At 42.6% G+C, this 51,198-nt stretch overlaps 2 protein-coding genes across 2 annotated transcripts in view; both read left to right on the forward strand.

The window, feature by feature from the left end:
* The first annotated feature begins 5,328 nt into the window (after positions 1 to 5,328).
* IGBP1 (immunoglobulin binding protein 1) lies at positions 5,329 to 39,297 on the forward strand. The gene is made up of 6 exons (XM_024756345.1): positions 5,329 to 5,971; positions 6,365 to 6,658; positions 15,043 to 15,238; positions 16,811 to 16,890; positions 17,603 to 17,715; positions 38,830 to 39,297. Exons 1-6 carry the CDS (start codon positions 5,688 to 5,690, stop codon positions 38,967 to 38,969), a joined length of 1,107 nt encoding a protein of 368 aa, XP_024612113.1. The 5' UTR covers positions 5,329 to 5,687; the 3' UTR covers positions 38,970 to 39,297.
* Positions 39,298 to 48,851: 9,554 nt separating this feature from the next.
* The window catches only part of LOC112407181 (diacylglycerol O-acyltransferase 2-like protein 6), a 16,731-nt gene continuing 14,384 nt past the window's right edge, over positions 48,852 to 51,198 (forward strand). Inside the window, 1 exon segment of the mRNA XM_024756357.1 lies at positions 48,852 to 48,936. Coding sequence (XP_024612125.1) covers positions 48,852 to 48,936 — 85 coding nt within the window.

Raw genomic sequence — 51,198 nt, forward strand, 5'->3', positions numbered from 1 at the left:
AGCAGGGAGTCACCCTCACCTTCCTTCCAGCGCCCCCTGATTTCTAGACCTCTAGTAGGGATTGATCCTGGTTATGTCCTGGGGGTAAGGTTGAGGGTCACCATGGAGATGCCTGGGGGGATGGGGACGACATTTCTGTTTCTATGGTGACAGCCTGAGAAGCAGGATGTGATTTGGAAGAAAGGTTGGGGAGCATGGAGTTCTTTCCATGGAGATGGGGAGGGGGCTCTCTGAGTCTCACCTAGGGGTGGGGGTAGGGGAATTAGAGAAGTGAAGCCACTCATCTCCATGGCAACAGATAGGGAAGGGGTGGAGTCACCTAGGGAACAGCGGGAGGTGAAGCTTTCTATCTGTGAGGCTAGAAGGCTGCTAGGGGTATCGCTTCGAGCTATTTAAATGTTATAAGTGGTCCTCCATGTACCACCTAAATTCATCTCTCATATCACCAGTATGCCTCCACATTTTGGAAAGACTGACCAGTATACCTACTGTAGTCTCTCTCAGAGCTACTGTGGGGCGCAGTTAAGACATTATCTAAGTTCTTTGGAAATAAGTGCTATACAAATGGGCATGCAGTAGTAGCTCCTGCTTGCCTTGCGATCCACAAGGGCAGGGGTTTTGTCTGTATCATTCACTCTGGCGCCTAGAACGGTGTCTTGCACATAGCAGGCATTCAATAAATACGTGTTGAATGAATTAATTACCTACCTCTTGTTGCTTCCAACTGTAAGTTCCAATAATAGTGAAATGCCTCAAGTTCCCTACACATCCTATCACCATTCAAGACTCAGTTTTGGCATCATCTCCTTTGAGATGTATCACTCTCAATGTATCACTATAAAATCATATACCACTTTACATTGACTTGCTGTCTGTCTCCCTCACCTGGCAGTTAGAGCTTCGGGAGCAAAGACTATGCATCTTTATATCCCAGCAGCTAGCACAGTGGCTGGCACATAATAGGTCCTTAATAAATATTGAATTAAACCAAATGCCTCCCTATTGCTTACAGCGCATCAAGTCTACCCACTTCTGGCTGACTCCACATCCTCCATAATGTGGGCCAGCCTACTGATTCAGCCTTGCTTCCTTTTACTTTTTAGCACAATCTGCTACATGTTCATTTCCTCTTTCGTTCGTTCTTCACTAGGTCTGTAACTTCCCCCCTCTTTTGTAGTATAGTATAGTGGTTAAAAGCATGGGCTCTGGAATAGGATCTGGATTCAAAGGAGTTGCGTTCAAATCCCGTGGTAAGGGAACACTAAAGGGCCAGTTACTTTAACCTCTCTGAGCCACAATTTCCTCATCTGTAAAATAAGGATATAACAACACCTATTTCTTACGGCAGTTGTAGAGAGTCATTGAGAAAATGCATATAAAATACGTAGCACATGGACTTCCCTGGTGGCGCAGTGGCTGGGAGTCCGCCTGCCGATGCAGGGGACGCAGGTTCGTGCCCCGGTCCAGGAGGATCCCACATGCCGCGGAGCGGCTGGGCCCGTGGGCCATGGCCACTGGGCTTGTGCGTCCGGAGACTGTGCTCCGCGGCAGGGGGTGCCGGGGCAGTGAGTAGGCCCGCGTACCGCAAAAAAAAAAAAAAAATACTTAGCACAGTCATCTAGCAGGAAATGAGCACTCAGAGAAGGTAAGGTATTATTGTTTTGTAATTCATTTTAACGTTGAGTCCCTACCTAATGACCCCACAGCGTAAGGTGCTGTGCTGAGGTAAACAAAGTCGAACAAGACACTCTCCCTGACCTCAAGGAGCTCTCAGGCTACTGAGAGACAGCTGTGGATAAAGAAAACCATAGTCCAGTACTGTCATAAGGAGATGAATAAAGTGCTGTAAGAGCTAAGAGGAGGGCACCTCACCTGCAGGTAAACGATCAGGAAATGCTTCCTGGAGGAAGTGATCCTTCAGCTAAGTTGTCAGTACTAAATATAAATTTGCCAGGCAGACAAGGGAGAGAAAGACATTGCAGGCAGAAGGCACAACCCATGTAAATGCATGAAGGCCTAAGAGGACATGATAGTTTGGAGAACTAGGAGAGTCAGCTAAAGGTGGAGCTTAGGATCCATGGGTGAACAGAATGAAAAGGATGTCAGCAGCAGGTCAAAAGGATCAGAAAGTCAGGTATGGAGTTTGACCTTTAACAGAATGCCCCCCTCAGGGCTAAAGTTATTCCCTCCATTCTTACCAAATTCCTATTTGATTATTTGTTCACTGGTCTTTCCCATTGAACTGTGGGCCCCTTAAGGGCTCAAACCCAGTGTCTTGTTCTTTGAATTTCCAGTGCCTAGAATTTAGGTAGCACATAACTAATGTGGAAAGGAAGGGACTTCTGCAAGGTCACACAGCTACTCAGTAGCAGAGGTAGGACTCAAATATCAGTCTCCAGAGTGTTTTTAACTGTTTTACCACACTCCTCAGAGTTGGATATAAAAGTAGGAATTTAAATCTTTCATTTAATTCAGTCTTCACTGTACTGGAGTTTTTCCTTTCATGGCTTAATGAACTTCTTGCTACTAGTCAGGCAAATTCAAATCTCAGAAATACTTAGTGAAGATAGTTTGAACACTAGGGATTAAGTCATTACTCCATATATAATTTTTGGCAAGTTACAGCCTGCTCTTGGCTTTACACTGTGCACAGTTTGATCTCATCTAGTGTCATTGCTGGCATTACAGGTACAAATAACAGTAGAACATTACTCACTCAAGACAAAACAGCAGTAGACCAAAGAAGGTCTAAATTGCCAAGCGCCGCAATTCGGACAGGCAGGAAAAGGTCTACTATACCATTTCTCTCATGACTCACAAAATTTATCTAAGAGAACAAATCTGTGTTGATCCAAACATGACAAATGAACATCCATCATTTCGATCGGGGAGTCACAACAGGAAATACTTGAAAGGTCATCTCATTTCTATAGCTATGCACAGATTACTTAAAGTGCTTTCTACTCTTTTCCTGGACTTTAGTTTCTCCCCATTCCGACTCACTCTATATACTGTTGACCAGTTAGTCATCCTAGCTCTGCAACTTTGGGCAAGTTACCTAACTTCTCAGGGTCTCAGTTTCTTCATCTGCTAAATGAGGGGGCTGTGCTAGATTAGTGCTTTTTATACTGTGTTACTTAGAGCCCTCAAGTCCCTCAGAAGTGCTTTGGTGCCTTGGGTGCCACTGCACAAGTTGGGGAAAAGATGGGCTGAGTTGGCAGGCTTCTGTGTATCTACTTCAAACACAGCAGCCCTTTTAAAAACTATGGGTCTGTCTAAAATTTGGTTTGGAAAAAGAGTTCTGCTACTACAAAAAGTTTAAGTGACATTATACTTACAAGATTTCTAAGGGCCCTTCTGGTTCCCCTAAACTAGGATTTTTTTAAAAAAATCTCTCATACACAACTGGGATTTAATGTGATAAAGTGTTTACACACAGAAACACAATAAATGACTCATTTTTATTATTACTTTTTTCTAACCACTTTTTAATCTTGGTATTATCTCAATAAGATGCAATTCAATATTTAAAATGATGATGTGAATATATGATATGCACTCTGAAAGTAACTGGCGATTCTCATGAGGACTGTCATTTTGAAAGCCAGAGAAAAATGGCTTACAAAGTTCAAGACCAGATTCAAATTCTGCGTATTTTTTTTTCTCTTAGGCAACAGTAAAGCTATGTCTTAATCCAAGCAAATGTGCAGGAACAAATTATCTTTAGTCTCACAATTACTGTTTCTAAGTCTCCTTCACAAGTACTATCTTTCTTCTTTGTATTCTTGGCCAAGGCTGACCCTGAAAGTTCAGTTTACAAGACTCATTAGAGGTACCAGACAAATCAAATTGGTGATTCACCAGAGCTTCCTTTCCTTCTCAGCTTCTAAAGCAGGTTGCAAGGGAAGGCGTATTAGAATCACCTGGAAAGCTTTTTCAACCCACACTTATGCCCCACTCTCCTCTCCTTCTTGCCAAGCACTGGTTTAGCTTGGGGCTTCATTCTGTCCCACATGAAAGGCCTCTCCATCTTTTTAAATCCTACTCAATTTAAGATAGATGGAGTAAAAACAATTGAACTTAGAAGACACTGGCTTTGTCACAAATCGTTGGGCAAGTCACTTATCTGATCTCAGGTTTTTTTCCTCTGATTTTTGAGATCCTCTTCCAACTTTGAAATTCTGTGACTGCATGTCATGTCTAAGAAGCTTTCTGACTACTAACATAAAATGACTTGTCATTTCTTGGGTTTCCAGAAACCTATGCAGTACAACATATCCCCTAGTTATATACTGTCCTATATTGCCCTCTAGTTGTTTTTACATGAAAAATTTTTTCTTCTCAATGATAGTGTAAACTACATTTAGTTTAAAAGCTTATTTTCCAGGGCAGGCAACATGCATTTTACTTAAATTAAATCTCCTAGGACAACTCAGGGTGTGTCCTATGGTAATCAGTACATATTTATATTGATTTGTTCAAAGCAATGAGGTCCCTTCTTTCAAAGTCCTGGAATTATATTTTTACATCAGCGCTGTACAGTAGCTGTTAGCCACAAACGTGAACCTAATATGTAATTCTAAGTTTTCTAGTAGGCACATTATAAAAGTGAAAAGACACAAGTGAAATTAATTTTAATAATATGTTTAACCCAATATATACAAAACATTAGCATTTCAACATGTAGTCAGTGTAAAAATTATTGTGATGTTTTACATTATTTTTTCGTAATAAGTTCTCAAAATCCGGTGTATATTTTACATTGAAAGCACATCTCAATTCAAAATAGCCACGTTCAAGTGCTCAATAGCCCCATGTGGCAAGTGGCTACCGTGTTGAACAGCGCAGTTCTGCGTAATTGAGCTGCTTTCCAAACCGATCACTTATTTTTCTATTCATATAATGACACTGGGCACTTAATAAGTACCAGGCACTGGGCTAGCCGGAGAGGTGCAAAAATTAATCAGACTCATAGCGGTAAGGGAGATAGATTTGTAAGTCACTAGCTGTAATACAAGGTGGTAGGTGTTCTGATAGAGATGCACAAAACATTTTCATTTGGCGGGGGAGAGAGGCTCAAGGAAGCTTTCACAGAGGAAGTGTGTGTGTGTGTGTGTGTGTGTGTGTGTGTGTGTGTATAGGAGGGGTAACAGTAACTTTTGAATGTGTGTGTGTGTGTGTAAAAGGGGTTGGTAACAGTAACTTTTAAATGTGTGTGTAGGAGGGGTGAAGCGACGGGAAAGAGAGCAGGCGAGGATTGGCTGGGAGGAACCCAGAGCTCCAGCTGCTGGGTGTACGGAAGCCGGAAGGGGGCGCTACTTGCACGACCCTGGCCGCCCCAGCCCTTCAGGCCAGGGACAGCCTTGCGAGGTAAGGCGCACGCCTGGCCGACTCCGTGGGCGCGCCCGCGCCTACCCTCTCGCGCCCGCCCTAGCTCCGAATTCAGCCTCGTCACACCCGCGCTTCAGAGCCTACGGCACTGCCCAGATCCGGATCGGCGACGAGTAGCCACGCGAAAAGCAGCACCTAGGGTTTGCTTGTTTGCGCGTTGTGTGTCTGTAACAGATGCCTACTACCGGTAATAGGCAGCCTGGTAAAATGAGTCTATGGAAACAGTTGCTCGGTTTAGCTAACAGCCGCTTCTGGCAGTTGTCCGACGCTTAGTTAACAGTGGAGCCGCTGGACCAATGCTGCGCCCCTTCCGGTTTCGTTGCTGGCAGCCCAGCCCATCTGTCCCAGGGCCGGAAGTGAGGTCTTCCCGTGTTCGTCCCTTTCCCAAGATGGCAACAGCCGGAGACGAGTTACTGCTGCCGCGGCTCCCCGAGCTGTTCGAAACCAGCAAGCAGCTTCTGGACGAAGTGGAAGTCGCGACTGAACCCACCGGCTCCCGGATTATCCAAGATAAGGTGTTCAAGGGACTGGACCTCCTGAAGAAGGCTGCCGAAATGTTACTGGAGCTCGACTTGTTCAGGTATGGCGAGAGAGTAGTATGACTGAGAACGTAGGAAATAATAGTTACCAATGGCGGAACCATTGATCCTGGGTGCAGGAGACCTTTAAAACCCGGAGCCTTTCTTTCCCACTTCCCACTGCGACCTTGTGTACATTGTTTACATTCTCCACCTCTCTTCCGAGATACTTAGTATCACACGATTGTGCTCCCTAGTGTTGGCTATTTGCATAGGCATTGGGTGTGAGCGCACAGCCACTGTCAGTGAAGAAAACTGGCAGCTGTTCCCGGTGCCTCCTCCCTTTGTCCCACCCACACCCCCACCCACACCCCAGCCCTTCCCTCCCCCAGGAAGCCAGGGCCACAGTTTGAATGCCCAGCCAGACTTCACAGCCTCCTCTTTGCTCTTTCCAGCCGAAATGAAGATTTGGAAGAGATTGTCTCCAGCGATCTGAAGTACCTGATGGTGCCAGCATTTCAAGGAGCATTCGCCATGAAACAAGTCAACCCCAGCAAGCGTCTAGATAATTTGCAGTGGGCTCGAGAACACTTTTTAAACTACTTAACTCAGTGCCGATACTATCATGTGGCAGAGTTTGAGCTGCCCAAAACCAAGGCCAACTCTGCTGAAAATAACACTGCTGATTCCTCCATGGCCTATCCTAGCCTCGTTGCTATGGCATCTCAGAGACAGGCTAAAATAGAGAGGTGGGTCATTTGAAGACTGCCCAATGGCAGTGCTGTTGGCGGGGAGGGGTGCATGTTTTTTTTTCTGGGGGGGGGGGAAAAAATGGTGTGTGTCACTCTTTGGGTTCTTATTTAGCATAGGCCCTGGTGATAGCAAACTCCTGAGTTTTTCAAGAAGCCTCCGCCTTGGTTGAAATGACCATACCTAACTGTCAGACCCCTAGCACCTTATGGTTGCCAGCAACAGCAATGTAGTTTAGCAGAGTGTCTCCCAGTCTCTCCCACATCACAGCATAGCAATACTCACATGGTACAGTGAGGTAAGTATCTCTGAAGGGCACAAATATCTTGTAGCTATAGTCCATTTATGGTCAATTGATTGAGAAACTCTGTTCTAACAGTACTGGATCAGGTGTATAACATCCTGAACTAATCTTAGTACTGCATAGCTTCATTATGTGACCTTGAACACCTTGCTTACTCTCTTAGTTTAGTTTTTTAAAAACAGTGCTCACAGTGTTTAGGAGCTATGCTAGGCACCGGGGATTCAAACTGAGTATGGGCGTTTGTATGGATATGGGTGGTGTCTGCCTTGGAGGAGCATACAGTGTGGTGAGGGAAAGAGGCATAGAAACAGTATAAATTATAAAATGATGTGATAGGGAAATGCACAAGGTATCGGGAGAGCAGACAGGAGGGGCACCTAACCAAAGAGGGAGCAGGAGAGAGGAGAAGGCTCCCTGGACGAGGTGACTCCTGTGATGAGTTGTTTAAGGATGCATAGGAGTATCATCTAGAGGAAGAAGAAAGGAGGGCTTTAGCCAGCAGAGATAATAGCATTAGTAAAGCTACAGGGACATTGAAGACCACAGTGCTGGGGTGGGGAACAACCGTAAGCGATTAGGTGATGCTAGAACACAAAGTGGGTGGTGAAGAAGGGGAAAGAATGATGCTGAAGAATGTTGTAGGGTTCAAACCAAGGAGAGCTTGGGGTGTGAGGAAGGTGAAAGAATGACATTGTTCCTGAGAACTTGGGAAGGGGGTTTGAATCCCAGCTCCAAAATTTAATCATTCTGATTTTGGGTAGGCTGCTTAATCCCTCAGTGCCTTAATTTCCCCAGATGGCAAATTGGATAATCATAGGTCCTATAAGATAGAAGAGAAATGCATAAAAAGCTCTTACCACATTGTCTGATACAGTAAGCACTCAAAAGTCAGCTACTGTCGTATCTTTGTAGCTGAGTACAGGTCGTGGAAAGAGAGACCTGGGTTTGAGACCCAGCTTTACTTATAAGCCATTGAATTTTGGGTAACTTACGTAACCTGTCTGAGCCTCAGGTTTCCTCATATGTGAAGTCTAAGTAACAGCGGTACCTATCTCATAGGGTTAAGGGGCATTAATAAAATAAACCACATAAAACAGCACAGTATCTGTTACATAGTAAATATTCTATAAATGTTACCTATTATTAGGCCATGCTAAAGAGCCTGAGATTTGTTTGGTGACTAGGGATCCACTGGAGGTTTTTTTTTTTTCCTTGAAGAGTAGCAATGTCATATTTGCATTTTAACTAGCGTACTCTAGCAGCAGTTAGGAAGCATTCTGAGGGAGAAATTAGATCCAGTTAGGTCACAGAGGTGATGAGACTTTACTACTGCAATGGCAGAAGGGATGGAGGGGATATATTTATTTATAGGGTTGAATCTGCAGAAAACGATCAATTGGTTGTGACAGGTAGGGTAGAATGAAGCAGCAGGGAAGGTGTCCATGTTTCTGATGTAGGTGGGTGGCTGTGGAACTCATTGAGATGGGGGAGTAGAAGAGGAAGAACAGACAGGGGAGAGTATGAATTGTATTTTGAGACATGTTGCATTTAAGGTGCCTAGGAGACATCCAAGTCAAGGTATCTGTAGCATGAAGCTCAGTGGAGAGGCCTGGTCTAGAGAGCTGAAAATTGATTGAATCATTTAGCATATTTATTGAGGCTTTACTGTGTGCTAAGTAATGGAGACCCAGACAAAGTCCGTGCCCTCATGGAGCTCCTGTTTTGGTGGAGGAGACAGACAGTAAGCTAGTAAATAAAAATGTGATTTTAGGTGGTAAGGGCTTTAAAGAATAATAAAGTATGGTTAAGAGCTGGTGAGTGACAGAGAATGATTTTTGAGGAAATGGGATAGACTGATATGAAGTGGAATTCAGTATCATGTCCTTTGTGAGAAGGTAGGGGCAGCCCGTTGGCATATAACAGGTAGTTTAAACAGTGAATTTGGTATCCAAATAATCGTAATATATCCACAAAAAAAAAAGACTGTAAATGCACTAGAGAGATACAAATGGTGTTGTGGACAAAGACCAGGGAGTGATCACATCTGGTTGGAGGGTTAAGGAAAAGGTTTCCGAATGTAGTAGCATTTGAGGTGAGACTAGAAGGATGCAAATTAAAAATGCAAATTACAGGTTAGCCTGAATGTAAAAGTAATAATACTCATTGTAGAAAGTTGGAAAACAGAACAGTTTTTAAATTAAAAATAAGTCTTCATCCTAGCACTCAGATGAGCTTTGTTAACTATCTGATGTATTTCCTTCCAGATACATAGTTATTTTAGTTAATAAATTTGGAAGAATACCATAAATATAGTTTTTTATCCTTTTTTTAAACCTAACATCCTGTTTTGATTTCCCCATGTCTTTTGAAGCCATGGTATTTAATGGTTAAATAGTATTCCAGCTTACAGTCATATCATAATTATTTAAACTAATCTTTTATTGTCAAATGCTTAGCCTGTTTATGGGTTGATTTTTTATTTGCTATTCTAAGTAATGTTATGAGGAAACATTACTGCATCTGTCACTGTTCCTGTAGGACAGATTTCTAGAAGGACCAGTGCCTAAATCAAAAGGTTTGAATATTTTGACTCTTGATGGTAATTATATTGCTTTCCACAATAACAAAGTTTCAAAGTATGTCTCACTGCAACAGTACTGAATGGCAACACTTAGAAAATCCAGATGGGCAAGCAGGAAAGATACCTCATTGTTTTGATTTGCATTTCTTTGGTTAGAAACCTTGATCTTTTTTTTTTTTTTTCTTCTGTATGCGGGCCTCTCACTGTTGTGGCCTCTCCCGTTGCGGAGCACAGGCTCCGGACGCACAGGCTCAGCGGCCATGGCTCACGGGCCCAGCCGCTCCGCGGCATGTGGGATCTTCCCGGACCGGGGCACGAACCCGTGTCCCCTGCATCAGCAGGCGGACTCTCAACCACTGTGCCACCAGGGAAGCCCAGAAAGCTTGATCTTTGATTTTTTTTTTTTTTTTTTATGCCTGACAGACGAGATACCAACACTATCTTTTCGCTAATGGCTCCCATATTTATATCACTAACCCAGACCTCTCCTGACTTTGAACACCATACGTGGATGTTTCACAGACATCTCAAACTTAACATGCCCTAAATTGAACTGCTGGCTTTTTAATCCCCAGATGTGCCCCCACACTCATGTCTTTACCATCTCAATAAACAGACCACCACTCACCCAGGTTTTAAGCTAGAAACCTAGGAGTTAGCTTCAGTTCCTCCCTTCTGAATTGCCACATCCAGTCCATCAACAAGGCCTGCCAGTTCTAGCTACAAAATGTACCTTATGTCCTTCTGTTTCTCTCTTTCTCCACTATCATACCTTCATCTAGGCCACCAGCATCTCTCACCTGAAATATCCAAGCCATTAACTATAAAGACCTGGATGATCTGGCATCGGCCTCTCTCCAGTCTCCTCATACATCATATACTCCCCTTGTTCACTAGACTGCTGCCATAATAGCCTTCTTTCAGTTCCGAACTGATCCAGTTCTTTCTTTCTACAGAGTCTTTGTACATGTTGTTCTCACTGCGTGGAATGCTCTTCATTTATCTGTCTTTCTGGGCTTTGTCTTTCTCCCCTACTAGAATGTATACTCCATGAGAGCAGTAGCCATTTCTCTCTTGTTCTCTGTGTGGTATGTCTAGCACAGGGCTTGGTATATAGAAGGTGCTCAAAAAATATTTATTCTTGACAAGCAGGGGGGAACAACATGAGCAAAAGCCCAAGGCAGGGTAGTTGGAGGTATGTACAGGAAATGGAGAATAGTCTGATTTGGCAGAAGCTAAGAGTAGTATGGTTGGAGGACTGTAAGGAAGTGATGTGTATGGAACATTGAAAATGAAGAGGGGGGCAGAAAGACAAGTTAACGTGTTATAATAGTACTTCAGCTGGGAAGAAGTGATAAAAATGAAGTTACAACTATCAGAGATATTACTTTTGCAAGAAGCATTTATATGATTAGAAAACAAATTGTTCAAATCCTTATTTAATTTCTGTAAGTCCTCCATCCCCCACCTCATGACTTTACACAGTGAGGCCATCCGACATAAAACACCTAAATGGTATGTCCTCTCTCTCCCTCAAAACCTGTTTCTTCACGTATCTTCTCTACTCTAATTCCCATCTTTGAGGTGTAAGTGTAAGTCTTGATTAACTGTACCTACATTCTTTTTTTTTTTTTTGCGATACGCGGGCCTCTCACTGTTGTGGCCTCTCCGGTTGCGGAGCACAGGCTCCAGACGTGCAGGCTCAGTGGCCATGGCTCACGGGCCCAGCCGCTCCGCGGCACGTGGGATCTTCCCGGACCGGGGCACGAACCCGCGTCCCCTGCATCAGCAGGCGGACTCTCAACCACTGCGCCACCTGGGAAGCCCTGTACCTACATTCTTTTGACAGAAATGGAGAAGTAGAAGCTGGGTAAGTAATGAGTCTAGTTTTAGATTTACTGAATTTAGGTCCTAAAGTGACAGCTGGACAGCCATGTCCATAGACAGATGGAAATGTGTAACTAAAACTTATCAGACTGTTTTGCTGCTAGTGCTAAAAATTCAGGAGTGTCGCTGGGTGTGGATAGTTTGCCAAGAAAAAACATGTAGAGAAAAAAAAGCCAAGGATAAAACCTTGGGGCAAATTAAGGGAGAAGGAAGAGGAAAGAAAGAGCAGAGGTAAGAGACTCAACAAGGTACAGGTAAAAGTACTTATAGAAAGAAGCCTGGGGAAGAGAGAGGACAAATGTCATGTCCTCTTTGAAGCTTCTCTCTACCTGTCTCCCCTCCCAGATACTGTAGCATTTAGTTTATGTTACTTATCAGGCCATAACAATCTGTTATTTTCTAGACTTGGAACTTCTAAAGGTCAGAGACCTTGACTAATTATATCCTTAGTATCCTAATTATATCATTATATCCTTGGTACCCAACCAGTAATTGGATCATAGTAGGTCCTTGAGGTATCTTTGGGAAGGACAGATAGAGTGGTCATCAGAAAGATGGAAACAATATGGTATAGCAGAAAAAGCCTGGGCTTTGGAGTCAGACCTGGGGTGACCAGTCCAATTTCTGCCACCTAGTAGATGGGGCATCATCTAGCCCCCCTTAACCTCAATTTTCCCATCAGATAGCAGTATATTGCTGCTTACAAAGCACTTTCATGAATATTGTTCATTTGGTCCTCTTAACAGCCCCATGAAGCAGATATTATCCCATTTTAGAAATAAGGAAATGGGCTCTGAGTACTGACTTGTCCAAAGTTACATGGCTGGTAAGTGGCCAGGCTTTAAACTCAGGTCTTCAAATTCCCAGTTCTAGTGCTGTTTAGAAAAGAGAGAAGAGTGGTCATTTGAAAAGGCAGAACATGGATTGAGGGAAGGTGTTTCTAGGATAGGGGAAAGGCACCAGTAGGGTGAAAAATTGTAACGGCTAATGACAGGGAGGATGATTGATTGAGTGAGGCTTGGAAGAGTGTGGGTGGGGACAGGATTGATAGCCAAAGTGGAATGGTAAAGACAACATTAGCTCCTTAAAGGCAAGAGGAGAGGAGGAAAGGTGAAGCTATAGAGATTTTAAGGGAAAAAGGGAAATTGAATTTCTACATTGGCTGGCCATCTGGTGAGCATGATGTTGGCATGGAATCCACAAAAGGTGAGCAAAAAGATAGCTGAACAAGAGTGACCGTTCCGCTGAAGTTTGATCATATGAATTTGTAGTTGACTCATCTGACACAAATTTGTAGTTCGTTACCTCTCTTCAGCAGCTTGGGAACAGAAAAGGGGAATGAATGATGAAAGTGGCCCAGAGTCAGAAGGGTGACAAGCACTGGGGGATTCTAGGGTGATAGGGAGTGTTTGCATGCAGTGGCTCACCATAGGAAATCTAGAACAGTGACAAAGGTCTAGGACAGTGGTTTACAATCTGTTCCTTCGAGCCCTAAGATTCCACCACAGTGCCTGGGTAGGGGGCATGTTGGGAGCCCTCCTCTGATTTAACCAAGGCAGATTTTATCTTTTATTACTTTCTGGAGTTCCAAATAAGCTCTCATAAGAAGAAAGGGCTCTTCTGCTAAGACAGAAAGGTCTAAAAAACACTGGCCTCAAAGAATAGGAGTTCAGGAACTTAGAAGTCCCAAAGATGACTAGGAGCAAAGTCATAGAAGCAAAGGAAGTAGAGAAGAAGGAAAGACCAGAGAGTGTGACTAGACCACATGCATGCAGAGGATGGGAAAGGAAGCACAGGAACCGAGTGGCACCAGAGTTAAACGTTCTCAAGTGATATCTGTAATAGCATTCATGAACTAGGAATTGACCTGTGTAGTGTTTTACTCAGAAGGCCACCTATGATGGTGCTGTGACAGTTATTTGTAACATTACATAAAGGGCCCACTTGTTGATTAAAAGGAGCAGGAGAGCCTAAAAGTTTTTATAATAAAGAATGTTTCCAGAGCGGAGGTTCTTGACTTTTTGTGGGTCATGGACCTCCTTAACCTCTCCCCAGTAAATAAAAAAGAAGAAGAAACATACACGTAGAATTCTATACAAAATTTGGGGGAGTTCAAGAACAGCCCTCCCTCCAAACTCTGTCCGTGGACCTCAGGTTAAGAACTTCAGATTTGGGTGAACACCCACAGAGGAGCATCTGATTCTGGAGGTCTAGAGTGGGGTTCCAGACGTAGATATTTCAAGATACTTCTCTTGGAAGTTGTGGAGTTTTCCCTTGATTCCTTTCTTTGCCTCAAGACCTTACATCCAATAAACCAACAAATACTGTTATATTTTAATTATGTCCACATCTCACCACCTCCCTATTTCAAGTCGCTGTCTCTCGCCTGGATTGTGGCAATATCCTCTTAATTGACTTTCCTGCTCCACCCTTGCCTCCCACCACCCCCCACAGTCTACACACAACAGAGTAGTCCATTAAAAAAAAGTTCATTTCATGTATTCTACTTTAAAGCTTCCAGTGGCTTTCTCTTCTCAAAATATCATGACATTTGATATTTCGTGTATTCTTGGCCTACAGGATTCTACAAATTATGGCCCTGGCTATCTCTCTGACCTCACTTCCTATTATTCTTCACGCCATGCCAGCCACACTGACCTCCTTGCTATTTCTCAACCATGTCAGGCCAGCACTCTCCCACCCCAGGACCTTCATATTTGCTTTTCCCCCTTAGAACACTGTTTCAGATACCGGCATGGCTTCCATCCTTATTTCCTTGAAGTCTGTGCTCAGATGTCATCTCTTCAAAGAAGTCTCTCCTGATCACCCGTACTTTCGCACCATCACTCTATCCACTTTACCTTGCTTTTTTTGCTTCTTCAGAGCACTTCACCACCACCTGACTCATCTATTTCTTTTTGTCTGTCTTCTCACACTAGAATGAAAGCTTCAGGAGAGCAAGGACTTTCTTGTATGCACTGTTGTGTCTCAAGCACTGAGAACAGTACCTGTCACACAATAGGTACTCGGTAAATAGTTGTCCAATGAGTGATAGATGACATACTAGAATGCATCTTGAAAAGGGCGGGCAGGGTGGATATGAGTCTTCAAATTATACTAGGATGAGTTAGAGGAGCTGGAAATGTTTTGCCCAGAAGAAAAGAAGAGATGACCATTTTTTAGGCTATTTCACAAGGAATTCCTGCATCAATGGCAGGTAAATGACCCCTAAGATTCTATGACCATTTGAAGCTGTAATTCCCAAGTGGACATTGTATATACTAAGCACCCAACCTAGTAAAGGTTGATGTCATAAAGTTACTAAGGCACTCCCATCTCAAAATATGATGGGAAGAGTTGCTCAGATCAGGTTACTTCGATATTTTTCTGGTTTCAGGATGTATTTCTCAGCTTCTGCTGATCCCTTCCTTACCTTGTAGTCTTAAGAGAACTGCCTTGGTGGCAAATTCTGAGGTATAGAATCTGTATTTTTGCCTAAATGGAAATCGGTGTATCTGGTCATTTGTAAAGGTAAAATTGTATTGTGGCCTTCTTTTGAAGGAACACCTCTTTATTTTTAAGTTCATGGCTAATGCGTTTCTGTGGAACAGATACAAGCAGAAGAAGGAGGTGGAGCATAGGTTGTCTGCACTGAAATCTGCTGTGGAAAGTGGTCAAGCAGATGATGAGTGTGTTCGTGAATATTACCTCCTTCACCTTCGAAGGTGGATTGGTATCAGCTTAGAAGAGATTGAGAGCATTGACCAGGAGATAAAGATCTTGAGAGGAAAAGACTCTTCAAAAGAGGTAAGCCTGGTCACTGCCTATATCCCTAAAAAAGCTACTGTCAGAGATTTGAATCTTCTACAAGAGAGTAATTGAATTAAAATCCTTTTAAGTCTCCGTAAAATCATTGTTCTTATTAAGATTAGTGGAGGAAGGCTGAAGGTTCACTAGGATAGCTTTCTTTCTGGTTTATAGTATCGTTCCCCAGTGCTTTCTAACCTGTAACACACTTCCAGTCTTTTGTAATTTTGTGACATGCCAGGAGGGAAGGAGGCTTCTCTGAAGTGAAAATTGGTTTGGGCTGTGAGCACTCATGACTCCTGAAGGAAGGCATAGGGAGGTGGGCCTTGAAAACCTGTGCTTGACTGTAATAAACAGGAAGAGGGATAGGATGGGAATGAAGAAGAAGAGTGTAACTGGAGAAGAGAGAGAAAAGAGTAAACAGAAGATAAAGCAAAAGACATGGAATGTGTTTAGGTTGGGGGAGAAACCAGGATTTAACATTACACAATGATACACCCTCACACCTTAGGTCACCCAAGTATGAAACACAGCAAGGACATCTCTGCACAAAATGTCGGGCATATTGGTAAAGAAAACTTGGTGTAACCCCACTTTGGCTGTCCCTGAAGATCATAACTGTGTTTTGGAGCTGCTACTTCAAAATATTAGGCTTTGCTGCCACTTATTTTTTGGTTCAGCATATAACATGAATTGAGTTGAATTTATCAGCTAGTCACAGGCATTTAAGTCCTCAGAGAAACCTCTTGCTAATTCGATTTGCACTAATTAGCCCAGGAGCTTTTGCCTCAGGGTAACATCAACCTAGTTTCTCTGTGTGAAGGGATCAAAGAATGAACAATTAGTATTCTAAAGCCTTAAGGCCCCTTGGGCATATCTAGATGAGTGGTTTTCAATCATCAGGAGGCTGGACTCCTCTGGATCCTCCCATCTCCTTAGTTCTTTGTTTTTATGCTGTCTCATTTGGTATTGGGATTGGCTCTGGAAGTGATGGAGTTTAGAACCAAGTGAACATTTTTCTTGACCATCGTTTGTTTTGGTGTGCCCCTGGACAGCCAAGTTTCCTTGAAACATTTCTGTGCACCTATATATGAAAGATACTAACCCATTCTTCCCCCCTTGCATTTCAGCTACAGTTCTAAAACACCCTAGGGAGCTCATGACAATTAATAGCAAAATTACATTGGACAGGGTTTTAGCAGAAGGGTCTTCATAATTCAGCTTTAGCACTGAAGGCCAGGCTAAGGAAAGGGGCTTCAAATTCAGCTCAAGGGTTTTAGATGGAACATGGAAGAAGGCTTTGGAATCTTCCTCTTTGGAGGGGAGTATTTTAAAGTCAAGTAATTTTTCACTTGTGGCGAAATGATTCCTGGGAGAGCTTTCTCTTGCTCCCTTTCCAGCAAGATACTTGGGCCACCTCAGAAGAGCTAACCAACCTCCACCATTAGTATTCTGCAAATATATCTTAGAGACTGATAAATAGGGCTTTTCAAGCACCTAAAGACATAAGAGCCTGCATAGTGGGGTGGGCAGAACGACAAGTACACTTCTGATAATTAATTTCCTTTTTAGGCATCAACTTCTCACTCATCTCGTCAGGACAGGCCTCCAATGAAACCGTTTGTTCTCACTCGGAACATGGCCCAAGCCAAGTAGGTAGTATTAAAAAGTGGGTTGCCTTTTCAAGCCCCCTGCTTTTATGGTTCATTTACAGTGCATGAGTAACAGAAGGTAATGGCTTCACCTGGGGAGGCTGTTCTTCCATCAGAGGTATCTCCTCTGATACTTTCTCTGTCTGTCTTCATCAGACATTTCCCTCACAAACTCGAGCTTGAAAATAGGCTAGAAAGGAAACCAACAAAAATTAATGAATTAACTAATTAAAAACAGAAAGAAGAAAAGAATCTAAGGGAGAATTGTAGACCTTAAAATTGTTTCCCACTGTTTCCTTGAGCTACAGTTCTCAAAAGGACATGTTTGCCTATCTAGGTTTTAATTCTGAGTTTTGGGATGCTTTTCCGTAGGGTGGCAGAAGAGTCTTCTTCCTCTGTGTATCTTTTATACCCTCCAAGTATAAATACTCCTTCCATCGTATCATCACTCCTCTGTGGGGCATTAGCCTCCAGGATTGCTTACTGGGAGATGATTCTGGGCTATGTATCTTCTCATGAAAGCTCTTGCCTTTAATTCTCCTTCCTGGATGCCTCATTTTACATATCCTAACAGGAGTTTTCACAAATCCTCAGAAGATAGCTGGGTAGGGGAGCAAGGATGAAACAGACACAGGCTTTATCACTAAAGAGAAGAGGCTTTTTAATAGAGCTCTTTATGTTTACTTTTCTAAATGCAGTGTGATTCTTGCAGAGTATTTGGAGCTGGTTATCCAAGTCTGGCATCTATGACAGTGAATGACTGGTATGAACAGCATCGGAAATTTGGAGCATTACCTGATCAGGGTATAGCCAAGAAAACATCAGGTATGGAGGGGTGGGAGGAGAGTCGTTATACTACTACACTACCGGTCCCTAACTCTCGAGCAATTAAATTCAGACCAAGTATTGTTGCCCTTTAGATGCAAAAGAAATCTGGACAAAGATTCTGAGTAATAGAAAGATTCTAGTCAGTATTTTATTTCATTTATTATTAAAATAAATAGCACATGATTTTGGGAGGATGGGGGCAGTGGGACAGCATAGTTTTTTAATTTCTCCAAATATCATGGCATAAAAACAGACTGAGCAGCTAGACGGCAAAGCCAAACATCCATAAATAGCAGTTCTGCTTCTGGTAACAGCAGAGTAGGTTGTATCAGACCAACCCCTCCTACAGATAACAATTACAGACTGGACAGAATATAACAAAACAGCTATCTGAAGGCCCTGAGAGTGACCAAAATCAGACCTAGACTGTAGGGCAGTCAACACTTATATAAGAAGGGAACGGTACTTGGAACTTCCTGAGGGCAAGGACTTTGGCTTACTGTGTTCTTGGTGCTCAGTTTGGTAATTAGATCATGGTAGGTACTTGGAGGTGTCTTTGGGAGGGAAAGGTGGAGCTGGTAGTCATTAGAAAGATGGAAGCAATATGGCATAGCAGAAAAAGCATGGACAGATCTGGAGTAACCAGTTACTCCTACCACTTAGATAGGACATCATCTAGCCCCTCTGAGCCTATTTTCCTTATCTCATGTATGATCTCACTTGGTACTCTAACAACCCCGTGAAGCAAACATTCTTATTACCATTTTAGAATGAGGAAATGGTGTCTGAGAACTAACCCAAAGTAAACATAGCTAGAAAGTGGCCAGGCTAGGATGTTAATACAGGCCCTAAAATTCCCACTTCCAATGCTGTTTCCACTGTAGCAAAGAGAATAGTGGTCATTTGAAAAGGTTTCCTGGTTTTTTTTTATAGCTTTTCACCCATGGGCAGGCTGCACTTGCTGTAATATGGAGGTGGGTAAAACTTGGATAGAAACCAGTCTTATCGGATGAGGAAGGAGAGAACTGAGTTCAGGGTGACTGTAGCAACTGAAACCTGAGAAGATATCCCAGGAGAGAACCACGGAGGAGGAGCCCTAATTGTATACAGCCTGCCCAAATCTCTGGCAGACTACTAAGATATACAGGATCGACTCCAAGCACCCTCGATAGAGCTAAAATAACTGAATGGATAATCCAGCTACTGCTCAATGCAAAGGAAACAGAAATTTGAATTTTCGTTCTAGACAAATGAAAACTAACTAAAATGAAAAATCAGTACGTTTTAGAGGAACAAAACGGAATTCATAATCTCTACAACATAACCATTCAAAAAGTCTGGGATTCAGTCCTCAACTACTATACGTATGGGAAAAAAGAAGAAAGAAAATGTGACTTATACTCAAGAGGAAAAGCAATCAATGAAGACCAACCCGAAGATGACTCAGATGTTGAAATTAGCGGATAAGGACTTTAAAGCAGCTTATTTCTATGCTCAAGGGCATAGGGGAAAATATACTTGTAATGAATGAAAAAGTAAGAAATCTCAGAGAAGTAGAAACTATGCACAAAAAATTCTGGAACTGAAAAATACAATATCTGAAGTTTAAAAATCAAACCAGCCTCATAGATACAGACAAAAAAACGGGTGGTTGCCACAGGAGAGGGAGGTTGGAAAGGGGAAATGGGTGAAGGGGATTAAGAGCTATAAACCTCTAGTTATAAAATAAATAAAGCCACGGGGGTGTAATATACAGCATAAGAAATGTGGTCAATAATATTGTGATAACTTTGTGTAGGGACAGATGGTTACCAGATTTATGATGGTGATCATTTCATAATGTATGCAAATGTCAAACCACTGTAATGCACCTGAAACTAACATAATATTGTACATCAACTATATTTCAATTTTTTTTAATTGGATGAGATTAATAGCAGATTGGCAATGACAGGAGAAAGGGTTGGTTTACTTGAAATAAGCCAGTCTGAAGAAAAAAAAAAGATTGGTTAAAAATGAAGAGCCTCAATGACCTGTGGAACAATGTAAAAAGGTCTACCTTATGTACAATTGGAATACCAGTAGGAGAGAATAAAGAGAGAGAAGGGGCCATTAAAAAAAATTGAAGAAATAATGGCTGAAATGTTCCCCAGATCTGTGAAACACAAATTTAGAAATTTAGAAATAGCAGTAAGCCCTAACTAAGCAGGTTTTAAATACAGTGAAAACCAAGCATAGAGACATCATAGTCAAACTGCCGAAAACAAAAGAAAAAGAGAATCTTAAAAGCAGCCAGAGATAAAGTACATATTACACACAGAAGAACAGTGATATGAATTGTTGTCACCTTCGCATTTGAAAGTGGGTCCCAGAGATAGTGAAGTAATGCCTCAATTAAACACCCCAATTTTATTTATTTATTTTGTTGTTGTGTTGGGTCTTCGTTGCTGCACACGGGCTTTCTCTCGTTGCGTTGAGTGAGGGCTGCTCTTTGTTGTGGTGCGTGGGCTTCTCATTGCGGTGGCTTCTCTTGTTGCAGAGCACAGGCTCTAGGCACTTGGGCTTCAGTAGTTGTGGCACGCGGACTCCGTAGTTGTGGCACAGGGGCTTCGTTGCCCCTCGCCATGTGGGATCTTCCCGGACCAGGGCTCGAACCCGTGTCCCCTGCGTTGGCAGGCAGATTCTTAACCACTGCGCCACCAGGGAAGTCCCTAAACACCCCAATTTAAAAATGAGTAAAAGACCTTAGACACCTCACCAAATAAGATTATATAGAGGGGAAATAAGCATATGAAAAGATGCCCAGCATCATGTGTCATTAGGGAATTGCAAATTAAAACAACAGTGATCCCACTACACCCCTATAAGAATGGCCAAAATCCAAAATACTGATAACACCAAATGCTGACATGGATAATGGAGCAACAGGAACTGTCGTTCATTGTTGGTAGGAATGTAAAATGGTACAGACACTTTGGAAGACAGTTTGTCAGAACTAAACATTCTCTTACCATACTATCAAGCAGTCATGCTCCTTGGTATTTACCAAAATGAGTTGAAGTTAGGTCCACACAAAAATTGCACACAAATGTTTATAGCAGCTTTATTCATAATTGCCAACATTTTGAAGCAACCAAGATGCCCTCAGTAGGCAAATGGATAAACTGTGGTACATACAGACAATGGAATAATACTCATTGCTAAAAACAAATGAGCTATCAAGACATAAAAAGACATGGAGGAACCTTAAATGCGTATTACTAAGTGAAAGAAGCTAACCTGAAAAGGCTACATACTATATGATTCCAGCTACATGACATTCTGGAAAATGCAAAACTATGGAGAGAGTAAAAGGGTCATTGGTTGCCAGGGATTAGAGGAAAAGGAGGGATGAATAGGCAAAACACAGGATTTTGGGGGCCAGTAGACTATTCAGTATGATGCTGTAACGGTGAATATATGTCATTATACATTTGCCCAAATCCATAGAATGTACAACACCAAGAGTGAACCCTAATGTAAACTGTGGACTTTGCATGATAATGATGCATCAGTGTAGGTTCATTGATTATAACAAATGTACCACTGTGGCTCGATGTTGATAGTAGGGGGGAGGCTGTGTCTGTGTGGGGCAGGGGGTATATAGGAACGCTGTGTTCTTTTAATTCAGTTTTACTGTATACCTAAAACTGCTCTAAAACTAAGGTCTATTTTTTTTAAAAATAATGCAAAGAGAGAAAGCTATAAAGTCAATGGAGAAATTAAAAGGGAGGAAGGCAAGAAAGAATGGAGAAACAAAAAACAGATGAGATGAACAGAAAACCAATAGCAGAATGGTAAATCCCAATTCAGCCATGTCAGTAATTATGTTAAATATAAATGGAGTAAACCTTCAAATTAGAAATCAGAGATTGATTACCAGACTCAACTGCATGCTGTCTACAAGAGGTGCATTCTATTTGGTTCTTTTTGGGTTTTTTTTTTGCGGTACGCGGGCCTCTCACTGCTGTGGCCTCTCCCGTTGTGGAGCACAGGCTCCGGACGCGCAGGCTCAGCGGCCATGGCTCACGGGCCCAGCCTCTCCGCGGCATGTGGGATCCTCCCGGACCGGGGCACGAACCCGTGTCCCCTGCATCGGCAGGCAGACTCTCAACCACTGCGCCACCAGGGAAGCCCCTCTATTTGTTTTTTAATTGAAGTATAGTTGATTTACAATATTAGTTTCAGGTGTACAGCAAAATGATTCAGTATTTTTGTAAATTATGCTCCATTATAAGTTATTACAAGGTAATGAGTATCATCCCCTGTGCTATACAATATATCCTTGTTGATTATCTATATTATACATAGTAGTTTGTATCTGTTAATCCCATACCCCTAATTTGTCCCTCCCCACTTTCCTCTGCCCCCTTTGGTAGCCACAAGTTTGTTTCCTATATCTGTGAGCATGTTTCTGTTTTTCATATCCGTTCATTTGTATTACTTTTTAGATTCCACATATAAGTGATATCATACAGTATTTGTCTTTCTCTGTCTGACTTATTTCACTAAGCATAACACCCTCTAGGTCCATCCATGTTGCTGCAAATTTCATTCTTTTTTATGGCTGAGTAGTAGTTCATTCTCTGTGTGTATGTATGTATACATATATACATATATATATACCACATCGTCTTTATCCATTCGTCTGTTGATGGGCACTTGGGTTGCTTCCATCTCTTGGCTATTGTAAATAGTGCTGCTATAAACATTGGGGTGCATGTATCTTTTCGAATCAGTGTTTTCATTTTTTCTAGATATATACCTAGGAGTGGAATTGCTGGATCATATGGTAGTTCTATTTTTAGTTTTTTGAGGAACCTCCGTACTGTTTTCCATAGTGGCTGCACCAATTTACATTCTTACCAACAGTGTACGAGGGTTCCCTTTTCTTCACATCCTCTCCAACATTTGTTATTTGTAGACTTCGTGATGATAGCCATTCTGACAGGTGTGAGGTAATACCTAATTGTGGTTTTGATTTGCGTTTTTCTAATAATTAGTGATGTTGAGCATCTTTTCATGTGCCTGTTAGCCATCTGTATGTCTTTGGAAAACTGTCTCTTCAGGTCTTCTGCCCATTTATTGGGTTCTTTGTTTTTTTGATGATGACTTGTATGAGCTGTTCATAATATTTTGGATAGTAATCCCTTATGGGTCACATCAGCTGTAAATATTTGCTCCCACCGTGTAGGTTGTCTTTTCATTTTGTCAGTATTTTCCCTTGCTGTGTAAAAGCTTTTAAGTTTAATTATGTCCCATGTGTTTAGTTTTGCTTTTACTTCTTTTGCCTTAGGAGACAGAGCCAAAAAAAATATTGCTACGATTAAGTCAGAGTGTTCTGCCTATATTCTCTTCTAGGAGTTTTATGGTTTCAGGTCTTATATTTAGGTCTGCTAATCCATTTTGAGTTCATTTTTGTATATGGTGTGAGGGAATGTTCTAATCTCATTGTTTTACATGTAGCTGTCCAATTTTCCCAGAACCACTTGTTGAAGAGACTGTTTTTGCTTCATTGTATATTCTTGCCTCTTTTGTCATAGATTAATTGACCATAGCCTATTTCTAGGCTCTCTGTTCTGTTCCATTAATCTGTGTGTCTGTTTTCGTGCCAGTACCATGCTGTTTTGATTACTGTAGCTTTTTAGTATAGTCTGAAGTCTGGGCGCACTATACCTCTGGCTTTGTTCTTTTTCCTCAAGATTGCTTTGGCAATTCAGGATCTTTTGTGGTTCCATATGAATTTTAGGGTTATTTGCTCTAGTCCTGTGAAAAATATCATGCATATTTTGATAGGGATTGCATTAAATCTGTAGATTGCTTTGGACAGCATGGCCATTTTAATAACATTAATTCTTCTAATCCAAGAGCACAGGATTTCTTTCCATTTCTTTGTATCATCTTTAGTTTCCTTCATAAATGTTTTATAGTTTTCAGAGTATAGGTCTTTCACCTTCTTAGTTAAGTTTATTCCTAGGTATTTTATTCTTTTTGATGCAATTTTAAGCAGGATTTTTTTTTTTTTACTTTCTGGTATTTTATTGTTAGTGTATAGAAATGCAACAAATTTCTGTATATTGATCTTGTATCCTACACCTTGCTGAATTCATTTATTAGTTCTAATAGTTTTTGGGTGGAGACTTTAGGGTTTTCTAGATATAGTACCACGTCATCTGCAAATAATGACAGTTTTACCTCTTCCCTTCCGATTTGGATGCCTTTTATTTCTTTCTTGTGTGACTGCTGTGACTAGGACTTCTAATACTGTGTTGAATAGAAGTAGCGAGAATGGGCATCCTTGTCTTGTTCCAGAATTTAGCGGGAAGGCTTTCAGCTTTTCACCATTAAGTATGACATTGGTTGTGGGTTTGTCCTAAATGGCCTTTGTTATGTTGAGATATGTTCCCTCGATACCCACTTTCAGAGTTTTTATTATTAATGGATGTTGAATTTTGTCGCATTGGTCTTTCTGCATCTATTGAGACGATCATGTGATTTTTATCCTTCCTTTTGATAATGTGGTGTATCACACTGATTAATTTGCATATATTGAATTACCCTTGTGACCCTAGAATAAATTCAGCTTGATCGTGGTATATGATCCTTTTTATATATTTTTAGATTTGGTTTGCTAATATTTTGTTGAGGATTTTTGCATTTACATTCATCAAATATACTGGCCTGTAATTTCCTTTTTTTGTAGTGCCACACTGTGGCATCGAGTGAGCAGGGCCAGAACATTCAGCTTGGGCTAGGGTACACACACAGCAAAGCGGCTGTGGGAAACCCAGCAGCTCTGCTGCCATCAGAAGTCTGGGCTGCTTCTGGGGCACCTCTTGAGTAAATTCCAGCAATGGTCACCACTGCTGCCCCACCTGGGCTCCACCCCAGAGCTGGGTCACCTCTCCATCTCAAGGTCAAGTCTCTTCCCAGGTCCTGGCCACCTTAGATCCAGTGCCATGCTTGTGGTATGAAGTGAGCAGGGCTAGAACATTCTTTCAGCTCTGGCTTGAGAGCACAGCATGGCTGTTGCATGAAACCAGTAGCCTAGGACAGCAGGCTACTGGTTTCTCTACCCTACCTGGGGGCAGTCTACCCACACAGTACTCATGAGTGGAGCGCAGGCTTCTCTGTGGGCTTCTGTGTATCTTTCTTACAACCTTGGTTGTACAGGAGTCTTTCTGCCAATTTCCAGTTAGTTTTTGGTGAGAATTGTTCCACACGTTGATATATTTTTGATGTGTTCATGGGGAGAGGTGAACTCCACATCTTCTTACACCACCCTCTTGATCTCCTATCAAGAGATGCATTTAAATATAAAGGTACAGATTGGTGGAATGTAAAAAGATTTTTTAAATATACCATATAACAGTAAACATAAGAACGCTGCAGTAGCTATATAATGTCAGATAAAGTAGACTTCAAGACAAAAGGTGTTACTGGACTTTCAAAAGGACATTTAGTGCTGATAAAAGGGGCAGTTTATCTGGAGGACATAACAATCATAAACATGTTTGTGACTAATAACAGCCTTCAAATTACATGAAGAAAAAATTGACAATTAAATGGAGAAATAGAGAAATCTGTAGCCATAGTTAGAGATTTTCATACTTCTCTTTCAGTAACTGAAAGAATTTCTGGACAGAAAATCAGTAAGGACATAAAAGATCTGGAGAAAACTCGCAGCCACCTTAACCTGTTTGACATTTATAGAAAAATATATCTAAAAGACACCTTTTTTCAAATGCACATGGTACGTTCACTAACTTAGACCATATTCTGGGCCACCAAATAAGTGTCCATAAACTTTCTTTTTTAAATTAATTTATTTTTAAAATTAATTAGTTAATTAATTTGGCTGCATTGGGTCTCAGTTGTGGCACGTGGGATCTTCGTCGCGGCACGCGAGATCTTTCGTTGCGGCGTGTGGGCTCTTCATTGCAGCGCGTGGGCTTCTCTCTAGTTGTGGCGCATGGGCTCTAGAGCACGCGGGCTCAGGAGTTCTGGCGCACAGGCTTAGTTGCCCCGTGGCAGGTGGGTTCTTATTTCCCCAACCAGGGATTGAACTCTTGTCACCTGCATTGGAAGGCGGATTCTTAACCACTGGACCACCAGGGAAGTCCCTCCATAAACTTCCAAAGATTGAAATTGCACTATGTTCTCTGACCACAACCTAATTCAGTTAGCAATCAATGACATAGGAAGTCCCTAAATATTTTCAAATTAAACAACATACTTATAAATAACTCATCAGTCAAAGAAGAAATCACAAAGAAAATTAAGAAGTATTTTTAACTGAATGATAATGAAATACATTAAAACTTGTGGGATACAACTAAAGCAGTGCTGAGAGAGAAAGGTATAACTTTCAGTAGTTATATTAGAAAACAGAAAGGTAAAATCGGTTACTAAGGTACTAACTTAAGAAGTTGGAGAAAACAAGAACAAAATAAGCTTAAAGTATATGGAAGAAAGGAAACAATAAAGATTGAGAACCTCGGGGGGGTTGGTGGTCGTAATGTTGCACAAAAGTCAAACATATGTATACCCTCATGACCTGGCAGTTTCACTCCCACGTATATACCTAAGGGGAATGAGACCATACTTCCTCAAAAGGCTTGTACAAGAATGCTCATAGCAGCATTATTTGTAATACCCCAAACTGAACACTACTTAAATGCCCATACATAGTAGAATGGATAAATACATTTTGGCATATTCACACAGTGAAATACTATTTAGCAATAAGGTTAAACAGACTATAGTTCTTTACTTATAAGTAACAAATATAGCTAAGTTTTACAAACATAATTTGAGTAAAAAAAGTCAGACACAAAAGAGAATAAAGTTCAGACATGGCTGAAACTTGTATATGCTGGTTAAAAGCCAGTATGGTGCTCACCCTTAGTGGGAGATCATGAATGGAACTGTACCTGAGGGGGACTTCTGAAGAGTTAGTAATGTTTTGTATCTTAATCTGGGTACCGATTACATGGATGTGTTCAGATGTGAAAATTGACTGAGCTATACTGTGTCTGTGTATTTTTCTGCATGTATGTTATATTTCAGTAAAAAGACAAAAGAAAAAATTCATGGGTAATATTTACAGCAAAACTAAGTGACCGTGTATCCCCATGAAACTCAAAATAAAAACAGTTAAGGGCAAATCATTCATAGCCACAAGATCAACAAGGAATGGACATCTGTGTAGGAGAAAGCAGAAGGAGTTGACAGACCATGTGAAAGACCTGACAAACAGGAGAATTCCAAAACAGCAAACAGGTATTCACTAAAAAGCGTGGCAAGTGTGAGGTGGTATCTCATTGCATTTGAGGTGGTTTTGATTTACATTTCCCTTATGATTAGTGATGTTGAGTACCTTTTCACGTACCTGTTGGCCATCTCTATGTCTTCTTTGGAAAAATGTCTATTCAGGTCTTCTGCCCATTTCTTATTCAGATTGTTTGTACTGAGTTGTATGAGTTCTTTATATATTTTGGATATTAACCCCTTAACAGACATATTATTTGCAAATATCTTCTCCTATTCAGTTAAGTTGCCTTTTTGTTTTGCTGGTGGTTCCCTTTGCTGTGCAAAAGTGTTTTAGCTTCATATGGTTCTGTTTGTTTATTTTTGGTTTTGTTGCCATTGCCTGAGGAGACAGATCAAAAAAAATATTGCTAAGACCAGTTTCAAAGAGCATACTGCCTGTGTTTTCTTCTAGGTGTTTTATGGTTTCAGGTCTTACATTTAAGTCTTTAATTCATTTTGAGTTTATTTTTGGAAATGATGTGAGAAAATGGTCTAGTTTCATTCTTTTACTTGTAGCTATCCAGTTTTCCCAACACCACTAACCCATAAAGAAGAATGAAATCTTGCAACCTGTGACAACATGGATGGACCTGGAGGGTATTATGCTAAGTGAATAAGTCAGACAGAGAAAGATAAAACAAATGAGTCCTAGGCTTCCCTGGTGGTGCAGTGGTTGAGAGTCCGCCTGCCGATGCAGGGGACACGGGTTCGTGCCCCGGTCTGGGAAGATCCCACGTGCCGCGGAGCGGCTGGGCCCGTGAGCCATGGCCGCTGAGCCTGTGCATCCGGAGCCTGTGCTCCGCAACGGGAGAGGCCACAACAGTGAGAGGCCCGTGTACTGCAAAATACAAGCAAACAAACAAACAAACAAAATAAATGAGTCCTAAACAACCCAGAAACAGACTCATAGATACAGAGAACAAACTAGTGGTTGAGAGAATGGGAGGATGGGTGAAATAGGTGAAGGAGATTAAGAGATACAAATTACCAGTTATAAAATAAATAGGTCACAGGGGTGTAATGCACAGCACAGGGAATATAGTCAATAATATTATAATAACCTTGTATGGCACATAATTGATACAAATATAGAATCACTATGTTGTACACCTGAAACAAATATATTGTAAGTCAACTATACTTCAATTAAACATTTTTAATGAAAAAAATAAAAGTGTGGCAGTTCAGTTTAAGAACATTAGTTGAAATGGGGAGGGGTTTTTCCCTCCAATAAAAACTGAATACAAGCAACCTGTGGTCAGAAGGTCTGAAAGGGATGGAGCAGGCTAACCCTTAATGAACTACTGAAAATGAGCCACCAGATCTCCCTACTCATACACGGTCCCACACTGAGGAGAAATTGCTGAGAATAGAATTCAAATTGAGCAGAACAGGGACAATAAAGAATAAGGAAAGAAAAGATCTAGATAAGAATGGGATAGAGGACCAGAACCAAGAACTCTAATCAAGCAAGTCATCCTATTCCTTTAACATACATAAAAACAGCAGAAAGGGAGCCTCTGTGAAGTTAGAAAAGCCACCCTGAACCATACTTCTTTCTAAAAGTTCAGGAAAGCTTAGTACACATAAGAATGAGCAACAGATTGTGATGATGGTTGCACAGTTCTGAATATACTAAAAACCACTGAATTGTACATTTTAAATGGGTAAATTTCATGGTATGTGAAAAATATCTCAATAAAGCTGTGAGAAAAATGAATGGAAAATTAATCAAGGTCAGATCCCACACAAAATGATTATAAGGAGAAAAAGGAGAGAATCAAAAGCATTTCATGTTGCTTATCTATTTTATGTATAGTAGTTTGTATCTGTTAATCCCATACTCCTAATTTGTCCCTCCCTCCCTCCCTCCCTCCCTCTCTGCTTTGGTAACCATAAATTTGTTTTTTATGTCTGTGAGTCAGTTTCTGTTTTGTATATAGATTCATTTGTATTATTTTTTAGACTCCACATGTAAGTGATATAAAGGATATAAACTGAAAAAATATATGTATATAACTGAATCACTTTGCTGTACACCTGAAACTAACACAGTATTGTAAACCAACTATACTTCAATTTAAAAAAAAGAGAGAGAAAGGGGGGAGAAAACATTCCAGAAAGACACACTCAAAAAACAACAAATTTAAAATATACTGTTTAAAAGTGAGTTGGAAGACATTAAGAAAATTAAATAAGACATGGAAGAACAATACAAAGCAGGATTAGAAAAACTCAGAAATGTAGTGACAACTTGGGGGAAGTAAGAAGAAAGAATCACTTTAGAAATGAAGGCTGAGGGACTTCCCTGGTGGTCAGTGGTTAAGAATCCGCCTTCCAGTGCAGGGGATGCGAGTTCGATCTCTGGTCGGGGGACTAAGATCCCACATGCCATGGGGCAACTAAGCCCATGCACTCTAGAGCCCATGAGCCACAACTAGACAGCCCACGTGCCGCAACAAAGAGCCTGCGTGCCACAACTAAGATCCAATGAAGCCAAGTAAATTAAAAAAGAAAAGAAAAAAGAAAGCAAGGCTGGGACTTCCCTGGCGGTCCAGTGGTTAAGACTCCATGCTTCCACTGCAGGGAGCGCAGGTTCGATCCCTGGTTGGGGAATTAAGATCCCACATGCCATGTGGTGTGGTCAAAAAATAAAAATAAAAAAAATAGAGATGAAGGCTAAGGCAGAATGCTCTTTGACATAAATCGTAGCAATATTTTTATGGATCTGTCTCAGACAAAGGAAACAAAAGCAAAAGTAAACAAATGGGACCTAATTAAACTTAAAATCTTTTGCACAGCAAAGGAAACCAACAGCAAAATGAAAAGACAACCTCCAGAATGGCAGAAAATATTTTGCAAATGATATGCCCAGAAAGGGGTTAATATCCAAAATATATAGATAGCTCATATAACTCAAATAAAGAAAACTTAAAAATGGGCAGACAACCTGAGTAGACATCTTTCCAAAGAGGATATACAGATGGCCAACAGGAACATGAAAAGAGGCTCAACATTGCTAATCATCAGAGAAATGCAAATCAAAGCCATAATGACATAACACCTCACACCTGTCAGAATGGCTATCATCAAGAAGTCTACAAATAACAAATGTTGGCGAGGATGTATAGAAATAGGAACCCTAGTACACTGTTGGTGGGAATATAAATTGGCGTAGCTACTATGGAAGGCAGTGTGGCAGTTTGTCAAAAAATTGAAATAGAACTACCATATGATCCAGCAGTTCTACCCCTGGGGGTTTTTTTGTGTGTTTTTTGGGGGTTTTTTTGCAGTACACGGGCCTCTCACTGCTGCAGCCCCTCCCACTGCGGAGCACAGGCTCTGGACGCGCAGGCCCAGCAGCCATGGCTCACGGGCCCAGCTGCTCTGCAGCATGTGGGATTCTCCCGGACCGGGGCACAAACCCGCATCCCCCGCATCAGCAGGTGGACTCCCAACCATTGTGCCACCAGGGAAGCCCCTACCCCTGGGTTTTTATCCAAAGAAAATGGAAACGCTAATTCAAAAAGATACATGCACCCCAGTGTTCATAGAATCATTGTTTACATTAGCCAGTATATGGAAGCAACCAAAGGTGTCCATCAGTAGATGAAAAGATATAGAAGATGTGGTGTGTATATATATATATATATATATAACATTGTAGTTTTGATTTGCATTTCTCTAATGATTAACGATGTTGAGCATTCTTTCATGTGTTTGTTGGCAAACTGTATATCTTCTTTGGAGAGCTGTCTATTTACATCTTCTGCCCATTTTTGGATTGGGTTGTTTGGTTTTTTTTGTTTGTTTTTAATGTGTATAATTGTGATAGAAATTTTTTAATTAATTAATTTATGGCTGTGTTGGGTCTTCGTTTCTGTGCAAGGGCTTTCTCTAGTTGCAGCGAGTGGGGGCCACTCTTCATCACGGTGTGCATGCCTCTCACAATTGTGGCCTCTCTTGTTGTGGAGCACAAGCTTCAGACGCGCAGGCTCAGTAGTTGCGGCTCACAGGCCTAGTTGCTCCGCAGCATGTGGGATCTTCCCAGACCGGGGTTTGAACCCGTGTCTCCTGCATTGGCAGGCACATTCTCTACCACTGCGCCACCAGGGAAGCCTGGGTTGTTTGGTTTTTTGATATTGATCTGCTTGTAAATTTTGGAGATTAATCCTTTGTCATTTGCTTCATTTGCAAATATTTTCTCCCATTCTGACGGTTGTCTTTTCGTCTTGTTTATTGTTTCCTTTGCTGTGCAAAAGATTTTAACTTTCATTAGGTCCCGTTTATTTTTATTTTTGTTTTTATTTCCATTTCTGTAGGAGGTGGGTTAAAAAGGATCTTGTTGTGCTGTATGTCATACAGTGTTCTTCCTATATTTTCCTCTAAGAGTTTTATATAGTGTTTGGCCTTACATTTAGGGCTTTTATCCATTTTGAGTTTATTTTTGTGTATGGTGTTAGAGAGTGTTCGAATTTCATTCTTTTACATGTAGCTGTCCAGTTTTTCCAGCACCACTTGTTGAAGAGGCTGTCTTTTCTCCATTGTATATTCTTGCCTCCTTTATCAAAAATAAGGTGACCTAAGTAGTTTGCAAGAGTTTGAGAAGGATAGGTGTTAGCTCTTCTGTAAATGTGTGATGGAATTCGCCTGTGAAGCCATGTGGTCCTGGGCTTTTGTTTGTTTGAATGTTTTTAATCACAGTCTCAATTTCAGTGCTTGTGATTGTTCTGTTTATATTTTCTGTTTCTTCCTGGTTCAGTCACAGAAGGTTGTACTTTTCTAACAATTTGTCCATTTCTTCCAGGTTATCCATTTTATTGGCATATAGTTGCTTGTAGTAATTTCTCATGATCCTTTGTATTCCTGCAGTGTCAGTTTTTTCTCCTTTTTCTTTCTAATTCTATTGATTTGAGTCTCCTTCCTTTTTTTCTTGATGAGTCTGGCTAATGGTTTATCAATTTTGTTTGTCTTCTCAAAGAATCAGCTTTTAGTTTTATTGCTCTTTCCTATTCTTTCCTTCATTTCTTTTTCATTTATTTCTCATCTGATCTTTATGATTTCTTTCCTTCTGCTAACTTTGGGGTTTTTTTGTTCTTCTTTCTCTAATTGCTTTAGGTGTAAGTTTAGGTTGTTTATTTGAGATGTTTCTTGTTTTTTAAGGTAGGACTGTACTGCTATAAACTTTGCTTTTGGAACTGCTTTTGCTGCATCCCATAGGGTATGGGTCGTAGTGTTTTCATTGTCATTTGTTTCTAGGTATTTTTTGATTTCCCCTTTAATTTCTTCCCTGATCTCTTGGTTATTAAGTAGTGTATTGTTTAGCCTCCACATGTTTGTATATTTTACAATTTTTTTCCTGTAATTCATATCTCGTTTCATAACGTTGTGGTCAGAAACCATACTTGATACGATTTCCATTTTCTTAAATGTACCAGGGTTTGATTTGTGACCCAAGATATGATCTATCCTGGAGAATGTTCCAATACACGTGAGAAGAAAGTGTATTCTGTTGTTTTTGGAAGGAATGTCCTATAAATATCAATTAAGTCCATCTTGTTTAATGTATCATTTAAAGCTTGTGTTTCCTTATTTATTTTCATTTTGGATGATCTGTCCATTGGTGAAAGTGGGGTGTTAAAGTCTCCTACTATGATTGTGTTACTGCCGATTTCCCCTTTTATGGCTGTTAGCATTTGCCTTATATATTGAGGTGCTCCTATGTTGGCTGCATAAATATTTACAGTTGTTATATCTTCTTCCTGGATTGATCCTTTGATCATTATGTAGTGTCCTTCTTTGTCTCTTGTAATAGTCTTTGTTTTAAAGTCTATTTTGTCTGATATAGAAAGAAAGGAAGAAAGAAAAAATAAAATAAAATAAAGTTATTAAAATAAAAAATAATTATTAAAAAAAATTTAAATTTTAAAAAGTAGTAAAAAAAAAAAAAAGAAAGAAGGAAGAGAGCAGCCAAACCAAAAAACAAGTCCACCAATGATAACAAGCACTAAAAGCTATACTAAAAAAACCCCAGAAAAACGGACAGACAGAACCCTAGGACAAATGGTAAAAGCAAAGCTATACAGACAAAATCACACACGGAAGCATACACATACGCACTCACAAAAAGAGAAAAAGGAAAATATGTATATATCATTGCTCCCAAAGTCCACCACCTCAATTTTGGGATGATTCGTTGTCGCTTCAGGTAGTCCACAGGTGCAACGTACATCAAGTTGATTGTGGAGATTTAATCCGCTGCTCCTGAGGCTGCTGGGAGAGATTTCCCTTTCTCTTCTTTGTTTGCTCAGCTCCTGGGGTTCAGCTTTGGATTTGACCCCGCCTCTGCGTGTAGGTCACCTGAGGGCGTCTGTTCCTGCCCAGACGGGACAGGGTTAAAGGAGCAGCTGATTTAGGGGCTCTGGCTCACTCAGGCCGGGAGGAGGGAAGGGTACGGATGCGGGGCGAGCCTGCATCGGCAGAGGCTGGCGTGACATTGCAACAGCCTGAGGCGTGCTGTGCGTTCTCCTGGGGAAGTTGTCCCTGGATCACGGGACCCTGGCAGTGGCGGGCTGCACAGGCTTCCGGTGGGGGGAGGTGTGGATAGTGACCTGTGCTCGCACACAGGCTTCTTGGTAGCTGCAGCAGCAGTCTTAGCGTCTCATGCCAGTCTCTGGAGTTCGCGCTGATAGCCCAGGCTCGCGCCCGTCTCTGGAGCTCCTTTAAGCAGCATTCTTAATCCCCTCTCCTCGCACACTGCGAAACAAAGAGGCAAGAAAAAGTCTCTTGCCTCTTCGACAGTTCGAGACTTTTTCCCGGACTCCCTCCGGCTAGGACTCCCTCTGGCTAGCTGTGGCCTACTAGCCCCTTCGGGCTGTGTTCACGCAGCCAACCCCAGTCCTCTCCCTGGGGTCTGACCGCCGAAACCCAGTATTTGTGATGTATTTGTGGGGAGGAAGGTGATCTCCACTTCTTACTCTTCAGCCGTTTTCCCAATATTTTATAATAACTCTAAATGGAATATAATATATAAAATATTAAATCAACATGTTGTACACCTGAAACTAATATTGTAAATCTATTAGACTTCAATTTGAATAAAAGAAAAGAAATGAAAGCTAAACTAGAAGAAAACAAGAATGAGTGAATATAACAGAAAATGCCTTTCTAAAGTAAAAAGGAAAATGTTTTAAATCAAAAAGAAACAAAGATGAACAGATTCCTAGAAAAAGTGACAAATATGAAAGATAGCAAAGAAGACCTGACATATGGATAATAAGATTATCTGAAGAAGAATACTGAAGCAAGGAAAAAGAAAAAAATGCTTAAAACTAATACTGGATGGACCTAGAGACTGTCATACAGAGTGAAGTAAGTCAGAAAGAGAAAAACAAATACCATATGCTAACACACATATGTGGAATCTAAAAAAACGGTACTGATGAACCTAGTGGCAGGGCAGGAATAAAGATGCAGATGTAGAGAATGGACTTGAGGACACGGGGAGGGGGAAGGGTAAGCTGGGACAAAGTGAGAGAGTGGCATGGACATATATACACTACCAAATGTAAAATGGATGGCTAGTGGGAAGCAGCCGCATAGCACAGGGAGATCAGCTCAGTGCTTTGTGACCACCTAGAGGGGTGGGATAGGGAGGGTGGGAGGGAGATGCAAGAGGGAGGGGATATGGGGATATATGTATACATATAGCTGATTCACTTTGTTGTACAGCAGAAACACACAACATTGTAAAGCAGTTATACTCCAATAAAGATATTTTTTTAAAAAAACTAATATTGAGGAAACTTTAGATTTGCTTTTAAAAAGCACACCGTGTACCTACGAATTTTGACCCAGAATGACCAGCAGCAAGACACATTCTAATAAAATTACTAGACTTTTTTTAAAAAAAGAAATGCCTTGGATACTTCAGCAAAAACAGCAGGTGGGTTGTAAAGGAAGGGAAATCAGATCATCTTCAAACTTTTTGACACCAACACTTTATGCCAGAAGAAAATGGAGTAACATTTAAGATACTCAAGGGGAAAAAATGTGAGCCAAGGACATTATATCTGGTAAAAGTGGCTTTTAGGTATAAAAGGTACAGGTATTTATCAACATGCAGGAACTCAGGAAATATTCGTCCCATGATCCCTTTCTGAGAAATTTGCTAGAGAATGAGCTTAAGACAACCAAAGTGATGAGAGAGACATTGATATTAGGACTATCAGTCAGCATTAAATATATAGTTACTTGTAGAACTAAGACTAAATGAGATTTGAAAGAGAGAAAGTATTAATGCTTATATGCCCAGTGCTCTGGTAATGTAGATATAGTGTAACTTTTAATGGAGAAATGGGGAAAGAATATGCAAAAAAAAAGAACTGTTCTCAGCAATTATATTGGTAACAGTATTAGTGTTATTCCAGGACTGTGTAACGTGAGATAATGTTAACTGAGTGATTATGAGATATTCAAATTCCATCATCCTCTGTCTTTGAGAGCTAAGACTTTTAATGTGGAAGAATACAGATGTAATTCAAAAGAATTTGAGTTAGAAACAAAACACCCCTTTAGTCCTGAATATGAACTCATGAGAAATTTTATTGAAAAGTACATGCACACACACACACTTTTGCTTCATCCACTGAAAAGGCTTAGAAACAATGACCAGCCCAGAAGCAATGAGCACACCTAGTAACCCAGGTTCTGTTCTTGAAATACCATTCCCATTAAAAGAAACCAGGATGTCTTAGAGAAATAGCTAATTCCAAGCTTGCAGCAGGAAATAAATAAGATGAGCTTGGAACATCTTGTCATAAAGGATAGGAAAGAAGCTTTCAAAGACTACTGTGGTCATATCAAAAGGACTCAGAAGCCACTTTGAAGACGTTTCCACTGGCCAGAGACAGTTTGGCTTGAAAAAGGATAATTGCCAGTAGCAACGAGCACGTCTAGTGCCCAAATCTTGGTTTCTAATACTATTCTCCAATTAAAGGGCTCCTTAGAGAAATGGATAATTCTAGGGCTGGACAGGGAATATATATACAAGATGAACCTGAAATATTTTGTAGTACTAGAAAATATAGAAGCACTCAAAAAACAACAACAGCAAACAAAGAACTATTGAGGTATGTTAATGTGACACAGGGCCTTCTGAAAGAACTGTTACTGGCCAAAACTGGAAGAATATGAGCAGGAAAATAACAGTATTGGATTATAACACAAGGAATAAAATCAGTCCGTGAGTATATAGTGATAGAAATAAATGATTACATAAATAGATGGGGGCGAAGAGACCAATCTCCCCTACAGAAAAATTCTAAATAATGTGTGTGTATACACCTGTCTCAAGGAGGTGCAGCACAACTCCTCACCCCTTAAGTGTAGGCTATGTTTAGTTACTTGCTTCCAAAGACTATAGTATAGAAGGAGGGGGGAGCAGTTGGGAACCCTACAAACACTACCTGAAGTGATCCCAGTTAACATCAGCAGTGATGTCATGTTGGTGGTGCGTAGCCTTGGTTTGATCTGATAAGGAGGAAACTTCACTGTTATTCTCTTCCAAAAGTCATAACCCTAGTCTAATTATGAGAAAAATACGAGGCAGCCCCAGGTTGAGGGACATTCTGCGAAATACCTGATGAGTACGCCTTAAAACTGTCCAGGTCATCAAAAACAAGGAAAGTGAGAAATTCTCACAGCCAAGAGGAGACGAAGGAGACAGAGGACTAATGTAATATGGAATATTTGATGGGATCCTGGAACCAAAGTAAACGGACATTACGTAAAACCCAAGGAAATCTGAACAAAGTATGAACCTTAGTTGTTAGTTATATATGTATCAGTATTGGTTCATTAGTTATGACACACAAACCATAGTAATGTAAGATGTTAACAATAAGGGAAATTGGGTACGGATGTATAAGAACTCTGTACTATCTTCTCAATTTTTCTGTAAATTAAAACTAAAGTTAGAAAGCTTATTTGGATATTTTTTAGAAATCATTGCAATTCATTGAAACCCATCAAATATGTTTAAATCCATGAGTTCATAACTATAGTTAAAACAAAAATTGTTCAATTTCAGAGGATGATAAGGAACCAATTTATTACCTTGAGAAATGGTAAATTAAAGCAGAAGAATCGAGCATTAATCTTGTTTTCTTTTCCTGGGTGACTAAATAGTAGTAGATGAGGGAAAGCCTCTCTTTATAAAAGCATTCTACTTAATAAAAAAGGAAATGTTAAAGAGTATCACCATTTTGAAATCCTGGGAAAATTAATGAATCTAGGCATTGAGCATCAACAGCTGCTAACATCACAACATATGAGACACAGATACTATGTGCCACCTGCTGGGGGAGGACAGCACCACCTGTATTCATGAGAAGGGATCAACCCTGAGTCATATCAAGCTCTGTGTCCACTTGCCAATCTGCAGAAATACAGAAGAACATGTTGGACTCCGTCATGACTCTGCAGTCGGCAAAATCCAGATTTGGGGAAACTACAGGTCAAATGCCCCAGCCCCTTCAATAGAGAACTTGTAAGGAAAGAAAGGGATGGAAGAAGAAACCTGTAGATTAAAAATATATCAAAATATTTGAAAATGGATAAGACTAACCTCAAAAGCATTATGCTAAAGTGAAAGAAGTCAGACACAAAAGACCACATGTTACTTGGTTGCATTTATGTGAAATGTTCAGAATAGGCAACTCTATAGAGATAGAAGGTAGATTGGTGCTTTCCAGGGAGGGAAGGAATGGGGATTAACTGCCAGTGAGCACAGGGTGTCATTTGGTAGATGCTAATGGAGAAGCTTTGGGGATGGGTACAGAAAATCCATATCTTGACCCAAGTGAAGGCTATAAAGGTATAGCCTCCTTATCAAATTTTAAGTTATATATATTTTTGTGTGATTTCCAGTATCTTTTATTTTACAGTAAAAGGGTTTAAAAAAAAAAGAAAAACAGAACACAAGACTCCTAAGCTGTAAGGAGAGGTCAGATTCCCCACATATTTCATTCTTTATCATGGTAATGAGAGTATTTCTCGTGGGCAGATTCAAGGTAGCTAGGAAACGTTCCTTTACCTCACAAAGGAAAGAAAAAAAAGAGACCTAGTATTTGGTACGCTGCATGACAAGTGCCATTTGGACCTCAGACCCTGTTCCAAACGTGCAAACTGACACACATTCTTTTCTGGTAGGTTCAGCTGCCCCGTGATTTCCAATTTTATACACACACAGAATTGTAGAACTGTAATAAAGGAAATGGATGAAGGAGGAGAAGTCACCTATAGTCCCACCTCCCTGGCAAATCACAAACCATAAAATCATAAATATTTTTTACTTTAGTGTTTTTGTCAGGCGAGATTGATAACCACTATACTATGGAAACACTTCAGTGTTTTTGGTTTGCTGGGGTTCTGTTGGTCAGTTGGTGTTTTTGTTTTCTGTTGTGAGGGGTTGGCCGTTTTAGCAAGAATTCTTTCCCAAAATAGAATTCATTTTGAGGGGCAACTTTTATGTTTTTGCCTTCTCGTGAAAACCACTCAGAGGATCCTGTCTTACTATTATTTAACATGTCACCTGTTAAGTAATAGTAAGTACTCTCCCCAGTTCTGCTGGCCCCAGGGTAGGCAGCTAGGTATATATTCCTTGTTCTCTTGTTATGTGGTCGTATTCAGAGTGGAGCTGGGGCCCGTGACAGTCGCTCTTTCCCTCACCCCTGCTTTCTCATTTTTCCACTTGGGCAGAGTTCAAAACAGCAGCTCAGCAACAAGATCAGGAACAGGAGGAAGAGGATGATGAACAGGCAGTCCACAGAGCTCGGGAGTGGGATGACTGGAAGGACACCCATCCTAGGGGCTATGGCAACCGACAGAACATGGGTTAGTCTCCCCACAACAAGACAGGACTACAGGGGCTTCTGTCTTCCCCACCAAGGAAAGCTGTGCAGTCTTCCCCTCCCTGGGCTCCTGCTTCAGCCGTGTACAACGAAGGCAGAGATGCTTAATTAATCATGCTTTGCGTTCATTAAAATGTCAAACAATTAAGTGTATTTGTACCCTACATGATGAGCCAGCAATCTTGTCTTGGAATTATAATCCTCATCATGGTATATTCCACTTTTCTTAAGTGGAAATAAAAGAGTACTGAGAAATGGTTCTGTATAATCAATGGCTGTATGAATTCTCTTTGAAAAATGAAAGTCCCCTCTATCATGTGAGCCTGTGCAGAAATATGAGTATCAGCTGCTTTCTCCCAGGGGGTGAGGGGAGGGGGTCAGCTGTGGGTCCCTGGGCTTATGGAGAGATCCTCGTCATCTCCCTTTGATGTGGGCAGTGAGTTACCCAGCATCAGAGCTGCCCAGACTGGCTGGAGCTTGCTTTCTCCTTTCTACCCCAGTGCTGTGAACTAACCCAACACTTGCTTTACAAGGGACAAGCACAAAAGCCAGGACTTGCCCTGCCACACGGCTCTATTTTCAGGAATTATAGCTGTAAATGAACAGAACAATCCTATCTACCCAATCTTCCTTGCTTCAGCCATGAGAAATGAGGAAACCGATAAGGCACTATGAGAGCCATCCTTGTGTGAGCATCTGAGGCCAGGGCCTTTACTCTGGAACTATCTAGAACCCTGAGGGTAAGAGCAGCTCAGGCCATAGCCTAGCTCCTAAGTGGGCTGCTGGAAGACCATTTTGGCCCTCTTTGCCCATGCTGTGCCATACCTGGCACAGTCCCAAGCGGTCAGTGTGCCATGGCAGTCATTTTGCTAGTTAATAAGGTACCTGCAGTCATGCCAATAACTGGGAGTGGAGGAGGGGAGACAGCACAGATGACAAGGAAGGGTAACTACTTTCTGCGGTAAAGAGAAGACACGTCCTCAGCTCCCAGGTTGATACCCTAGAAAAGCAGCCATGTGTTAAACGATCTAGAAAACATACTTTTGTTCTATGTGGCTTTGGTACACTTCATTTTCTTTTAAGATGACTCAGCCTTCCTATTCTAGCTTCTGCAGCCTAGCTTAGGACAGGGGTTTGGAAAGGAGACTCAGATCCCTCTCCTTTGTAGGGTGGTAAATGGAGGGCTGTCAGACGATGAGTAGGACATTATGTTTAGTGGAGATGACAGAAGACCACCAATAATATATTTATTGCTAAATATATACTGCTTAATAAAGGATTCATGGTACCCTCACAACATAAGCTCCTGAAACTGGTAGAGCACAGATTAACTTCCCCACAGATTTGGGAAGCAAACATTCATTTGTAGTTCTCTTCCAGTTATTGCCAGGCTGCCTCTAGCAGTGGCCTATTTCGTGCCCTTGAAACTCCACCCTGAGCTCATTCCCCAAATGGGCCAGGTTGGGGTTATCCCCTTGGTCTGAGTCTACCTAAAGATGGTCCTTCCAGAAGATCCAGCCTGATGAAGCCCCCTCACATTCTGATATCTAAGAGGCAAACTAGACAAAGTGGGTTTGAATCCTGGCTTTAAAAGTTGAAAGCTGTGTGACCTTGGGCAATATAACTTCTCTGAACTGCTCCTCTGTTTCCTCTATGTTTATAGATGAGCTGTTTCATAGGGTTGTTGTGAGAATTAAATGAATAATGGCAGCCATTATAATAGGCTGAAGAATAAGTGTTTTCGTCTGAGCTCAGTGACTGTGGTCTGTCCACTAGGAAGGGAAAGGAAATGGACAGGTAGGTGTTGGAAACTCTGTTCTGTGCCAGGCACCAGGCCCGGCACTTTCACATGCTATTAATACTCACAATGACCCTGCAAAATAGGTAGCATTATCCCCATTTTACAGATTGGAAAACAGGCCCGGAGAAGCTGAGTGATTTCTTCAAGTTCACATTAGTTAACAAGCTGTGCTCCTGTCATTTTCCATGTGCTTCCCAATTGCGTGTGCTTTTAGTTCTGCATCTTAAAGCAGCTTAAAAAGAGGGAGCAGCTTGAAAAATCCAAACCCAAACCACCACTTATACGTTATTGGAGCTCTAGAAATTTCTTTTTAGCTGACTCACCGAAGAAAAGGTTATGACAGCCCGCTTCCCCCCTGCCATTTCCCCCTCAGCTGGGGGATAAGACAGAGGCAGTGAGCAAACCCATCTCCCTCCATTTTCCTCCCTGGTTCAGTCTGCCTGCCTGGCGGCTAGAGAAAACAAAAAGAGAACTACCTTCTCTACTCCCACCAGAACAAGGCGTTTCAGGGTCCTAGAGTGAGCTGGGTTTGATGGACCCCGGGAAGCTAGGACTCAGAGCATTCCACAGATAACAGTACTGCTTCATCGTTTGCACTATGCTTATTTCACATATGCTGCATATTTCATTCTCACAACCCATCAGGCAGGAGATGATGCCTTCGTTTTACAGGGAAGGAAACTGGCTTGGGGAGACGCAGTGAGTGACTTACTTCAGCACACAGCTAATACATAGACCATGCAAACATATCAGTGTAGCCAAAATATTTGCCCTCTGTAGCTCTCACATGGAGGCCAATTAGTTATTTGGAAAAGGTGAACGCTGGGCACTACTTCTTTTAACGCCATCATGCGGTGATTTGTCCTTTCCACTCTTATTCTTTTCAACACCCCTGTAAGAAAGACGGGGCGGGGGACCGAATGAGCTGATTTCAAGCCCAAGAAGTTGGAGTTAAGGTTTCTGAATTGAGTCTCAATCCTCAGGGCTCTGCCCCTCCCTAGCCGGGTGAGCCAGGGCCACCCAGGTCACCGGGGTCACTGCTGTCATCTAAAACAACGTGCAAAGGATAAAACTTTTGAACCTAAATCCACCTCTCTTATGGCAACTGAATTCCAAAGTCCTCCTCTGCTTACTGTGGGCCTCCGGTTTGCTCATCAGCACAACAGATACACTGCCACCCGGCTCTTTCAGACACCCAACAACAAGACGGCACTGTGACCTTCCTTTGTCTCCTTGCAAAACAGCTCCCTCCAACACCTGCACATCATTTCCTCACAGATTGCTTTTCACCCATTCATCCAAGGTTTAACCTGGCTCAGTTCACTCATGCCCCATAGCAAGGAGGTATGGGTTCTAATACCAGCTCTGTCAGTTTTAGCCCCTCCCAGATGCTGACAACATCTGGCCTACTTACCTCACAGGCCAGAGTAAGGAGCAAATGAAATCAAATATGGAAAAGCACTTTGAACAATTAGAAAACATGGCACAAATGTAAGTTTGGCGGCCAGAGGAGGGGATGCATTGTTTTTTAAATTCAGTATTTCACAACTTACTTTAACCCCTGCCCCCCTGTTGCTTTCTCAGTCTTCTATATATATCACCACCAGCGAAAAGGTTTGTGAACATGCTTTTCTTTGTGTGCTGGAGATGACCAGCACAGGAGAGAATTGTTACGTGCAGTGGAAATTGAGAACCAGTTTTTACTTATCTGCCCACCAGGCCGCCTTTGACAAATGTATGTGAAAAGATGGTAAACAAAAGATTTCAGTTTCTTGTCCCAACTGGCAATAAATCCCTCCAAGAGAGTACAACTCAGCAATGACTTAGGCCATCCTATTCCCATGTGGTAGCACAAATAACAGGAATTCGTGTATTGAGCACCTACTGTATACTAGGAGTTGACTTTCTAATCCTCACAACGTCCCAAGGTAGATATTATTATTGCCTCAATTTGTAAATGAGGAACTTGAGGCTCAGAGAAGGGATTTCCCAAAGATCACTCAGCCCTAAGTGTCGAGCTGGGCCTGGATTCCAGGTGGGCCTGATTCCACAGGCCACGTCCTTCCAGTCTGCCACACTCCCCGGGAAGCACAAAGCACGGGGGACATAGGAAGGTGGGCGAGATACCCCGCTGGCACACTGCTCTGGGGATTACCCCTCCCCTTTCTCTGTCTAAATTTTGAGCAATGATTCTATCAGCTTTGCCGGCCAGGCCCTTTAAGGGCACATCTGAGACCTGCTCACTAGGGGAATACCCCGGACTCAGAACTCTCCCCTTCCTGGGGCCCTACATCCCTCAACTGTAGAACATTCCTGCTCCCAGTGCCAGGCCCACCTGTTTCCAGCCCTATCCGATCTTGGTACCAAGTGAATCTTTTAAACCCTCTCTCTATTCCACCCTCTCACTTAAGGGTTCCTACACATTTTCTGAGCCCGTCAAAGCCCCCCGTCTTGATCTACCAGGCCCTCCTGGACAGCTAAGACCAGACCCAGGTTGTGAGCGCATGAGACTTGGCAGCCAGGGGCTGGGAGGGAGGATTTCTGCCTGAACTCTGAGGCCCTCCCACACTCAGCGACAGATACCGCCTCTGCTACCCTGGTGCCCTTGTCCCCGGCTCAGGGACATTGAGTGATTGGCAGAAAGACTCCTCACCCGCTTTATGGAACCTGTCTTCTCCTTTCCTTGTCTACCTTCTGCCTGGGTGAGCTCACCCCACCTCCGGCTTCCATGACTCACCACGTGTACGCTGATGGCCAGTGCTAGCCCTGACCTTTCTGCTGCGCTCCCTGACCCATATCCTGTCATCTACCACACCGCTCCTCTTGATGAACAAAAACTCCAATTCAACAGCCTGGCAATGAACTCATCACACTCCCCACCCCTCTGGCTCCATTAGAGTTTCTTAGGGCCTGTCGCCTACTTAGTGCTCTTCCTGGGAAACTCAGCACTGTTTCTGGCCTTCTCCTGACAAAGCCGGCATTCAGTGTCTGCAGAATGAATTACTGAATGAATGAGTCCCATCATGAATCCCGCTTCTTCGTCAGGTAGATTCACAATAACGCAGCCTCTTTCTTTTCATATTCAAACAACCTTACATAAAAGGAAACCCAGAATCCCTTCACCTTAAAGCAGCAATCATGTCTCTCTCAGACCCCCTTTCATCCTATCACTGAAGGGACCACATTTTCACGAAGTGTATTCAGTGGAGAGGTCTGCTTTATACTCTGCTTTGAAAGCTTACCATATCATACACTACAGAGTCTACCTTATAATAATTTTAATGACTGCACATTTTCTATAAGATTGCTATATAATAGTTTACTTAGGCCCCCCAGATTTTGAACATTTGGATTGTTTCCAGGTTTCTACTGTTACTTCCTTTATTCATTTAACAAAGCAAATTACCTTATTGGCTTGGGCACGCGTAAAATTTCCCTGGAGGAGGAGGAGGGGTGTGGGATTGTTAGAGGCCAGGAGTGGGAAGGAGACTTTTCACTGAATTTCCCTATAGACCCTTTTGAATTTTGAATCATGTGAATATGCTGACTATTCAAGATATATATACCAAAAGCTTACTGTACCTGAAGCATCTCACTAGAAGCTGGATGTAGCAGTGGGGTCTACACTCTCAAACTAACTTCCTAATATGTGCTCTCCCAAAAGTATGTATAACGTACCTTGGGAATCCAGAGGAGAGAGCAGGGTGGAGAATCTCAGACAATGACATTTTCACAGTAACTTGAAGCATGCGTAGGACTTAGTCAGGCTGATAAGAGACCACCGTGGGCAAAGGCCCAGAATAGCAAAGGGCACTTCCTGGTTGGGAAAGGAGGCTGTATCTGGTGGGGTGTGAAAGTTATGGGAAGTGAGACTTTCAAGAAGGGCAGAAACCAGTGGAGCAAGGGCTCTGGAGGCCAGGCTCTGTGCTTCGAACTTGATCCCGGAGGCCATGGGAACCTTTGGAGGGTTAGAAACAGGGCAGAGGGTAAGAGCTGTGTTTGATAGCAATCCTCTAGCAGCAAAGGACCAAAGGAAGGTAGAGCAGCTGGGAGCAGCCTTCTGGAGTCCAGGAGACAGTGACAAAGGCCTGAACTAGGGGACCAGCTGTCCCAATGAGCCCCAAACCACCCTGCTTTTAGCACTGAAAGTCCTGCGTCCCGGGCAACTCCTCAGCCTCTGGCAAATAGACATAGTCAGTCATTCTAGCCTGAACCAAGGCGCTAGATGCTGCTGTTCCCCAGAGCCTGCCTGCCCTGAGAAGTGATCCAGTGACTTCCAAAAGATTTTTTGAAATACTCACCCTGTTCTGTCCCACCCTCCACCTCCTCGGTCCCCACCTCCAGCCACTACTCCTGGGTTCATTTACTTCTGTAGGTTCCTTCTAGAGCTGCTGATCTGCAGACATAAAGGGATTTATGAGGAAGACATCCCCACTTACCAACGTCCAGTCTTCTTTCCTTCTGCTCCCCTGCACAGACCTGAGGCTCCCGTCAAACGAAACTAGTCCCTGTGCCAAAGCAAACCTGCAGACTTCTGTGTCTCCCCAGCCGTCACAAGACAGATCACTCTCCCTGCTTCTCTGCCTGTTGAAGCCCATTGCAAATGCCACCCCCCCACACACAGCTGAGTACCAGTACCATGGAAAAGCTCCTGGGTGGTAGACACTGCCCGAGAACTTTTCAAACATTACCACTACTCCTCACAGCAAATAAATATGATTAGTCCCGTTTTCCAGAGGAGGAAACCAAGACTCAGAGAAGGGGAGTGTCTTGTCCAAGGTCACACAGCTACTAGCCTTCCCCTCCATCTTCTTTGTACTTCTCTGATGGCCCCAATCCTTGTATTGATGATGTGTGTACTTCTTTCACTCCCTGCCAGCCCCCTGACCCACCACACGCACGATTGTCAACCTAGAATAATGCCAGGCTTGTAGTAGAACCTCAATAAAAATTTGGTAAAAGAAGGGACTATGCATGTCCCTTGTATAGTACCTAGCCCATTGACTGGCATTAAATAGGTTCTCCTATTCAGGTATTGCTGAAATTGCAGTACCGAACCAAGTAAGAGTATGATTGAAGGGGAACGATCAGAAGAAAACACATTATGGCAAAACCTCAGCTATCCAAAGCTTTCTAGAAATGAGTCATTCTGAAGGCTGAGGGTGAACCTTCAGAATCCAGGAAGAAGAATCCTAGGGCTGCTTCTTTCTCAGCGTTTACCTCGCTTCCACCCACTTCTTCTGAGCTCCCCGGTCCCCTCGCTCTCCTTTTCCTTCCAGTCTTCCTTGGTTTTCTGTTGTTCCTGCAAAGCTTCTTAGCTTCTGGTTTGGCGAGCTAATTGCAGTCTTCCCCTTGCTGTCCTTCCATGCCTTTTGCACCCTTTCTCCTCACCACAGCACCCCCGCTTCCAAAGAGGCTTCCCTGCCCTCCTCAGGCTGGTGAATGCTTCTCTCATCTGCGTCTGCACACCCCACGGCACCCCATACGGGTGTCTGTGATTCCATCCACCTCACATGCTGGACTGTGAGTTTCTTGAGGATTAGAATCATATCAGCCCTAAATGTCTATGAATGAAATTACCAGACCCTTTTGTGCTTCTTGGCCGCCTCTCCTTTGGTACTGCTTACTCCGAGGCAGCTAAGGGTTTGCTTGTTGGTTGGTTGGATTGTAATTGGGAAATCATGAGTGCTGGTTATTCAGGATTTGTCTGCTCACCTACTTCTCTTCTTCCTGCTTTTACTACGTTCACTGGTGTTCATGTTATACTTGTCCAGTTGGCTCAGGAAGGCTCCAGCTCAGACAGTGTGCTCTTTGTTTTGGAGGGGAAAGGGCTGGCAAATCAGGGTCATGGCCCAGCCCTGCCAGTCCATCTTGCTTAAGGAACCAGGAGACCAGACCTCATTATTTGTTCCACAAGCATTTACTTGAATGCCTACACTGTATCAGGCTCTGAGCCGGACATTAGGGAGACAGAAATGGAAATCGGTGTGTCCTTGCCCTGCATCTAGCACCCTGTGTGAGCCCTTTCTAGGCCTCTTCCATTTACCCATCTGAAAGTGAAGCGGGGTAGAGACCTGATTTGTAAGCAGCCTTGGAGCTGGCAGCACTGTGGAACTCGTCTATCCGGGATACTCTCGCCCTCCCCACATCTGTGCTTTGCCCTGGAAGAGCCCGGGCCCACCTCTTACCTCTCTCCCTTCTCCCCTGCAGATTCTGCACAGACGTGATCTAATATGTCTCACCCTGTATGTGGCCAACTAGCCCCCAAGAAGCAGCTTGGTAACCCCAGCTAGCCAGGGGGAAGAAAAGAAAGAGGAAGAGGAGGAGGGGTGGCATGTCAAGTGGCCATGGAGGGTACATTGGGGGAGGACAGTACATCCCACGGTGCACCAAAACCGTCCCCTAAGCTCAACTCTGAAGATTCATATTAGTCAGTCTAATCGAGGAGGCCCAAGCCAGAGTGGGAGGTAGGGAGGGAGAGAGAGTTCCACTAATATTCCTGGAAAAGGCTAAAGAATCAATATTTCCTTGTACTTGTAGGACACTTGATACCTCTTTGTATTTAATTTTCCTAGCAACCTTTTTGGTTACATTCAGAAGATTTTTTGAGCACCTACACTAGAGGCCTTATGCTGAGAATTACTGGCCTTTTCCTTTAGGACACTTATCAGAAATTCAAGTGTATAGACAGTTTCGTAAGTTTTTTTTGTTTTGTTTTGTTTTGTTTTTGCGGTACACGGGCCTCCCACCGCTGCGGCCTCTCCCACTGCGGAGCACAGGCTCCGGACACACAGGCTCAGCGGCCATGGCTCACGGGCCCAGCCGCTCCGCGGCACGTGGGATCCTCCCGGACCGGGGCACGAACCCGCATCCCCTGCATCGGCAGGCGGACTCTCAACCACTGCACCACCAGGGAAGCCCCTTTCGTAAGTTTTTAATGTCTGTCTCCTCCACTAGACTGTGAGTTCAATGAAGGCAGGAATCATGCCCATCTTCTTCCCCAAAGAATCCTCAACACCTAGAACAGCACCTGGCAAACGGTAATCACTCAACAGATAGTTACCGAAAAAAGGAATCCACAGGCCTGGGACCTGGAGACAATCTTTAATTTTGAAAAGGCTGGTGTGTGCAGAAGCAAGCCTTTTAGCCTGAAACATAATAGATGTTCAGTAGACATTCATTTTATTAAACGAAGAATAATAATAGGAAACACTTACAGTAATACCTCCTGTGTGCCAGGCCCAGTGCTAAGTGCTTTACATTCACTCACTCAATCCTCAGAACAACCCTATGCAGGTACTATTATTATCCCCATTTTACAGTTGGGGAAACCGAGGCACGGCAGTTTGCCAACTTGTAAGTGGCAGAGCTGAGATCTGAACCCCAGCTATCTGGCTCTGAAGTCCATGCCTTTAGCCGCTAGATTGCCTCCCAACAACAGATCTAGAGAGACAGAGCGATTCCCCCACAGCGTCCGGGGAGGAACTTGGCGGAGCCAGGACCGAAAGCCAGGTCTGCTCTCTGTGCAGTGCTTCTCCCACTGGCCACTGGTACAGAACCCCTGGGAACAGAGGCACAAGGAGGGATCTGAGAAGTCTAGATATTCATGCAGAAGAAGGCTCTAGTCGACTAGGTGGCTCTCAGCAGAAGACAGGAGGAGTCAGAGAGCATCCACCAGGGCAGACTGCTTTTCAGAGATCCTATTTGAGGCCTAAACCATTCCCTTTTCCTGCACTAATTTATCAGGGACCCCCTCCTCACACACACACACACACACACAAACACACACACACACACACACACACACACACACACACAGAGCGCTAGAACCAGCCCGAGGCAATTGAGCACCTGTGGGGAAAGGATGCATATTAGAGAGATTAGAAAGTATGCTCTAAAGCCTGGTGTGTGCGTAAGAAGTTGTGGGGAGAGAACAGGGAAGACTGGAGAAAAGGCTAAAACCTCCAGCAGATAAAGGGACTCAGTGATGAGATTAAAGCAAAGCACCTGCAATCAGCTCAGCTCTGGAGGCACCAGCCTTCTTATCACAACAGAACAGCACCGTGGCCATGGCCTTCCTCTCCCATCTGGATCTTCAGGAAAGCCTCCAAACACTCTCTGTTTTGCAGTGGATCCCAGTCTATGTCTTTTTAGGTGAGTGAACCCCAGGGGCTGGAAAGCACAAGGGAACAGATGAAGAAAGAGACCAGGAATCTCCAGATGAGGAGGGCTCCAAAGAGATCATTTGGTTGGTCCCCTCTCTCTGGGAAGGACTGTGCCTCTCCACCCAGAGAGATGGCTACTGTTGAGTCCATTAGATTTCTCTCCTCCCATCTGAGGGGCATGAAGGCCAGGAGTGAGGCTGCAGGTTTCCTGGTTTAAAGATCACCCCAGCCTTCTCTCAGGAATGCCCCCTGTGAACTAGCTGAAAAGAGTCCTATTCGGGGGCAGAGGCAGAGTTGGTGTTACTGGGTAGACGTAAGGTGATTTTCCAGTATAAGACTATGATGAGACAATTATGGAAAATCTGCGGGCTGCGTGAGTGACTCATTAGACAGAATTTTAAGAAAGGGCCAGTTCTTCAATGGACTCAGAGAATGACAGTCATCAGTGCTGGGCAAATGGGCTGAGAGCTCGAAGCTTTTCTCATTCAGAAACCAGGGCTTTGTGAGCAGCCAATTACAGGGGCAAGTTTGGAAACTAGACGTGGAGAAATGTCATCCTGAAGGATGGGACAGGTTAGGAGGCTGCCAAGTCCAATCTGTGGGAGGCTATGTGACCCCGTAGAGCAGTGGTCCTTAACTAGGGACCTATAGACCTAGAATGAGGCAGGGAGGGACAACGTTGAATTTGGATGGAAAAAATTAGCTGTTTGTTTTCACTAACCTCATATTGAAATGGTGAATGTAGGCAGCAAACCACAGAAATACCTGTGAATTTGTCAGTAATAGACATCACAGAGATTCACATTTCACATGCCAGTTGTTGCAGTCATCTCAAAAGTTCATTTATGGGCTCTCCCGGTGGCGCAGTGGTTGAGAGTCCGCCTGCCAATGCAGAGGACACGGGTTCGTGCCCCGGTCCGGGAAGATCCCACATGCCGTGGAGCGGCTGGGCCCGTGAGCCATGGCCGCTGAGCCTGCGCGTCCGGAGCCTGTGCTCCGCAACGGGAGAGGCCACAATAGTGAGAGGCCCGCGTACTGCAAAAAAAAAAAAAAGAAAAAGAAAAAAGAAAAAGTTCATTTATGCTCATTACCACTTCCAAATTCCAACAGTTATTGGAACTACCATTAGGCATGGTTATTTAATGCATAAATCAAGAAGCCCATGTTACTGTATGACATTTTGGGCAATATTTTGATAACGGTGTTTTACTATGATGAGTTTCCTTTGTAAGTCTGTGCATTTTATTTTGTGCATTTAAAAATATTATTCAGAAAAGGGCTTCACCAGACTGCCAATGGGGTCCATGGCCTGGTTCCCAGTAAATGCTCCTTACAGAAAAGTGTCCTTCCTTCCTTCCTCCCTCCCTTCCTCCTTCCTAATTCTTTTCTTCCTTCTTTTTCTCACCCTCTTTCCTTCATTCTTTCTGTCTTGCTCAGAGCCTCCCTCAGCGCTTCTCCTCCTTCCTGAATGATGTTCAGAATCATGGCTGATTACTGAGCACGACTGGGAGTGAAGGGGGAAAACATAGGGAAGAAGGGGAGAGAAAAGGCAGAGAGAGGGACAAGAAGGAGGAAAGAAGCGACGAGAGAAGAATGAAGAGATGGTTTGGGGGAGATGTGGAATATAAATATTCATGACCCTTGGAATTAGGCAATGCTCCTGAGAGCCCCTCTGAGGCCCAGCTTCCAGTTAAAGGATGGCTCTCCATCTGTCTCTTCTTTTCTGGGCTTGTTTTGCCATCTATCTAAACTGTTGCAATATCCTCTTTTCTGGCCTTCTATTCTCCACCCTCTCCCATATATTCCACTGCCTACAGCCAGAAGAGTCTTTCAAAGGCATCTTTGATTACAGCCCTCTGCTGCTCAAAAATAGTCAGCGGTTTTCCCTTGCCTTCTTGATGAAGTACAAATGTGTTATTGTGGGCATTCAAGGCCCTGCTCCACTCTCTGCCTCAAACTTTTTTTTTTTTTTTTTTGAGTGCCACCAGGGAAGCCCCCTGCCTCAAACTGTTTACCAGTTCATCCCCCTACTCTTCCCCTAGGTGAAGCTCGTATTCCAGGCAATCTATTCACAGAACAAATAGAACTACCATACGACCCAGCAATCCCACTACTGGGCATATACCCTGAGAAAACCATAATTCAATGTTCATTGCAGCTCTATTTACAATAGCCAGGACATGGAAGTAACCTAAGTGTCCATCGACAGATGAATGGGTAAAGAAGATGTGGCACATATATACGATGGAAT

Source organism: Neophocaena asiaeorientalis, unplaced genomic scaffold (genome assembly GCF_003031525.2).
Source record: "Neophocaena asiaeorientalis asiaeorientalis breed wild unplaced genomic scaffold, Neophocaena_asiaeorientalis_V1.1 scaffold801, whole genome shotgun sequence".
NCBI classification, from domain to species: Eukaryota; Metazoa; Chordata; class Mammalia; order Artiodactyla; family Phocoenidae; genus Neophocaena; species Neophocaena asiaeorientalis.

Excerpts from the sequence above, each read along its gene's own strand:
- IGBP1 (XM_024756345.1), top strand. The coding sequence starts at position 5,688 with ATGCTGCGCCCCTTCCGGTTTCGTTGCTGGCAGCCCAGCCCATCTGTC. Across the intron at positions 6,659-15,042 it reads AGACAGGCTAAAATAGAGAG|ATACAAGCAGAAGAAGGAGG; the intron begins GTGGGTCATTTG and ends TCTGTGGAACAG. Across the intron at positions 16,891-17,602 it reads CGGAACATGGCCCAAGCCAA|AGTATTTGGAGCTGGTTATC; the intron begins GTAGGTAGTATT and ends TGATTCTTGCAG.